Source organism: Jaculus jaculus, chromosome 4 (assembly GCF_020740685.1).
Source record: "Jaculus jaculus isolate mJacJac1 chromosome 4, mJacJac1.mat.Y.cur, whole genome shotgun sequence".
Taxonomy (NCBI): Eukaryota; Metazoa; Chordata; class Mammalia; order Rodentia; family Dipodidae; genus Jaculus; species Jaculus jaculus.
This window is the reverse complement of record NC_059105.1, coordinates 128,458,712-128,530,800: the sequence shown is the minus strand read 5'-3', so window position 1 is coordinate 128,530,800 and position 72,089 is coordinate 128,458,712. Positions and strand designations below refer to the sequence as shown.

At 37.1% G+C, this 72,089-nt stretch overlaps 2 pseudogenes; one reads left to right on the top strand and one right to left on the bottom strand.

The window, feature by feature from the left end:
* Window positions 1-20,224: 20,224 nt before the first annotated feature.
* LOC101612814 lies at window positions 20,225-48,948 on the bottom strand (annotated as a pseudogene).
* On the top strand, window positions 38,317-38,415 carry LOC123460479 (annotated as a pseudogene).
* Window positions 48,949-72,089: the final 23,141 nt, after the last annotated feature.

Genomic DNA, 72,089 nt, shown 5'->3' with positions numbered 1-72,089 from the left:
CAGCATTTTTGTTGTTGATATATAGGAAGGGTATTGATTTCTCAGTGTTAAATTTGTGTCCTGTGACTGTGCTAAAAGGCTAAAAGTGTTTATTAGTTTTAACAGTTTTCCAGGAGTTTTCTTAGGGTTTCTTATACATAGAAATCTGCAAATAAAGATAATTTCATCTGCAAATAAAGATAATTTGACATCATTCTTTCCTATTTGTATCCCTTTTATTTGCTTCTGTTGTCTTTCTGCTCTAACTAAAATTTCCAGTAATATTTTGAACAGTAGTAGAGAATGTGGACACACATATTGTTCCTGAGTTAAGTAGAAATTCTTTGAGGTTTTCCTTCCATTTAGTATAATATTAGCTATAGTTTTGTTATGTATAAATTTATTATGTTGAGATAATGTTCATTCTATTACCAGTTTTTTCAGGAATTTTGACATGAAGGCATGCTGGATTTTATCAAAGGCCTTTTCTATATCTACTGAGATGATTGTCCTTGAGTACATTTTTATGAGGTATTATATTTAGTGATTGCATATATTCAACCATCCTTGCATCTGTGAAATAACAACAACTCAATCATGTTGAATTATCTTATATATGTGTTCTCATATTCTTTCGGTCAATATTTGGTTGAAAAATTTTCCCTCTCTGTAATTTTCTTTTTTGGTGTCTTTTCTGGGTTTAGTATCCAAGTAATACAGGATTCATAACAGGAATTTGGTATTTTTCATTTTCCATATTATGAAATACTTTGTAAAGCATTGATATTAGTTATTCTATGAAGGTCTGTTAAAATTCACCAGTGAATCCATCTGGACATGGACAGTTTTTAGTTGAGATTTTTTTTTTTTTTTTTCAAAGTAGGGTCTCACTCTATTTCAGGCTGACATAGAACTTACTATGTAGTCTCAGGGTGGCCACGAACTCATGGTGATCCTCCCTCCTCTGCCTCCCAAGTGCTGGGATTAAAGGCATGTGCCACCACACCTGGCTAGTTGAGAAATTTTTAATATTTCAAGCACATTACTTGTTATGGGTCTGCATACATGTTTCATCTTATATTTGTTTCATATAGGTAGGTCATATGCATCGAGAAATCCAGCTTTTAAAATTTATAAATATATATTTTAAGGTATGTCCTTATGATTTTCAGGCTTCATTGGTATCTCTTTTAATAGCTCCATTTTCATCTCTAATTGTATTGACTTGAGTATTCTTTATTTCTTCTGTTAGTGTCACTAAGTGTTTACTGATCTTGTTCATTCTTTCAAAGAATCAACTTGCTTTTTGATTCTTTATATATATTTTTAAGGTAACATTCATTTTCTTTTTCTTTAATTAATTAATTAATTTAACAGGGAAAGAGGGAGGGAGAGAGAGAGAGAAAGAATGGGTGCACCAGGGCCTCCAACCAGCCACTGAAAATGAACTCCAGATGCATGCGCCTCCTCGTGCATCTGGCTAATGTGGGTCTTGGGGAATAGAACCTGGGTCCTTTGGCTTTGTAGGCAAACACCTAACTGCTAAGCCAGTCTTCTTAGTATTGTTTTTGTGTTTGTTTCTATTTTGTTAATTTCTGCCCCACACTTTGTTGTTTCTTTCTGCCCATTAATTTTTGGTTTGTCTTGTTCTTTTTCAAGGCACAATTACTTGTAAGTGATTTATTTGCGAGTTCTCTGAATTATTTATTTATTTATTTATTAATATAGACACCTAATGCTACAAACTTTCCTTTTAGGACTGACTTTATTATAACCCATAGGTTTTGATATGTTGTATTTTTATTATCTTTGGATTCTAGGCATTTTAATATTTTCTGCAATTAGTCATTTAGTAGTACATTGTGTAATTTTCATGGGTTTGTATATGTTCTATAGTCTTTCTTGATGTTGACTTGCAGTTTATTGCATTGTGACTGGATAAAGTCAAGGAATTCCAATTTTCTTGTATTTGTTAAGATTTTCTTGGTGTTCTATTATATGATCTATTTCAGGTAAAGTTTCATGTGCTGTGGAAATGAGTGCTTATTCTATAGCATTTGGATGGAATGTTCTGTAGGCTTGTGTTAGGTCCATTTGTTCTATTATGTCATTTAATACAGATGCTCTCTCCATACCTTTGGATTGGAATCAAGATCCACCTTTTTACACACCTTAGGGCTGAACCCCAGGACTCTCAGTTACATCTCTTCAATTAGCCTCGTGGATACTTAAGCAGAAAGCTTAACCTTAAAAATACTTGAGACCAGGGTGGACATACAATCAAGCCACCAAACCTAGAAACCTGTTTTTCTATTCCTAATGAGTTAGCATATTACTGTGGAGCTCAGGCTGGCTTTTCACTCATGTTCCTCCTGCCTCAACATCTGAAGTGCTGGTATGGTAGACATATACCATCATGGCTTGCTGCCCACTATTATTTTTTATTATTCACTTATAAACATTTTCTAATCTCCATTCGATTTCATATTTGTATTACATGTTTCTTTTACTCTTAAATTTTATGTCTTTATACTATTACTTTTAATATAAAGCAAATATTTTAGATTTGCTTTTTGTAGTTAATGTAACAATGTGTCAGTTTATACTTAATGTACCATTGGATATATTTGAGCTTTTATGGACCAGTTTTCTCCTTTCTTTCTACTTTTTCTGGTTTTCCTGTTTATTTAATCCTCTTCTTTCTTGCCTTCTTTTCCATTTGTTTATAATACTTTAAAAACATTTATGTCCCTTAAATTGTCAGTTTTTATTGATTGCATAAATATATATGTTTCTTGTCATATTGTTACACATTTACTTATATATATGTATTGTAAGTCCCTATTACTGATTATGTTTCCATTCAGACAATATTCAATTAAATCTTTCTACATGTTCTATTTTGAGGCATATCTGATGGCATTTTGCTGTTGAATCTCCTTGAAAAATTAAATTTTTAAAAATACTTGGTTTGATTATATTTTGGCTGCATGTACAATTCTTTCTGTGTAGTTATTTCTGTCATCATTATCAAAATACATTTCTAATTTTTTTCTGGCTTACATAATTTCTATTGAATCACTGGTTATTTTTAATTAACAATTGAGCTTTATTATTTATTTAAATGTATTTATTTTTCAGAAGACTCTGAAATAAGTTTATTTATTTATTTATTTATTTTGGAGTCTTCCTATGTTGCCTAGACTCATCTCATACTCCTGGGCTTGAATTAAGTTACCTATGCCCCAGTCTGGGACTACAGCATGCCACTATTCTCAGAATATACTGAAAATTTTATAATTGTAAGCATGTCTATATTCTCTTGACAATTTTCTCATCTTCCTGAATAAATTTACCTTTACTCTGGCAAGCAGAGAAGGTAAAAATAGTTTAATGAAACCAAGCCAACGGATCATAAATTGAAGTATGATTTAGGACTTACATGGAACCTGAAACCTTATCTTTCTCTATTAAGTGGTTAAGAACTCCCTCCCCACTTTCTTTGCTCTGATCTCTGCCATGCCCTTGTTGGCATTAATATAACGTTATGTCTCCCAAAAATTGTTCTCAGTGGTTTTCTATATTCTAAACCTTAACAATTAGAATATCAGGTTTTGAAATCCAAAGTGAAAGCAATGGACATATATCAGGCTATCTTTCCTCAAACTCCATTTTTTTTACTTTGCAGCTTTTTACATCTTCTAGCATGCCTGCTTTGTTTCTCAGTCCCTGACTGGAATTTGCTATTACCCTAATGGCAACAGCAGTTCCAAAACAGGCTCTCCTTGTATGGCTTTTCTTCTTTTGGACTTTGCTATCTCCCCAGAATCTTCAAGTGATCCTTATATATAAATTTGTTCAGTTTTTTTTTTTTTAAACTAAAAGAGTTGGTTGGAAATACAGTCATCTGCTATGTGTGACAGAACTCCCACTCACAGTGTTTTTAACTCTGTAGGGTTTTCTGTTCTCAAGAGTGCCTTGATTTCTTTGAACATAATACTGTTGCTTCATAAGCTGTATTTGGGAATGCCAGTGTCTGGTGCACATCTGTGTCTTGTGCTTCTTCTGTGCTGTGCCTCGGGCGACTTAGCTTTGTTTTCTTTGTCACTTTTACCTGCATGCTACAAATGTCCTTGGAAAATAGTATTGAGACCTAGAAGGAAGGCATGTCACACCAGAAATGACTTCCACTAATGTACCAAATTGTGACCCAAGGAACATACTCTTCTCTAAGAATAAAACTCAAAGTTCTCAGGGTCCCCCAGAAAGCATTTCTGTTATAAGGCTTGCCAGTCTCATCTATACATGGGAATTTTTCTTTTTTTTCTTTTTTTCTTAGTAAGTGAAAAGCACTGTTTGTGGGTTTCTTCTACATTAGGTACATAGTCCTTTGAATCCCACAGTAATATGAATAAATATTCTCTGACACATCCTCTGCTGTTGGCAAGTCTCAGGTTTTGACTTGCTTTCTTTCTTTGTCCACATAACTGTGGCAAATTTTACAAATGGCCTCCAAGATAAAGACATTTTGCTGCTTGTTGTCATCTACTTGTGTTGGTAAGAAAATGTAATAGACTGTATAATTTAGCCAGAATAGAAATGGGTCATCTCACAGTTCTGTTGCCGAGAATTCAAAGATGAAGGTGCTGGCAGGTGTGGTGTTTAGGAAGGGCTATTCTCTGCTCCCAAAATGGCAACTTGTGGCTCTGATCTCAGAAGGAGAATTTACAAGGCAGGACTAGACTAAAGGGTCCAAACTAGTAGCTTCTGGTCTTTTTGTAAGGCCTAATCTATTCAGGAGGGTTCTGCCCTCCAGGCTTAATCACTTCCCCAAGGCCTCCCTTCTTAATACTATTACAATAGGGATTAAGTTTCAACATGAATTTTGGGTAGAATACACTCAAACTACAGCAGTTCTCTTGTATATATCCCTGTTTTCTTCCTCCCTACATTTTATGCCTGTACTTTCTTAACATTTGTTAACTCTTAATTGATTTAAAAATATTTTATGGAGACTTTCATTTATTATCATCAGTAGATTTCACTAAATAGAAAAAAAAATCAATATTAAAGATAGAAGTTTCCTTTTTTATGTATAAGAAAAGGAAAACTTGAATTAATAACATGTATATATATGTACTATATATATAAATATATATATGTTATGTATATAATCTTTATTTACATGCTGACTTGATGAAAACTCACAAGCAAATTGAACTTCTTTAAAACTTGCAGGGAAAAATCTTAAAATATGTAAAATTGTCACATTAAAAATGAATTCATGGTGAAATGTACTGTTTTATGCATATCTCCAATGGAAACCTGCAGATGCTCACGTAAGACACATTTTTGCCACTCTTTTGAATAAACATTTGCATACACAAGAGAATAATTGTTTCCGAGATCTGGGCTGTGAACACATGTGCTTGACTACTAGACTGTGAACACCAGACTTGAGACATATTGTTCAGGTGTACTGCTTGAGGAAATTATTGAACACTCAGTGAAAATGCCATATCTCAGGGAAAAATTTGGAGAAATGTAGGTGTGACTGCATTTTGAGTAATCTCACCAGCTCTTATTGTGACTGATTTAAAATTTATTTTCCTTTGAAAAGGGAAAGAGAATTGTAGCTCTCTTACTACATAGTTTGTTGAGTAATTTCCATTTTGTAGTTACATCTCACAGATGTTCTGAAATGGTTAAGCCAAAAAAGCATGTCTGAACTTGTAACAAAATATATTTCTATCAGTTGGCTATGAATGTGTATATGTCTGTATATACATAATTTATTTATATTACCAGCACACACAAAAAGAAGCATTTTGGTGGCCATTAATGCTACTCCTTCCCATTTTTTGTTCATTCAGCCTAGAAGCTATAAAATCATATACTGTATCCAGATATTTGACTGTCATTATGCTTCATAATTTATTTTTAGTGGAGCTGAAATATGTAAAAATGTTTACATACACTTGTAGTCTAGAAATTCCTAGATATTAAAGAAACTCAAGTCTTCAAGCTATTGCCATCAGAATCTGTTCTAACTTCTGCTTATTAAATTGGCTCTAGATCTGATTTTGAGAAAGTAACCCTGAAGTAATGAATTTTCTGCAAATGCCTTATGTAAATCACTACTGTTAATACCGAGTAGCTATTTCAAATCAACCTGTGCTAAGTAGGGCACTCATAGAACTTGGTTTGTCAGACAATACTTTCTAGCAGTAACTATAGCTAGTGTCCTTTTGGAGTCTCAGAAAGTAGTTTTGAATGATAACTTAGATACATTTACAGTCTAAGATTCTGTAACATTTTGAAGGAAGAAAAATGATCTCATAATTATATGTTCATGCCTGCCCCACTAAAGGATGCTTCTGTCTCAAACATTTGCCCCATATTCTGAAGTTAAAATGTATAATTTCTTAACATTTTGGTTAGAAGTGTATTTTGGGTGGATTAGCTTGGCAATTAAAGAACACATTACCATGTTCTATAATTTAACTAATGAATTATACCCTGACTTCTCGTAGAATTTTTACCAGTAGAGTAAGGAATCCAAAATTGTGCATGTAATAATGTATTCTCCTTTGTTATTTGTTTACAAACAATTTCTTAAACATAAACAACTTATACAAAGCAGTATTTTTGATATGACAGATAAGTGTAATTAAATGAAGACAAAATATTCTTGTGGAATGTCAATTGTGGACAATTTCACAATAACTAACCAGTGGGGTTATACTAATGTCTACAGTCTGTTGTCCTTGGAATCTTTTTAGAGAAAGGCCTGATCTTCTTGGACAAGAATGAAAGATAACTGAGGCTATGGTTGGTTTTTTGTTTCATTGTTAGGATTTTCAGCTTTAGATTGTTTATTCTAAAAATTCAATGACTGCAAAGCTGATTTTCCCTTGACTAAATAATGTGTAGGAATGTGCATTACAAAGTACTGTGGACTTATGACAGTACTGGGTAGTCATTCTTTCAGTTATTTTTTAAATTTTGGTTTTACTGAACAATCTAGGATACTAAAAAAGCAAGAACAAAAAGATTCATAAAAAAATAGGTTTTATGGAGTTAGGTGCATTTATCTAATTCTTCTATTTACACATATAATATGTTTGTATAGTTCTCATCAAAGAGGAGATCCTTAGAGGTACTAGGAACATCACATAATTTATGGTCAGAAATACTGTAGGTAAGATGAAAACTTAAATTCTTTTAAAAAATATTTTTACTTTTCTTTATCTATTTGAGACAGAGAAATAGGCAGAGAGAGAGAGGGAGAGAGAAAGAATGGGTGGGCCAGGGCCTCCAGCTTCTACAAATGAACTCCAGATGTATTGCATGTACTCCCTTGTGCATCTGGCTTACATGGGTCCTGGGGTCCATTAACTTTGCAGGCAAGTTCTTTAACCATTAAACCATTTCTCCAGCCCCAAAACTTGTATTCTTAACAGACTTTAAACCAGGAAGCTCACCCATCAGAGGAGGATTCTTGATCAATATTTAGTTAATGCAAAAAAGGTATTGAACAAATCACCTACATCTGAAAGAATAGCATTCCAGACAATTGCAGTTGTACTTTCTTTTCTATTCTTCTTTTTAAAAATATCAGCAATCAAATCTATTATTCATTCTGGTGCAATGAAAAGGAAATAACCACCCACAGGATGTTATCATTTAACCTCAGATATCAAGCTTGTCAGAGCTTATAGTAAAATGTAGATTCTACCTTTTCTTCCTTCTGCAGTTAAGATAAGCAGAACTTATCAACTTTTAGGGGTACATAAGGAGGGGGAATGCCATATTTTAATTAGCTTTTATATCTTTCCTGTTTCACATGCAGCACTAGGTTATGTTTCATAACAGGAAGATAATGGAGGAAGATAAACCCTTGAATTTTTGCCAATGTATGAAGTTAGCAATGAAGTGTCTGTCCTTATTCATTTATTAATTTTTCTGTGCAGAACATCCTCAGTTTCTGACTTTCTTATTGTGAAATAAAAACAAATTTCATGTACCATTTCAAGCAACAAATAAACATTAAAGCCTTTGTTTCTTCTCATTAGCATTATCAACTTTATGATAAATTATCAATTACTATCTAGCATAATATGTAGCCTCAAGTATGTGAACAGAGGTTTGTATTTCATAGCATTTGCCACCCTCCATGAACATAACAGATGCACCGTTACTGAGTCTATTTTAGTCCCATGGGAAGTGAAAACTTTCACTGTGTAACAGGTCATGTGCTTTTCACAGCTTAAATCTTAGGTATTCTCTGAGTCTCCCCTTATCCACATATTCATCGACTTTCCATATGGACCACATTCTTGGTACACTAGGTTTAGCATCCCCAATATTATACTGTTTTATGTGCCCAGGAAAACCTGAGGCTGTGTGGTGTTATCATGGATGAACCCTATCTCTAAGTTTTTTGACATATTTTCCTGGTTGAGTTAAAATGAGAAAGAGAAATCTAGTGCCTATCAGACACATCTGCAATGAAATATTTCTAAGAGAGGACACTGGAACCAGTTAAAAAAAAAAAAAAAAAAAAAAAAAAAAAAAAAAAAAAACACTGGAATAGGGAGCAAATGCAGATAAAACTCACATTATTTTATTCAACATGTGGAAGTTTTCATATTTGTGATGGCTACTGGTTTAAAATTAAGGTCTCTTTTATATCTTTGTGGGGAAATGAATCCAACTAAAGTGAGTGTATACATGTGTAAATGTGCTTATTGTTTGCCTTTTGCATTCCCTTATGCAGTATCTATAATGTTTAAACATTTAAATTCTAAATTTTTGTGATATATATTTAAACTATAGAGAAGAGACAATCTTAGCTCCAAAAACAAGCAGGTATGTTACAGAGAAATTGAAATAACACACAAGTGTATCATTTAATAATTTAAACAAAATAGATATGTTTTGAATAGATTTTTTCTCAGCACCTGGAAGACTATCCTAAATAGAATAAAATTCACATATGTTAAATTATTGATTAAGTCCTATTGAGCTTCCTCCCATTCTTGGTTTGTATTTAAGGCAGATATACCATCATTTTAAAGGTTAAAACATTTTTAGAACCCATTTTACCTTTGGAGTTTCTAAATAATTAAGAATTACATAAATGTAAACTGTAGTTTCCTTTCAATGTTTGTTTCACAAAAGCAGGCAATAGTCCTTACTGTACATTTAGATGTTTCCTTTGTTTCTGAGTATGCTTGCCCCTCCATCTCTTTCTACAGAATTTGGAATTTTGTTCCTCTCATGTTTTATTTTTGGAAAGGCTCTCTGCTATTATATCACCGTTTTCGGGTTTTATCCCTTTGTCTGGAGGCATATTGCAGCCTTCCTGGTCTGAGGACTCTGTACAGTGACGGGAGATGATGGATGGAGAGGATCTCTAGTCAAGGTTGAAAGGAAGCACGTCTCAGTCTCTGAAACGAACACAGTGAATGGGGGACATCTAGGTTATTGCCATGACAATTCTAATTGTTGGAACTTTATTCTTATCGTGGTCTTTATTCCATTGGATTCACACCCTCCTACCCACCCCCAGCAAGCTCCTACAGACGAGTCACTTTAATTTCTGGGCTGGTTTTGGAGACCATGTAGCCAAGGATTTTTTTTTTTTTTTTTTTTTAGATATAACAAAACACCCGGTCAAGGGATCTGAATGGAAATGCATTTGATGGGCATGCAGGCATCCGAGGCCTGCTCGGTTGACCCCGGGCTCCTCTCACAAATGATGGGCCTACGTGTGTTTTTAAACGACAAGCCATCCAATTACTGGGGAATGGGGCTCGCCAGCCCCTCACGTGCGGCGAGCCGGCGAGGCCGGGCGCGCGCGGCCCGAGGTGGTCCCTCCCCCTGCTGCCCGGGCCGCCGCAAGATGGCTGCCGCTGTTTGAAGCGCGCGTTTGAAGCTCCGCGTGTTTGAAGCTGCGGCGTTTGAAGCTGCGGGGCTTGAAGCTGGCGCGCGTGTTTGAAGCTGCGGCATTTGATGTTGCTGAGGACGTTTGTAAATTTGAGACAGACTTTAATATTGTGAGACGGTAGGGGAGGCCTTTTCAACCCCCTTTTCATATTTTTCCACACTTGAACTTTAAAAAAAAAAGTTTTAACTTTTTTTTTTTTTCTCCTCAACTATTTTAACTACTTATGTCAGCCGAGGAAAAGCGCTGTGGTTCACAGCAGCACTGTAAGGAAGAGGCTGTTAAGTATTTTTAGTGCTGCAGGGGCCGCAGGAACTCTTGGGCGGCTTTGAGGGCCCGCAGCCACGGGCAGAGCAGCCCGAGGCGGCGCGGCGGCGGCGCGGGGCCCGCAGGCCGCCCTCGCGGGGCCCCGCAGCACGCTTCCTTCCGGGACTCTCCTGCGCCCGAGGAAGGTGGGCCTCCTGGGTGGAGAAGGGGTTCGCAGTTTTTCCTGAGCAAAGCATTTTCTGTTTTCTTCCTGTTATTCTTCCCCCTCTCCACATTCTGTAAGGCCGAGAGAGAAAGGCAGGTACCATCAGCAAACATGAAATTGCTTGGACCATACTGTGAAGAAATGCATGGAGCGCCCACTGCAAAATGTGAGGGGTGAGTGAGAGAGAGACAGATGGCAGCCGTCTAGCCTGTAGGTGGTTGTTTTGGGAGCGTCTTCTTCAAAAGAACTTTGCGTGTAGGAATGAAGAGCTGGGTAAGGCTAAGAAAGGACCATGAGTTATCAAATCAAAAATGGACTTTGGTCCTAACAAGTCACCTTGGAGATAGGATGAGAAGTCTGTCAAATCAGCCATTGCTTCTTTTAGACTCATACTTTTTTTTTTTTTTCAACTGTTGTTTTAACTAATTCCTCTGCTGACAAAGTAAGATATTTTATCCTCTTGTCAGTGGTACTCTTGAGGGATGTCTTAGGTTCAAGGGCTGCCTTGATGGGCAGTGCAGTATCAGATTTCCTCTTTGGAAGTGGAATATTCCATTCTGCTAATGATCAGTCTCTTGCAAATTAAGTAATGATTTCTTGGCATTAATTGTGTGTCTGAGCTTAAAACTACTTATGTATTTGTATGCTGTTAATATTTTTCTACAAAATCTCATCTGTCATTCAACTGTATTTATATTGACCTCCCAGGATTGATGTGTTTGGTTCAACATATCATTCATTTTAGGGAATTTCTTGAGTCTCTTTATGTCAAGAATAAAGTATTGAATCCACACCAATAAAATTGAGTATTTGAGGAAGTGGCTCAGAGGTTTGCTTGCAAAGCTTGAAGGCCCAGGATCAATTCTCCAGTACCCATGTCAAGCCACTTGCACAAATTGGTGCATGCATCTGGAGTTCATTTGCAGCGGCAAGAGATCAAAGTCTGTCCCTGATCTTTCTGTCTCTCTCTCTCCCACTCTCTCTTTCCACATTCTTCCTATTACAGATTTTTTTTTTTTATACAGTAATTTTAGGTTCTTTGTATACCAGTGCACCAATAATTTGGAGTGTTCAGGATCCTTGTTCTATGAATTCAAAGAATGAAATTCATGGATCAGAGAATAAGGCTCAGAAAGGTTTTATTATAGTTTAAAGATTTAGGAGGGGCTGGAGAGATGGTTTACGGGTTAATGTGTTTGCCTGCAAAGCCTAAGGACTCATGTTATACTCCCCAGATCCCATGTAAGCCACATGTACAAAGGTGAGGCAAGTGCAGGGTCTCACATGCCCACTAGGTGGTGCAGCTTCTAGAGTTCGATTTAAGTGGCTGAGGCCCTGGCAGCCAATTCTCTTTCTCTCTCTCAAATAAATAAAGAGTAAAATAAAATTTTTAAAAATAGTGCTTTAGGAGGATGAAGAAAAGGAGGCTTAAGCATAGGAGAACATAAGAGAAGGAAGCTAGGTGGAGCCCTTGCACAGGGAGGCTTCAGAAGCCCCATGAAGGAAGAAGACAGAGCTCTTGTCTAGAGTGCCAAGAGGGGGTTTGAGAAGCCCACCTGGAGACTCAGATCTGGATGCTTATGAAGAGTGGTTACTTAAGGAAGACCAAGTTGGCAGGTTGCTATGGACAAAGATCAGATTTTACAGCTTTGCCAGTAATCTTAGCTTAAGGATCAGAGATTCTGTCCTCTAGGAAGGGTGCTAATCTAGAAATCTTTCCTGGAGGGTCCAGGTTTCTCCAAGCTTAGTGACATTTCCTGCTTTTAGTCAAGGAATAGAAAAAATTACTTTTGTGGTTCTGTTACTCTGATTGCCTAGCCATTTTCTATCTCCTATCACTTTGACCCTGTAATTGGCTAGTATTTTTCCTCTTATACTACAGAGATCCATTTTTAATTCTAACATGTCCTTACTAACTTCTTTTTTTAATTTTTAAAATTTATTCACTTATTTGAGAGTGACAGAGAGAGAAAGAGGGAGATAGAAGAAGAGAGAGAGAATGGGCATGCTAGGGGCTTCATCCACTGCAAACAAACTCCAGATGTTGAGCCCCCTTGTGCATCTTGCTGACATGGGTCCTGGGGAATTGAGCTTTGAACTGGGGTCAGGCTTCATAGGCAAGCGGTTAACCGCTAAGCCATCTTTTCTAGCCCCTTACTAACTTCTTTATTAAATTATTTGAACTCATGTGCCTTTCCCATTTTGTTAGCTAATCATGGTGTCTGATTTTACCAAACTAGTAGTTTGGACTTCATATGAGCAATATTCACATTAGTTCATTGAGAACCAAGTTCCAGTGGGCTATTAAAGTAATATATTAATAATTTATCTAACAAGTGATTTTAGAAATGTCCTAGGAAGTCTATAAAATTAATGATTGTTCCTTTTGGCTGTTTGTGAAGCTATATTGAAAATATTTCATAACCCAAGGAGAGAGGACACTGTACACATTTATACATATACACAAATTAAGTGTTTCATGAATGTACATACTTGTTTCCCTGAATGCATGTGTATTTGTTTATTATAAAGTTATTTGTATTTCTCTCATTTCTTAATACTAATTTGATCCATATTATTGCTTTTTTCACTTAAACTTCGAATGCTTTAAGATTTTTGTATTCTTTTCCTTAACATTCTCTATGAAGTCAGAAATGACAAATTTTCTTGAGGATAATTAAACATAGATGTTTGAGTGAGAACTATACACATTTTATCATATGTTTGATAGAACATTAAAAACTCGATAAAGCTGATAAATATTGATATATGGTGTATATTATACAATATGAAACTTTTGGGGAAGCTCAATCAGTCTGTCTAACCCTTGCTTGTTACTGTTTTGTGTTGACATTGCTTCTTATTTATTGTGACTTTTCCTTGTAGACAGTCTTTTAATCATTTATTTTATGTAAATAAAGCTGATTAGATTAAACTTTTAAATGAATTTCTGCAATATGTGACTTTTAATAACTCCTTAGCATGTGACAGTAGGCTGTTGTCCCAAGTAGTGACTTTCCTCCATGGCTTGCGAAACTCTTCCTCTCTCCCTCATCTCCTCTTCCTGTTTGGTCTGTCTCGTTCAGATTTCTCTGCCAATACATCATAGTGAATTTTGTCATTTGTTTCCAGAGGTACAGAAGTAATAAGAGTAAGTTGATTACTGAGACCCAACTGAAAATAGCCTTCTATTACATAGCACATGATCTTATTTTTTTATAGGTACTAATAATGTTTTCACTTAGAAGTAGATTATGCTGTTCATACCTCCACAATAATCAAAAGGCTTGATTTTATTTATTCATGGTTATAGAGTTATTACTATTACTACTACTACATTATTGATGTGTCTTTACCTCATATAAGATAGCCAATTTTTGCTACTTTTCCTGTTTTACTAATTATTCTATCTTAAAGCAAAATAACATTAGAACTTCTATATGAAATTTCTGGATTTTGTGTTCTTCTTAAAAGCTTTATGAAGGTATTATTTAAATATATCACCATAATTCACAAATATTCATTAATAAAACATTAAGTTTTAAAAAATAACAACCTTGTAACTGCCTTTGAAATCAAATGATTGCTTGTGTATATACGTATACACACACATGCACAAAGACATTCCTCCTCCATCTAATGTCCCGGGCAACCACAGGTCTTTTACATTCTTTTACATTCTTTAATATTTTGTATTAGGGAAATTTTAGAACATGTGTTCTTTGCTTTCTATATTTTTTCCTTTAGTGAAATGTTTATTAAATTTATTATACCAATTCATGTGTACACAGACTTTTATTATTGCCGAGTAATATTCCAATGTATGGACATAACACAGTATTGTTTATCCTGTTACTATGACATATTGTTTAGTTCATTCCAGCTTTTGGTAAGCTTAAGTATAGCTACTGCAAACATTTTTTTTTCATTTTTTATGCATATCAGTCTGACTTTTTCTTGATTAAATATCTAGTCATGAAATTACTGAATTAGGTATTATATATACTTTGGATTTTTTGACAGCTATTAAACTATTCTCCATAGTGACCACATAATTTTATATTCCCATCACCAATATATGAGAAGTCCGGTACTCTATATTCTCACCAAGACTTGGTATTGTTAGTCTTTCTAATTTTAGCTATAGTAGGAATTTCTTTTAAAGTATATTTTTTCCAATTAGTGTTATTCATCTCCATTTACCAAGTATATCATGATTACTATATCTACTAGATTATATCATGTTTTATTTTATAACATTATATTATTTACAATCTAATCTTTTATTTTATTTTATTTTTGAGGCAGGGTCTCACTCAAGTTGAGGCTTACCTGAAATTTACTATGTAGTCTCAAGGTGGCCTTGAACTCATGGCGATCTACCTACCTCAGCCTCCCAAGTGCTGGGATTAAAGGTTTGTGCCACTATGCCTAGCATTCTTTATTGTTTTTGTTTTTGTTTTTTTGAGGTAGGGTCTCATTCTAGTCCAGGCTTACCTGGAACTCAGTATGTATACTCAGGGTGGCCTTGAATTCACAGCAATCCACCTACCTCTGCCTCCCAAGTGCTGGGATTAAAGGCATGTGCCACCATGCCCGGCTAATCTTATTCTTTTGAAGACTTTAAGCATATTTTTTTCTTTAATGCTTGAAAAATTAACATAACTAAATCCATATATTAAAAATATGCAGATCAGAGTGTTGATGGCACATTTTAATAAATGATTTCTTCTTTCATTTTTTGAGATGTAATAATGTAATTTTTGAAGTAAATTATATCTGGCTTAGGAACCATATGTTACTGATGTCCATCAATTACTATAGAAGTGAAAAATAAGAGTACTATTTCAAAACAGTAACTTGACAATTCAGGAAACAATTTTTCAAAACATTTTCACAGACCTTCAACAACTTAAAAAAAAAATCACTGTAAAATTTTACTGCACTATTTTATGAGACTACTGTTCTTATTCTCTGCCTTATTAAGACAGCTTCGACACTACTGAACCATTTTTCATTAAAGAAGCCACTTTTATTTAACCCAGTACCTACTTAAATTTGTCAGAATTGGCGATTTTTAAACCTTTTTTTTTTTTTCAAAAAAAAGCACTTTCTGTTCTCAGATCTCTGGCTTTGTTCCCTGGATGTTGAAAAGACATATAGTCACTTTGTTAAGTCCTTTAAAATCCCTGTAAATGAGAGTCGTCATCATAGCTACTGTGCTTTTCTGTTTGAGACTGTTTCATTTCAATATGTGCCAGAGCTCTGGCTTTCACTGTGCTTCAATTGCTAGTTCAGTGTAACTACTTGGTCAGGCAGTATTAAAAAAAAAAAAAAAATCAAAGACTATACAGCAACCCAAACTAAATGCTAATGAGACCCATAACCATAAGCTTTCATTTCTCAAAGAATTATACCTTGAAAGCCAACCTTCATTTCAACACATGGTCATAAGGTGCTTTTTAAAGCTTTGGTTAATAATTATTTTAATTATTTTGTGGATGTTTGTGTCAGAGGACAAAATCAAAAGGTAAATAAAAACATCTCTGTTTTATCAAATTTTACTAGTAAGCAACATGATGGGACAATGTGAGGTACAGTTGCTATTTAAATTGTAAGCTAATCCAGCATCCTGGGATATTCACTCAGTTCATGAAAGTGTTTTCTCCTGATTGGGCTCTCCTATTTATATCACACTAAAATGACAATGCCCACAAATTTCATGCCTATGATTTTAAATCTGATGTTATTATTAGTGAAAAATGATACTAGGGGCATTTGGAAGAAAGACTAAATGATGCAGCTAGGGAATTGTGAAGGATAACTCTTACAGTTTTGCAAATAAGTCTCATTTTCACCTACTATTATATTGAACTAATACTATCATTTTGAACTGCTACATTGTATTTTATCTGTGCAATAATGTCAAGACACAAGAGAATAGAAACTTGTTTACCATTGTGGGAAGAATAGATAACAAAACAAGTTAATATCAGAAACAATTCAAAATTGCCGTTTTACAAAATTGGTTATAGTTACAACTTATTCTTGCCATTGTACTGTTGTGAAAAGTGGAAACAAACTCATATTACAAAAGTTTCCCTCTAAAATCTTGCCATGAGAAGTCAATAATCATTTATAAGCTAATATTCCATATTGCACAAACATCTCAAATGTTCATTTTGTTTTGTTTCTGAGCATTTTAGTTATCATAAACACCGACTTAAGCTCTTCTTCAATTCAGGCACTTTTCCTTCTGGATCCTTCTGGATTTTGGTTTGAGGTTCATTGAGCTATGTCAAACAACATTGTTAGATCATTAGTAAGTATATATTTCAAGTGACCAAATGAGACACATCTTTATACTGGGTTCATTTCTGAGTTCTACAAAGCTAGACTGTATCTCCTAGGAAACATATACTATGAATTTTTCTGTTGATAAAATACTAGTAAGTGAGGGGGTAGGGATAGAGTAATTCTGAATATTTGTAAACCACTCAGTCCCTAAAGAATTCTTGGATCTTCTTCACTGAATACGTTCTTGGTCTGGCATGAATCCTCACGACAATATGCTTGACAGGAATCTCCAGCTCTTTTCTTAGGATAGAGTTGAATCCTGTGAATATTAATTTCCACAGGAGATACTGCATCCATTTATACTACAGGAAGCAGAGCATTCCTGCCTCCTGGCCAGTACTCCACCCTCTATCCTCGAGATGAAATCTTTTTTGTTTTGTTTTGTTTTTATTGAGGTAGGGTCTCATTCTAGCCCAGGCTGACCTGACACTCATTGTAGTCTCAGGCTGGCCTTAAATTTACAGCAATCCTACTTCTGCTTCTTGGGTGCTGGGATTAAAGGCAGATACCACCATGCTCAGTTCAAGTGAGGGATTCTTAGTAGTGTGTGATCCAGAAAATGTATTATTTTAATATGTTGTACTTTTTAAATAAGTCTTTTAGATAAACCAGAACACTATGTTAACTGTCAATTTTAAGTCCAAATCTTTTTTTGTGGAAATTAAACATAAGTGCGATCTAATAAGATAATTTTAAATTTCACTTTGAGATTATCTCTGACATTGAGAGAAGTCTTCAAGAGAACTATAATTTACCTTTCCTACTGAATGAAGATCATTTTCACACTGTGCTATTGTTGATTTGATGGTTTCCATAACCTGCTCCGGATTAATCATTGTTCTTATAAATTATTGCTTCTGACTTTTGTATCAGAATTTACATTAAAAGAGTTGTTGAGAGCAGTTTCTTTGTCTGAATTGTTTTCATACTTAACTCTTTGGAAAAATGTGCAGAAAAAGTGTCAAGAAGATGAAAATGCAAATATCTTGATTTAACATTAAGAAAATACAGCAGCAAGAGACCCTGGTATACCTACACACACACACACACACACACACACACGCACGCACGCATGCACGCACGCAAACATGAAAAAATGAATGAAAATTATGTATAAAAATTTCTTTATAAAAAAGAAAATACATAGGGGAATTATATGAGGAAAACCAAAAAACATTGAGTCTTAAGATCAATTTCAAAGGGGAAAGTGTGTGGAGATGGAGGGTATTACCATGGGATATTATATTTTTTTATAATCATGGAAAATGTTAATAAGAATTTAAAAAAATAAAAAATTTAAAAAAGAATTATTAGCCGGGTGTGGTGGCGCACGCCTTTAATCCCAGAACTCAGGAGGCAGAGGTAGGAGGATCTCCAAGAGTTCGAGGCCACCCTGAGACTACATAGTGAATTCCAGGTCAGCCTGAGCCAGAGTGAGACCCTACCTCAAAAAACAAAAAACAAAAAACAAAACAAACAAAAAAAAAAAAGATAGAATTATCTAGTGAAATATAACTATACTAGAAGTTGTCTACTCTCCATGTATTAATTCACAAAATCCAATCTAATAAAATCATATTTTTCTCTAGTGTGGCCAGGTATGTCTAATGTGTATGCCTCAGAATGAACAAGAGAAAGTGGATAATACAATTGGAAGTTAGAATCTGTTTCTGAAGTTATGACATGTTAAACCAAACCATGGTACCTTCCTATCTCTTCTGAATAAGACATTAGACATTTTTTTTATCATCCCTAGAGTAGATCAAAAGACCCTCATTTGAGATGTGCCCCTAATACCAAAAGGAGAGAAATGTTCTTGTTGCTGAAGACATAGGACCCAGACTTTAGCAGATCTAGCTAAGTTCCAGTGTGCTTATTAGTATTAAATCATCATATTTGTCCCATCAAACTTATCAAAAACTATTTGTTTTTCATCAAAATTAAGAGTAAACATGTATGAGTTTGCATGTTTCTTTAGGTCCTCATTTCTGCAGGCTTCTGTGTTACTTAAAATTCATACATTTATATACTTTTTAAATTTTGTCTTTTCTTAAGAAGCCTTGACTGTAATCTTAGTGATGGGAAAGAGAGATGTTTTATTTCCTCTCTAGTAAAATAATCAGAAAACAATAGGAAAGGAGTATCAATACAGATTTAAAAATTTAAAACTTAGAGTGGGTATCTTAAATTAATTGGAGAATCATAAGCTGTTAGAAGTATCCCAAGGACAGTATGTTCACAAGTATAGGAAGCAATGAAATTAATTTTAACTTCTTTTTACATCAATCATATACCAAGATAAACTCCAGGTCAACACTTTAGTCACTTTAGTGAATATAAAATAAAAAGATAATAAATCTGAAAGCTATATGTTAAAAAAAGATGACTCTGAGTAATGGCAAATAGCTTTACGTATAAATTTGAGGAATTATAAACGGATACTCCCATAGGTTTGACTAGATAAGTTAATTTCTGAATGGCAGAAAACCAATAACGTGAGGGGAAGGAACATAAAAAAAAAAAATTTAAAGCAACTATGGATAGGTTTTCTTTTCTTCCAGTTTTTTTGAGGTAGGGTCTATCTCTAGCCCAGGCTGATCCGGAATTCACTGTGTAGTCTCAGGGTGACACTGAATTCATGGAAATTCTCCTCCCTCTGCGTCTTGAGTGCTGGGACTGAAGGCATGTGTCACCATGCTTGGCTTATTTGATGGGTTTAGTTATCTTCATGGTCAAAGAATTTAGAGAAATTGACATAAACTGTTAATATGCTACTTAATCATAGACCAAATACATGTTTTAGGTGAGTAAAGCAATTAATATATTCAAAAAATAGTATAACTTGGAATTATAGATACATCTCCACAGTCACACCAATCAGAGTTAATAAAAGTGCACTGATACTTTGTTAAATATCTTTCCAGTCTCCATCCATTGATTTATTTATTTATCTACCTTTCTATTACAACCTTTCTACTACTTTCTATCCAGTTTTCAGACTATCCTGCAATATGTAATCTTTTATTTAAAAGTATGTATTTACATTCATGGTTTTCCCTATTTAATGTGTTTTTTGAGTTCTTCCCATCATCAAATATTATTTTACAAGAGTGTGTGTTCAGTTTTTGTGGTTTGAATGCAGCTTATTCTGCCAAGAACTCTTACTGTGCATATAGACTGCTTAGCATCAGTGCAGAGATAGGATTATTTTCTAAGTGTAAATTCTGAAAGCTTAGAATTGCTATATCTAAACACGTAGCTTTGATGGACTGTTTCCTGATCACTCACCTTTCTAGCAGGATGTCTCAATTATCGTGTCTCATGTCCTGGTGAACACTATCAAGTACATTTAAACTTTATCATCAGTCAAAGTGATCATAAATATCTTTCACCTTTGCAAGGTATTTATTTAAGGCAGTATCTCTCACTTATCCAAAGCTACCCCTATTGATCTTTAGTTTCACATCCTATCCATGGGAGGAGATGATGGGTGACTGATACTGCTGCTGGGAGTTGTGGCATTGAACTCCCATCTGACGTCATGGGGCAAATAGGAATGGTCCTGGTTATACTGAATTGTAGCCAGTTTGCGTGTTTTCAAACTATGGCTAAAGTCCAAAATATGTAAGTCAAAATATTCTATGAGGTCAAATCAAATTCATCTCCTAGATATTTCTCAAGCAAATGGTATAGTACCCCAAAGAGGAAAATCTTGTCATCAACATTATACAGCAGCACTGGTGCCAGTGGGGACATGGCTCTTGCCCCTTTGTTTCAATCTATTTCCAGGTAAAGAACACAAGGTTAAATTTCCAGAGGTCATGGGAGTGCCAGTACAGCCTTGCATTATAGCCACAAAAAATGTACAATTCCTCATTGTAGCCAAAGGATGAGTGGCTCCAGAGCGTTTCATGTAGCACTGGAGTGGGTGGACAGTCCAATCAGGCCTTAGGTCTGGAGTCAAAGACTCAAGTATCTTTGTAGTAAATCTCATTGTTGAAATAAAATGTCCCAAAGTGGTCAGCTGGCTGTCAAAGACATACATATGACTGCCCAGCATTGTAGCTTTATGAAAGTCCTTATATGTGCAGAGTTGTCCCTTGTACAAACAAGGGTCCATGTCATGGTGGTGGTATCCAGCTTATGAATGTCATTGGAAATGGAGTCCACCAGCTGCTCAGCCTCCTTCCAAAACTGTACATTATCTTGTCCAGGACATAAGCTGAATGTCCATCCCAGGCACCTGAGACTGTTCCTGAAACTTGGGGAGTGGACCACATGTAAGTACTGACATCAAAGGCAAAGAGTACATTGCAAACTCCTTCAGTATCCTTATGCCCACACCAAAGGAAGACTGTGTCACCAATGAGGACAGTTGGGTGTCCATACAGAATGCAGGGTGCCACAGGAATCTGCCTACAGATGGGGCCTCTTTGGGGACAGTTTTGTCCAACAAAAGGATGCTACATTGAAAATGTATACCTCTATCTGATGCAGTGTCTTGTCTTTACCAGAGCAGTAACCTCCAGAGAAGGACACTCAGGGCCAGTGCAACCTGGTTCACCCTGTGTAGCCTGCTGTCCATATGTCCACTGTAACATCCCTGGGCTACAGGTCACAGCCAGGTCAGGCTGGGATGGGGCCATGTGTCCTCCTGCTGCCTATAGTCTAGAACCCATTGCACCTAATTTTTCTTTTGATATATTAATCTTTTCATTATTTCTTTATATAACTTATATATTTAGAGGAAATAGGCCCTTGAATTATATAGGTTTTATATATAATGTTTTAAATTTTTTACTTAGTAAATCTATCAATTATTTCCTTTATTGTTTCCAATGTCAATGTCATGATAATAAACCCTTAATGGGTACTAAAGTTATATTAAGTAAAATGAGAGAATATTTTAATTTATCTATTCCATTTTCCTCCAGGTTTATAGCTGAATCTTTCATTATAGAAAGCATGATCAATGGGAATTCGTAACACAGAGCCTTAGAGGAAATCTCAGGACCACCTGTTTTTTAATTAAAATGAATTCTGTGGAAAGATATTGTGAATGTGGTTATTCAGTGGCTTCCTTCTTAGTATTTAAATTAGGCTCACTAGAAGGATTGTATTATGTTAAGATCATATGGAAGTTAAGCATAATTACTTTTATTGTTTTTAATGTGTAGGACTGAATTCTTCTCAGTTTGAGCACAATATGCATTTTAAGTAACTTGGCCAATTTTTGTTTTGGGAGAAAATTTGCTCTAACCATTAAATCTTTGAAGGTTAAATTACTCTAGAAGATATTGATTTGACTTTAGGAGAGCAGGTCTGTACTGATGTGGTGAGAAAACCCCTTGGGGCCTGATTTGCAGAAAGGGAGTTTCTGTAGGAAACATTCCCCAAATAAGTAAACTTGAGATATATGATACCAAGTCATTTCCTGTTTGGGGATTTTATAAACAGGCTGATGAGAAAGGATATGTAATGTATACCTCCCTTTCCATTCCACTGTACCCACATTAGTTCCATATGCCTGTGTTGAGAAGGTCACAGATATTTCTAGTGCTAAGAACAATGTGTTTCAGTCATCTGGAGCCCTTTCAAGAATGCAGACTTGAATCAGAAGGTTCAACTAAGACTAAGAATTCTGCATCTCCATGCAGCCTCAGGGTGAGTGATTGTGCCGACCTTGCCTGCTCTAGGAGTAGCAGTAGTATATAAATTTTTCACTAACACTTCCAGTTCCTTATAAATAAAGTTATATGTAAACTGTATGATATAGTAAAATTGTGAAAAGCTGAAAAGACAACCTTTTTCTTTAGTCTCACATAAAATCTGCTATCTGTGGTTTATAGGCTCAGCATCAGGAGTAAATATAAACAAACTGCTGGTTTTTGTAGAAACAGGTCCTCAGCCCACATCTTGAGTAATAAGGTTTTCAATGTTGTAGATGGGGTTCATAACACGCTATTGTGGGACTTGGCATATTGAACAGTTTAAGCTAGCAGAGTGTGAGAAATGACAGGTGTAGTAAGGACTCTGAACTTTCTTGGAAACAGGTCACAAGTCCCTCATGTGAAAGGTGCTCTCCCTGTGCTTGAAGGAAAGCTGCCTTCTGTCTCCCAAGATGGAGGAATGACAAGGATCTGCCTGAAAAGGTCTGGATCCATCTTCCCCAGTTTAGTATTCTGAGTTCATATCCTGTTTGTACTGCCATATTTTCCACAACTCTCCAGTATTTATTCAACCTGGTTTAAGAAGACTAAGTTGAATTCTTTCTTTGGATCTTCTTTCTTCATGAAATTCTCACCTCATGCAGAAGGTGCATTAAGAAAAGTGCTATGCTTTTGTTTTTCTGTCTTTTTGGTTTCAGAAATCCTAACTGAGAATCTAGAGCCATGGAAACAAAAATAATTATGAACATGGAACTCTCCAGAATTAGAAGTGGATGACACATGTTATGACTGGGTGAGTTACCAGGTCAACAGAGCAGCATGGTGTCAGTGTACTTGCTGCTTTGTCTTCAGCCCTAGGCATAACCAGCAGCACCACTGTGAGAGAAGCAGGGAAATGCCATGCTAACCCAGACATCACCAAGCACAGCCCTACAACATTTCTGCTGAATTTAGGGGATCAGGCATGGGAACATATACCTGATGTAAAATGTGGAAGTATTTTGAAGAATGTTTGCATACTAGCACATTAGAAAAAAAGCTTTTTCTTCACACTAGAAATACCATATGGTGTCCTGTTAAAAAGTAATCCATGTGTCCGAAAAGATAACCACAGCCAAATAAATAAATAAAATATTAAAAAATCATTTCCACAGAAAGGTGGACACTCTAATATTCATAGAAGTTTTGTTAGTAGTAGCCCAGAATTGAAAATAGGACAGATATTTACCAGCAAGTCAGTGGAAATAAATGTCCCCTGAACAACATAGTGCTGTAAGAAAAATGGATCACTAATTTATGGAACAACATTGTTTTAGTATTTAAATAAAAGAATTGGGCTATGGAAAAGCCATGAGTCACTAAAATAAGCATACTGACTAATTCTTCTTGCACTGTGTGAGGTGAGGGCACCAACTATAAATGGGCAAGAGGGAGCTATTTAAGGGACATGATTGTTTGATGGTTTGATTGGTAAGCAGTTACCTGAGTCTCTATATTTGTAAAACCTCACCAAACTATACACCTAACATTTGTGAATTTTACAAGTCAATAAAATAAATACATAAAGACCACAAGGAAATTTAAAAAGAAGAAAAAATAACCACAGCCAATGCTTTAAGCATTTTTTCTAGAATATTTAATGCAAGTATAACATAATCCAAACTATATATGCACACACATACATACATACATACATATTTGGGATTGTTTTTGAGGTAGGGTCTTGCTCTAGCCCAGGCTGATCTGAAATTCACTATGTAGGCTCAGGTTGGCCTCAAAGTCACAATGATCCTCCTACATTGGCCTCTCTAGTGCTGGGATTAAAGGTATGTGCCAGCATGCCATCTCTTCTAGGTGTGTAGAGAGCAGTTTGAGCTCTGGATGTTCATACTTGCTGGTGCTGGAAGTTCTCTCCCAGCTATGGATTTATGCTGTAGTGACCCAGGTTCTTCCACCATGATGTAGCTTCCCTTAGAATCTGTAAGCACATAATAAATATTTTTCTCCTATCAACTGCTTCTGGTCAGGTGTTTTTTCTTTCTTTCTTTTCTTCCAGCAATGAGAAAATAAGTGCAACAGAGTATTGGTACCAAAAAGTGGGGTGTTTGTTGTGATGAATCTGACCAAATGGCTTTTTGTCTTTTGGAATACGTTTGTGGAAGGAATGTGGAAAGATTTGGTATTTTTGTCTGAAGAAATCTGGTGTTGTTATAGGCAGAGATTTATAGGATATTCTGGTGAGAATTTGAAAGTGCTGGACATAAAATTGTGGACTGTAAAGGCTTAGCTTGTGGATTTTCCAAGGGGAAGAAGAGAACTTTCTTGGAACTGGGCTACTGGTGGAAAGGCTGGCTGTATGCCAACCATGCCCTGAAAATTTGAACAAGTTGAATTTAAAATTTTAATAGTAACAAACTAGTATCCTTGGCAGAATGTATAGAACATAACCATATAAAAGATGCACAATTTATCACAAGAAAAATTCAAGCAACTTTGAAATTTAAGGCACAGAGAGCTGCAATTTTTAAGGGAAATTACCACCATTGAAAGAGGGCCAACTGCTTTGCATTGGGACAATGGAAAAGAGGCCAGAAGATGAAACCTACCAATTGAAGGCTCAAGCAAGTAGGAATACAGAGTCTTCTGCTTTTAAAGATGAAGCTTTTTCCAACCTGCTATTCGTTTTGGAAGCATGAAAAATGCAGGGAAATGGATCATGAATTGCACATATTTCCAGAAGGTACTGAGATGTAGCCATGTGAATCAGGGTTGAAATCCCTGTGTGGAGACTCACTAAGAAATTGCATGGAGCTATGAAGATGACTTGTGCTTTGCATTGTAGACTTGAAGATATTTTGGATCTATCAGGACTGTGCAATGGCTTCTATAGAGAGTTGAGGGCTCAGGATGGAATTTTGACCTGGCTATGAGCAGCCCATCTGGAGTGGTGGAATTGGAAACCTAAAGATTTCCTCTCTGATTTTGGATGTCAGAATTGGAAATACAGGAATTTAATAGTTATTTGCTGGTTAGTAATTCTGTGATGGTATAGTCTCTCCTTTTTATGCTTTCTTTTTGCAATAGAAATGTTTACTTTGTGACATTTTGTGTTGGAAGTATGTGACTTATATTTTTATTTACAGGCCTTACAGTAAAGAGACAGTATTGAATCTCAGATGAGACTTAGGACTTTTGAACAGTGTCAAAGTTGGTAACGACTATGGGGATCTTTGAAGTTGCACTGAGTACAGTTGACATTGTGAAATATTCATGTGTCTATGGAGACTAGAGTCAGAATGTGGTTGTTTGAATGTAAATTATGTCCCCCACAGCATTAGACATTTTTCAATTAAGCTTCCTACTTAGTATTCAGCCCTGATGTTGGAGGTATGTCATTGGGAGTGGTTCTTGAGTCCCGCTCTTCTAGGTGTGTGGAGGGTAGTATGAGCTCTAACTGTTTTTGTTTGCTGGTGCTGGAGGTTTCATTCTGCTATGGAAGGATGGTACAGTGAGCCAGGTTTTTCTACCATGACTGAGCCTCCCATAGAATCTGTAAGCATGAAACAAATCCTTTCCTCTCATAAGCTGCTTCTGGTTGGATATTTGTTCCAGCAACATGAAGCTAACTGCAGCAACATGTTTTCATTTAATGACAATACTTACACATTGCAATTAGCAAGAAATTTTGGTTTATTTAGATTCCAGAAGGTGGGAATAGGTGAACATCAGTAGCTAGTTTAAAGGTGGTTTTTGCCTTTGCATATGTACAGGGATGGATGCTGCCTTTGATATCCTAGTAAGGTGTGTAGAACATGAAGCAAATTCCTACTGAATAAGATGTGTGCTTTTATAAAACTATTTTAACCAATTTTAATTTTTTAAAGGTTATTCTTTTATATTTCCTCTCCATTTCTTCCATTCCACTGAGGGCCTTCCTCAGTGGGGTTATTGGCATTCACTGTTGGGGTCATGAAGACCTCTGTCAGTCACTGTGGGATGGGGTCATACCTCAGGATATTCCTACCCACCTTGTTGCTCTTATAATATTTTTGTGTCCTCTTTTTCAGTGTTCTCAGAGACTTGGTGCGTGTGTTACAAGTATGATTTATTATTGGGTTCTCTGTATACTCTGGATGTTTGCTTTGATGAGTTTTGAGTAACCTGCTCTCATTTCAGGTTGGAGATTATGTTTTATTTTACAGATATCAGAGAATAATGGGGAGATTCAAGATATACCACAAGACATGTCATTCTTTATTACCTCTTCCAGAACATAGGAGACATGGTAGAAGAAGCCGCAATTTTAACATGAGTACTACTCTCACTGCTTCATGATAGCTTGTTTGAGAGACATTTGTGTAACTTTGTTACTCAAAAGGGTTTCAGATTAAGAGTGAACTAAAAATAAACATCAAATACAAAATTTTATAGGTAGATGATAGAAACAAAGCTGAGATATTTTTAACTTATAATACAGCTAGACTAACCTTCTTTGGACCAGAGTTAATATATCTCTATAAAAACAAAAACAAGTAGAAAAAATCAATAAAATAAATAAATTGTCAATAAATAAAATAAATTCTCAAATGATACTTTCTACTCATACCTTAGTTCCAAAACTGAAAGTTATAAAGGAAGTGAGTTGCATAATCAAAAACTTGCATACAAGAAAAATCTCCATTAAAGACACTCACCAAAACGTTATATAACAATATTGGTTCAGAAAAAAATTAACAAAATGTACTTCCACAAATATGATAAAACCATTTACTGTGTTTAGAGAATTTAAAAAAAATAGTTAAAATATATGAAGAGGAATTGTAAATGTTGAATAATATTAAATTGATAATATAGTCATAAGTTAAACATTTTAAAAAGATGGATTGGGTAGCAGAGAATATAGAGATCAAGAAAGTATTAGTGTGATGGTTAAATGCTGTTGTCAACTTGATCAGATCAGGAATCAAGAGACATGCCTCTTGGATGGGTCTTCCAGTAGTGGACTCTATATAAAGGAGCTGCAAGAGATCAGTCCTTTTCCTGCTGGCTGCTGGTGCTTCTTGCTATAAATACTTTGTATCTGGCTGCCCTCACTCTTCATTCATGTGTGCATCTACCTCGTTTCTAGTATCCTTTTTGAACATTGGAACGGAGTTCCAACAGCCTTCCAAAATGGACTGAAGAACAGAGGCTCTCTAGCAACCCTCCAGGCCTTCAGTTCCAGATTGGGACTGCCAAGGCATTCAGCCCTGTAGAGTGAGCAGCTCTGAATTATAAAAGGAGAGAAATACAGAAGACAGGTTGAGGAATACATAATGATAAGAGAACTTCATGTATTTCTACTTGGATTCTAAAAAGGGGAAAAAAATGGAATAAGCAGTGCATAGAGAAATAGTGAAAAGGAATTTCTAAAATTGAGGGGGGAATGTAACTTTCATAATTTGGAAGGTAGATGAAAGTGTGAATTATATTTGCATGCAGAAAATAATTTACTATTTAGAATCATATATCCAGAAACTGTTCTCTAAAGCAATTGGAATGAAATTTATGGCAGGTTCTAAGAGAATTTACCACAACAATCTCTTCCCAAAGGGAGCTCTAAAATGGATTCTTATAAATGAACAGTCCCATTGGAAAGTCTAAGTGTGTGGGAAAAAATACAATAATAAATCATTGGCCACTGTTGTTTTAATTTTTCCTGGGGATACTTTAAGAACTTGAAGAGATATGTGACAGACACTGACCAAAGTACAAAGTCACCCATGTCTGACTTGTTGAATCAGTGAGTTTACTCGGGTTCCTTACATGGATGATGCAGGTAGCTGCATCACCAGAAAGCCTGCCCCAGTGTGTCCTTAGAGACCAGTACAGACCTTGCAGATAGCTTTGCTGGTAGGAGTCTTTCTCCCCTGAAATCGTTACTGGTTTTATAATCTTGAGGAGGGTCCTTTTGAATCTTGTAAGTTTCAAAAACTTCCTGAGACTTGTGAGTTGCTTTATTCTTGAGCCAAAATGAGACTAGGTTTAAATTTGGAACTTCCTAACAAGCTTCCCTCCAGGATGGAATGTTTCAATTTCAAAGAATTTGCAACACAACCACTATATAATGTAAATCCAATTATAGGGTATAATTAACCACAATAATAGCCCCAAATAGAATTTATTTTCAGGAGGTAGTAGAGTTCCTAGATTCTTGTAAAGTTTGCAAGTAATTAAAAAGAATTGGTTATCCTCCAGGGGGTTTAAACTTATGCTTATTAAAATTTCTAAAGTAGCCAATAAACAATAAAGTGCAATGGTAGCACTCAAATTAGTAGATAGAAAATTACACCAAGGAAAATACCAATCAATACTAACAATCACCATAAAAACCAATTGAGTAGATTATAAAGGAATGAAAAAATATAAGTAGAAAATACTAATTAAAATAATAAATATGTAATTAGGCTCAGTATGGATGAATTAACATGTTATTGAAAGGATACATGGATTAAGCTTTTGGCTTGGAAGATACAGCAAATTTGTCAAAGGAAAAATTACATTTCAGAGTAAGTAAATATATACCTAATAATGTATGTAATAAGAAGGTTTAGACAGGATGTGTCAGGGGCTGAGGAGGTGGCTCAGCAGTTAAGAGCATTTACAGTTAAGCATGAGGCCTCTTGAGCATGAGTCTGCCAAATTTGATTCCCAGAACCAACCTAAAAGGCTGGTCTAGCCCCACACATCTATAATCCCAGCCTGCAGGGGAGCAGAGACAGGGCAAATGCTGGGGCTCACGCATGGGAAGCACCTCTGGGTTGAGGAAGAGACCATAAATTAAGGAAAGAAGCAGATGAATAATAGAAGAGCATATGACATTCTCCTCTGGCTTCCACATTCAGTGAGGCACATGCCTCTATGCACACACATGCATGCACGACACATCACATATACCACATCACACACATAATCTTTAAACAAACATACATACAAAGAGAAAAGATGTATGACAAATCTGGAATAGGTATACTACTATAAGAAAGTAGATCTGAAAGCAAAAATTTCTAAAGTCAAAACATTCTGATGAAAATTTAAATTAATAAATAGGATGTTAAAACACAAAATCTTACATAAATAACAGCATAGTTTTAAAACAAATAAAGCCAAGTTTTATAGATTTACAAGAAAGAAATTTGCAGATGCACTATCTCAGAAACATTGTTCTAGAAATTTATAGGTCAGGCAATTGAGAAAAATACTGTGAAATTCTGTAATAGAATGTACAGAAAATTCCATGTAGTTACCAGATCTATAGAAAACAACGAATTTGATCATTTTAATATCTTAAAACAGCTAGAAAAAGATGATAAAAATCCAAAGATATTAAAATATATAACATATGAAAAGTGCAATTAATAAAATACTAAAACAAGAAATGGGAGCAAAATAAAACCAAATTCTGTTCTCAGAAAAGACTATAAAAAAATCACTTACCCTTTAACAAGCATATTGGAGAAGTAAAGAAAATGAGCAATAATGAATAGTATTATGAATGATCAGAAAATGAAAAAAAAGGTCAATAGGGATAAATATAAATAGATAAATATAAATAGATAAATATAAATAGAGTAAAATATAGAACTTAGAAGGAGTTTATTAGGACTAGATGGGCAGGGGATCCTGTAGGATAGGAGGGAGTCTCCAGAGAGAAGGAGAACTCATCAGCTAATTCTAGTTGGAGTTTCTAAGGAAAGCAAAATTCCCTTAGGGGAGAAAGACTGGGTGTAGGATTTCTAGAGAAGAGGCAATATTCCCAGAAACTTTACTTCTCTAGGAAGGGTGTATGTAACTTTCCAGGAAAGAAAAAAGTAAGGCAAAAAGCAGGTTCTCCTCACATGTTCAATGACATTTCCAGCACTTAGTCAAGGAAGAACCAAGATCCATCCATAAGAAAAGAAGATAGTCAACTGCCCACAAGGAGGTTTTCTACCTCTATCACATCTGCCAGGGTCCAGGAGAAACTGCAAAAGAAGAAGTGACACGAATACTGCTAGCCTGAAAACCAGCTCCAGGGTGATGGTGACAGACAGGATGATCAATCAAAACCTGCCAAAGCAGAAATCCAGAGGCTACAGAGAACTCAACACTAAATCAGACTGCAAACAGTTACCTTCCATGGCTCAGACGTGTTGTTGAAGAGAGAGTGGAAAGATTCTAATACCCTGAAGCATGGTCCACCTTCTACCCCATAGGGACTGATTGAGGGCTTCTTGTCCCACAGTAGGTTTGGTAACATTATTAGGCTCATCTGTGACCTACCCCCTCCCCATTTGCCCCTCCTTGTTGAGGTATATGGGTCATGCATTGTGAAGTTAGCCCACAGTTATGGGTAAGATAAATGCCTCTGCATATCATGACCCAACATGTGGCTCTGACATTCTTTCCGCCCCCTCTTCCGCAAAATTTCCCTGAGCCATGTTGGGTTCATTTTTGGTCTGCTTCAGTGCTGAGGTGTTGGGGGCCTCTGAGGCTCTGGCTCTCTGATTTGGTAGGAGTTGATTTTTCTCTGTGTTGGTCTCCTTCCCCCTTGTGCTGGTATCCGGTTCATCAGGAAAACAGCACCCTTGCTTGTTTTACCAGTAATATTCTTAGTTTCAGCTGGGGCCCTTTTGAGGTATGATGGGGTGGCTCTCTCCTTAGGATCTGCATCTATCTGAAAAAGAGAAGCAGATTCTCCAAGGGAGAGTAAGTTAGCACCAGGATAAATGAGATAACCCTTACTTTTTTTTTTTTTATAGAAAATTTAATAGGTGTAGGCCCTCTAGTAGCCCATGATTGATGGTAGCTTGATATTGGAGAGTGGGCTTGTGTTTGGATATGGTTCTGACTTGTTTCCCAGCTCCAGCTATGGGTCCCATACCACTGAGGGGATCAGTCAGCCAAATCAAGCGCAGTTGGTTCCCCACCATGGCTGTGTGCCTCTATTGCACTTGTGTGGGCATCACACCAGGTTATTTGCTGCTAAGTAGGTTAGACCATGAGTTGCTTGGACAGATATTGGTCGTTTTCCCGCAGTCTCCCATGTAGCACCTACTGGCACTAGACGCGCTGACTGTCTGGGGACTGACTCTCTTCTAGCTTCCAGCTATGCCATTCCATTTTACATGTCAACTGCATATGGTGTCTTCAGCAGTAGGGTCTTACCACTAACCTTTGGTGGGTCATCAAGTACTCTGACAGAAATCTGTCTGTCTTTTAGGAAACTTGTAGTTCTCTCTGATCAAATGCTCCTTGTGGATGACAGCCCCATGCTGGTACTGGGAGTTTTGCAACAGTATATATGTGGGTGCTCTTTAGTTTTGAGTGTAAGGTACTATTGGTGATGTTCCCAGATAGCTAGTTTAAAAATCAGTAATAATAATTACTTTTCAGCAGCATCATGACTGTTTCAATATGTTTTCATCATTTTCATGTACTTGGTCTTCACATGTTGTATTCTTCAGTGTATGCTTATTTCAAACAAAGAACAATGAATCTGCTTACCTGGTTTTTGAAAATTCTTTCAACACTGCCAGGCATAGTATACCTTGCTTTATGTGGGGCATTTGTATATGAATTAACTCACACACAATTTTTGAATGTGGGAATAGGCTGACCTGGAATTAACTATGTAGTCTCAGGATGATCCTCCTTAACTTAAACTCACGATGATCCTCCTACCTTTGCCTCCCGAGTGCTGAGATTAAAGGCATGCGCCACCATGCTCGGCTCTGTGTCACTTTTGAATAAACCAGTTGAACAATTTTCCCCATAGGGCTTTGTTTTTTACCGTATAGACTGCATCCTTAGTCTGCCTTACATCTTCTTCCATCAAGAAATTTTTACCTGTTTTTATTTCAAAATGAAATCCAATGCTTTAACATAGGATTTCTTTATCCATTAAGCATTAGATAGATCTTTTAATTTGTGCAAATATTTTAAAAATTTGAATTATTTAATTTTTATTTTGAACTATAGTTATAAGTTTCATGAGTTATAATATTAGTGCCTAGCACCCTTTTCCCCATAAAAATTTTAAAGTTCTCATTTAAATGAATTTTATTGCTATTATCTGGTCTTACAGGTAATGAGGGATTTTCTTTTCTCAAAAATGTACACTTCATTTTTCCTCTGATATTTCTGTGTGTTTGTTAGTTTGGGTGTATTTAGTCCTAAACATAAATTAATGTTTCTTAAAAAGAAAGCAAAACATTTATTTGTCTACCATATGTGAAAACCAATGTTCCAATGTATGCACTGAGAGGAATATAAATTGGTAACATAATTTTGATAAATGCCATAAAGCTTACTTATGAGATAAAACATAACAATTTTACTATGAATTACTATAATTTGTTTATTAATTTATTAAAATTTACTTATTGCTTCTTTTCAAGGGTCTCACTGTAGCCCAAGCTGACTTGGAACTCACTCTGTAGCCCAAGGCTGGCCTTAACCTCAGCCTCTGCATGCTGAACCTAAAGGTGTGCACCAATACACCCAGCTATTTGTTCATTATTGCTTGTTATAAAGTATTAATAAGTAGCTGCTACTATTATTATTAATCAAACACAATTATTCCAAATCTTGACCTAATCTATCTTTTCAGGTTCTCTTTCAGATATGTTGATTGTTATGTAATTTTCACACAAACACATATGCACACACACATGCATGTACACACACATATATGTGCACATACATACACATGGGAGACTTAGAGAAAGCTATCCTTTACCATGTAAATACCTCCCTCATACTTCTGACGGTGTTAATGTCCCACCACATAAATCATATTATACAAAGTTTACATCTCTAATTTACAAACATCAAAGTTTCTACATAGTCAATAAATCAAGTACATCCTCATTGCATAGTAGGCCAGGCCGCAAGGTACTGACTGCCCTGACTGCCATTAGCCTCACCTTCCTCATCCAGCCTACACTTCAGTTATACCAATATTTCTCCAAAGAGATATTTTCGTGAATCCATATCTTTCCTGGTTTGCAATTTGATAGCTGTGTTTGTCTCCATATGTTCTTTTTCTGTATTTACTTGCATGTTTACCCAATTATCAAGGCCCAGATAAAGGACCACATATTCCATGTGGCCAAACTTGTAGACAGAGTAAATATTTGTGGAATAAATGAGCTTTGTTTATATGGTTCTTTATCATATAATCTTATGTGTATGTGGTTATATTTAGTATTTTATTTCTTTTTTTTCTGCCACAACTGAAGTGTTCAGTTTCAGGATTACTGCTTTCATTATCCTTAGGCAAATAATTTCTGTGTACCATTGTTTCTTCCCCTCTAAACAGGAGCAACAGTTTGACCTAACTCATAGGGATTAGGTTGCTACTGACCAAATAGATACTTAGTTAACAGACACTAGGCACATGCTAGATGTAACTATTATACATAATAAAATTTTTAATAAAGGTTGCAGGTGAATCCTATTTAAGTACTTCACTTCACAGTTCTACCCCAGTTTCTCTAAATAACTTACAAATGAATGTCCCCAGCTTTCCACTATGGCATTAATTTCAACTTTTACTGTAGGCAATTAGTGTCTGTGAGGGCAGCATTATTTACTATTATCTCTTCATCTAGAAGGCACAGTCAAATGAGTAATTGAGTGATGGTTGGTATCAAGAGCAGCAAAGTATAAGGGATTGAACAGATTGAATAGCTGGTCCTTTCATTTTATTCAAAAGCTCATCTTACATCTGAGCACTTAATCAGGGAAATCCTTTCTCTATTAATCTTTTCACCATTGACAATGGCCACGAAATCTCACTGGGCATCTGTTTATATTTACTTACAGGCAGTATAATGTCATCAAGAACTACATCTGTCGGTTTTTTTTTTTTTTTTCGAGGTAGGATCTTTCAAGCCTAGGCTAACCTGGAAATCACTATGCAGTCTCAGGCTTGCCTTGAACTCACACTGATCCTCCTATCTCAGCCTCCTGAGTGAGTGTTCAGATTAAAGGCATGAGCCACCATATCCACCTACATTAGCCATATTTGTTTAAATTATTCCTAGTCAGAAAGGCATGCCTGCTGAACATTCACTTATCTATAAAATTACTGTCAGTCTCTTGTAGTTATGTTGCTGAATTACAGAGCCAACCCTGAGTTAGTTGACTCAGACTCTGGGTTCAATATAGGAGTTTGGTTTTATATTTTCTATGATTCAGTCCTTATCTATGCAGTGTGGCTAAAATTCACACTGACACATTGGACAACAATGCAATAAAAGCTGCCCTGTGTCAAGGTCCCTGCCACATAAAAGCCCTCACTTTACTGTTAACTGAGGCTGCTTTTTGTGGTTGCTGTTTATATGACAACCACCTATATATGCTTTCTAAGACCTTACCAATGCACTGCTATACACACACAGCATGTTTCCATGTTTTCTTCATGATCCTTGCTGTGGCATCTCCCTCTCAGATGACAGCCCTTAGGCATTCAACCCACTCTGGTTAGATTCTGTGGGACTAAATATATGGAGGAAGAAGGGGGCAGGAAAAGAGAGAACTAGTTGGTTTTCCACAAGTTAATTTATCAAGGGGATTCTAGGTATTTGATATGGGATTCTGCTTTAAAAGATGAAAAAGTCAACATACCACAGGTTGCAGCAGCCTGCCAACTGCTTGGCTTTAAAGACATGTGTCACTTGACTGACTTGAGCATTTAAAAAAAAATAGCAACTCACTCTAATATTAATATTCCCTAGGTTATATAGAAATGAATCAATTCTGTATAAGTCAGGCTTAGAGAAAAGCAATAGTATATTTGGAACATAAACCTAATTCCATCTTTTGTTGGGCTGCCCAATTTAGTAACAGCATTTCAATGGTACTTTTCAAATGTTGTAGGACTTAGAATGCTGGAAGCTGCCCAGAATGTATAAAAAGGATAATTTATATATAATTGCTCTAAACCTGTGTTTCCTAGGTCAATAAGAAAAGAAATCAGCAGCATTAATCAAGATAAAATTATCAGCTGATTAATCAGTATTCTAATTACTGCACAGTTCTTTACCTTTTTGGTTTTAATTATGAACCCTCATTGTCTTTTCCATATGGCTAACATATATTTACAAGTGTGTTTTTTCTCGTAGCATAAAATCATCAAGTGAAAATATAGATTCTAGCCATTAAAATATGAAATGTAAGAAGTTGTTAGTGTTCCTTAAGAATTTCCCCAGAAGGTATAAATAAGCTTCTAGATTATACAGGAAAGGGATGGTAACTTCAGAGATGCTGGCTGGAAGCAAGCATTGTAAAACTATAGGTCTGCATCCAACTGAATTTAAATATACAGCAGGAAAATACATAAAAGACTTTCAAACTCATTGTTCCAGCGAAGGCTGAATATTCTTTTGAACATGTAGTTATTAAGAATGCATTGACTTCCCTGAAGGTTTTCTCACCCTCAGCTCCATTAACATTTGGGCCCAGTAGTTCTTTGCTGTGGGGTTGTCTTATGCCCTTGGAGTTGTTAGCAGAACCACAGGCCTCTGCTCACAAGATGCTTACAGCAATACCCTCTGTAGACCCTGAACCTCTACATTTTCCAGACATTGATAAATAACCCCACTGAGCATACTGACCTCACTGGACATCATTTGTAACATTCGTTTTAAAACGGATTTATACCTTCATGCCATATTTGGCACCCTTGCCAGGTGAGCAGAACTTTTTCCAGGCTAGTATTTTTATAGGAAACTTCTGGATGACAAGAGTGACTGAAGGTTTCTGCACCCCTCTACTGTTCACCACTGACTGTACAACCATGTCCATAAGTACCGCCTTGTTGACACTTTAGAGCAGCCTGACCAGGTTGGCCCAGTTCTACCACATTTTTGTGGAGTTTAGGAAGTTTAATTATCACCCACATTCAAATTCTACTTCTTAAGGCATTAGTCACAATAAGGGTTCTTGAGGACTGCTTTGCATTTACAAGTATGAGATAATCTTTTTTTTTTTTCTACTTTGAATAGTTTAGGAGGTTGCTTACATTTTCAGTTATGTCGGTTTTTAAATGATTAAGGAAATGAACAATAAATATTTGGGTTTTATTTAAGTGCTACAAGAAGATTGTCTTAAAATCGACTGCATGCTTCTTTTTAGCATTTAAGTAAAAAGATATTTGTGGGATTGATTATATTGAAACAAGTATTGGGATTATTTGATTGTAATAGAAACATGCTTTTCTCATAAATAAATGAAAATATTTCTTATTTTTTCTTTATTTCAACCTCCAGTCTTACTCTTTTTTCTTTTATATAGTTTTTGTATTCTATTTCTTGTTACTGGGACCAAATACCTGACCAGAAAAAGCTGAAGGAAGGAAAAGGAGTGATTTTGGCTTACAGTTTTGAGTGGAAGTGTCCACAAACAGGCCTCAGCTGGAAGTCTGTGTCACATCAGCCAGGAGGAAGTAGTAAGAGTGATGAATGCTAAATGCTTAGCCAGCTTTTCCCTCTTCTTTTTAAAAATTTATTTGTGAGAAAGAGAGAGAGTCTCTGTGTATGTGAGTATTCTAGAGTCTTCTGCTGTGGGCAATGAACTCCAGGTGCAGGTGCCACTTTGCGTGTCTGGCTTTATGTGAATACTGGGGTGGACTGAACCTAGACTGGCAGGCTTTGCAAGCAAGCAGCTTTGACCACTGTATCCTCTGTCTAGCTCCAGCTTTGTCTTCTGTGTGTGTGTGTGTATATTCCAGGACCCAGATTATGAGAAGGTGCCACTCACAGTTACAGTGAATCTTCCCACCTAATCTAGAAAAGCCTGCATAGACATGGCCAGAGAACCATAGAGATTCTAAATCCTGTCAAGTTGACAACTAGAGATTTACCATCATACACATTATATGTTATATATGCTATAAATTGGAAAACCACTGAATTAAGACATCATGTAGCCAGATGTCATGAACACTAATTCTATTTCCATGGTGCTAATAATAATGTGACATTACCTGATCATAGTTTTCAGCTAACTTGCTTAAGTCTAAGTATTATATTTTACCATCTATATGGACTTAACATTCTACTGCTTCTACTAAATATTTTGTTTTTAGATTTGGGCTAATTAACATGTCAGTTCAAGACCTTCACTTATTTGTAACTCTACTTTTCAGAGAAATGTATTCATAAAATTAGACTGAATGTGCATAATAGATTCTGAAAGTATTTCAGCATTACAGCTTGCACATGGCATGCTTAGATACAGGACTCTTAAATGACAATAGCCAATCTCTGTATGTATAGTGATTCAATTGTGATAGCTTCCTTATTGCCTTTTAAGTGCATCATAATAATACTTACTGCTTTTTATTTTTTATAGGGAAATAATATTTGCAAAGCTAGGAAATAGATGAATCTGTAAGTTTTATATGGAGGTATGAAAATTTTTATGGCCACAGTATTTAGTATAATGTTCTATGTTCCTTAAACATAATACAATTGGAAAATTAATGGTCTTAATGTCTAAATTATGAGAGAAAACACTTAGGGTAATCATTTGCTGAGCATAATGGTAGAGCTGGCTAGGTAACTCAAATGTTCATTGTAAGAAATCAAGCCACTCTTCCTCAAGGAGTGTGTCCATGACCTTTAGCACATTTTAACTATGTCCTCTTTGCTATATTTAATCAGGGTCTTAGAGAAAATGTTAGATTGGCTAAATGTAGCATAGATAGTAATTAGATGTCAGGTATTACAGTATGGCCCACTCATCAGAGATCAAGTTTTAGAACTCTTAACTAAGTATATAGAAGAAACTAGAAAATGGAGAAAAATGAACAAACATGACAATCTACAGAAGAATAGACAAGAATTTAAGAAGCATGTTTGAAAGCATTTTAATACTGCACATACTAGAACTGGAACTTTACAGTGAAGATTGGCATGGCCGCTGTTCAAGGATGACATGCAAATTGGTGCAAGCAGCTTTCTGCACCAGTTGGGTCATGTCATGAACAGGGTGTTGATGGAGACACAGAACAGCACCTGTCTCTGGGGACTTGCTGACACTTGCTGACACCACAGCACCTAGGGTTTACCTGGCCCTTTGCCGTGGGAGAGCCAAGTCACCTCGTCACCACTTTATTCCCTACACTAAAATGCTGACCACCAGTGAGAACCAGGACCAAAGGGCTAGCATGTTTCCTTAGTATCTGAGCCAAAATTTGTACACTGAGAGGGGTAATGAGAAGCCCCAATTCTTATTTAACTTCCTTTGAACTTTATTTCTCTAAGAGGAATAGTCTGGTGGTCTGCAGAGCATATTGCTACAGTAAATTGCTGTTAGTCACAAAATTCTCCTGACTGTTTCTATGCCTCACTCTGAGTTTGTAACACGCTGCAATTATAAAGAACAGGTATACAAATTTGTTCTGAGAACGCAGAGGTTTCTCAGATTGGTCTCTGCTTTGTACGTCATATACAGCTGATTTCCCTCCATTTGGATGGATGAGAAATGTTTTAAAGTAATTGCCAAAAGAAACTGAAGATTTTTTTTCATGAGCTCTCCTTTTTTTGAAACTACAATTCTTCTTTAAGTATTGTATTTATTTTTTGCTAGTCTATCCTAGAGCTAGGATCACAGATATGCCCATTGTTTTCTGTTTGGGGAATCTGATTTTGTGTAAAATAATCACTAGATCATTTCCTCTAATAAAAATCTTTGAATAAAGAACCATGCCTAACTTTTTTTAACTAAACAAATATTGAAAAATAAACCACAATGTACATTTTATTAACATTTAACAAATTTAGAGAAATGTATAAAACTATAATAATGTTCAACATGGTATAGAAATTGATATAATTTTCCTAGAGGAGATTTGGGGGAATATATATTATAATTTAAATTTGAAAATATTAATTTTGCTTCAAATATTCAATTTTAGGAATCATACTAAAAATAAACATAGGTCCACAATAGTACACCAATAGTTAATATAATGTTTTAGCTATAGTTGTACTTTTTGTTAGTAAAATTGTTATGTCAATGATGTACACTGCTGATAAATTATTTCAGGTATATCAAGTAGATTTAAAGCCTACCAAATTAGTAGTAATCATTTTTGACTCCAGGATTAGAATATTATTGGAGACTTTAACTTTCTTTGTGTTTTTAGTGTGGTTTTAACATTTTTCCATTCAGTATGTATACATTTTGTTACTAGGTTTATAATATCATAAAAAATTATGGAAATAACTATAATTTAGAAAAAAATTTTCCCATAAATGATGCAAACAATACTTTTGTGTCTTCTGTAGGAGTGGATTTTTTAAATGTGAATAAAATACACACTGCTTTATGGTTATATATATCATAAAATCTGTTAGTACAATGACTGGGAAAAGCCAACAAAATAAATTTAGTTAATTTTTTCTTTTTGAGAAGATAGTGTGGTATAGAATGTATTTTGTGGCTTTTTGAAAGGGAATGTTAAAGAGAAAGAGATAGCCTTTGCATTGTATCTGCTGAGACTACAGACATGGCTCTCACAGTCTTCACCTTGGCTGTCTGAGATGGGCTAGCATGTCTGTTTGCTAGGGGAGGAAATAAGAAGTCAAAGTTCTGTCTCATTTCCCCACTCAAACTGAGATGTAAGCCTAGGACACTAGCTTCTACAAGACCCTTTCATAATAGTGAAAATGTCATATAATGTATTACTTTGATTCTTATCAATAGTTGTCAAAATATTCTTATCAAAAGGAATAAAGTTTGAAAGTTAAGAGTATTTTATTTAGGGAAAATCAAATGATACCTAATTTCTAAATCTGTAGTGTTGCTGATAAATAGTAAATTAGAGTCCCTTTATTCTCAAAAAGTTTCTTGGTTTTTTTTTTTTTTTTTGTTGTTGTTGTTTGTTTGTTTGTTTTTGGTTTTTTTGAAGTAGGGTCTCACTTCTGGCCCAGGCTGACCTGGAATTCACTATGGAGTCTCAGGGTGGCCTCAAATTCATGGCAACCCACCTACCTCTGCCTCCCGAGTGCTGGGATTAAAGGCGTGCACCACCACACCCGGCTCTCAAAGTTTCTTGGCAGATACTTATTTTGAGGTAGAACACATGAGATGTATTAGGAGTGGCTAAAGGCCATCTGTGTAGTCCTAGTCCAACTGAATGTCACACATACTCGCATCCTACCATTAAGAAATTCACTTTTGGGGCTGGAGAGGTGGCTTAATAGTTAAGGCACTTGCCTGTAAAACCTAAGGAACCAGATTCAATTCTGTAAAACCCACATAAGTCAGGTGCACAAATTGGCATACATCTGGAGTTTGTTTGTAGTGGCTGGAGGCTCTGGCATGTCCATTATATCTCACTCTCTCTCTCAAAGAAATAAATAAAAATCTTAAGAAGTCACTCATCTCAACAGGTGTGGAGTTTTCTTCCTTCCTTCCTTCCTTCCTTCCTTCCTTCCTTCCTTCCTTCCTTCCTTCCTTCCTTCCTTCCTTCTTTCCTTCCTTCCTTCCTTCCTTTTCCATCCCTCCCTCTTCTGTCCTTGCCCCATTTTTTAAGGAGTACCTGTCAATAAACATATATTAAGTACAGAATGTAATGTATTAGCTGAAAAATGGCAGTAAAAGGGAACAAAGTAGACAGAGAGAAGTGCAAATAAAATACACATTCATGTTAATGATGAAAATGACATTTTTATTGCACATTTATTTCCTCACTCAGTTACCTTTTGTGAAATATCTGTTGATTGCTAGACTATCAACTTGGTCAAATCTTAGAAGAAGAAATATATTCTTATATGTTCAAATATGTTCATATAAAATAGACTTTACCATTTTCTTTGGATGTGGCTACAATGTTAAGTCCAGCCCACTTTAGGCATTACTGCACGAAGCCCTTCTACAGTTAAAATGTATAAACGGGGCTGAAGGGATGGCTTAGTGGTTAAGGTGCTTGCCTGCAAAGACAAAGGACCCAGGTTCAATTACCCAGGACCCATGTAAGCCAGATTCACAAGGTGGCACATGCATCTAGAGTTAATTTGCAGTGACTGGAGACCCTGGTGCACCCATTGTCTCTCTCTCTGCCTCTCTCTCTCTCTGTCTTTCTCTCAAATAAATAAATAAATTAATTAAAAAATAAATGGATTAGCACTTACTCATCAGGGAATTGAAAAGTGTGTGAAGTAAAAACACAAACATGAAGTAAGATATATGGGGAGTAGGGAAACAGCCCTTCTTCCTTACCCACTGGAACCACACAACATACACATGCACGTATACATACTAGTCTATAAAATATTAATATATTTTAATCTAGACTATTTTAAAATACATTGTGAAGTTGATAACAATGAACATTTGAGACAAAGGACTAGGGTATTTATATAGAGAGAGTAATAGCATACTGTGGGCGCTGTTAGTTTTATTTCCAAAATATATTAACCAAGGTATTATCTTGATTATCATGACCCTCGATAGAGATCTTCCTTTAATTATAGTCTTTATTCCAACATAAAGAGCAACCTCTTGATCAATCAATTTACTTGTCCTTAGTCTAATAGCTGTATAAAAATGTATGGAAAATAGTATCTGCTCACTTTAAGGATTAAAAAAAATCATAAGCAATTGTTCTTAATATTGGAGAAATTTACATTCTTTATCATTTTAAATTTTAAGTAGGTGTCTCCATCTCAGAAACTCAAGTATCAAATCTAATATATGTTTTTGCATGCTTTAGAAATTAAATGTCCTGTGGCCACTCTTGAGTTATACTACTTTTCATTTTCTAACTATGTCCATTAGCATTGTTTTCCAAATACAGAAGTGATGGAATTATTTTAGCTCATATGTAGAATCTGTAAGATTAAGGGATATTTAAGTGGATACCATGAGTTGTATGTCCTTTATTATATCTGAATATTGGCAAGTTTCAGTTTTTATTTCTACCCTAGTTAAATCTTAGATCTGAGAAATAACTCTGTCTGTATTTATACAAAAACTAGGGAGTCCTTTTAAAACAGTTTGCATACACTTTAAAATGTTCTGGACTTTGGTAAAATCACCAGTTGCTTTGCACTGGTGAGAGTCTGCATTGTATCAGCCTTCTTTGGTTATTTGTGCAAGCTCTGCTCACTTGTTTGTTAATGACCAACATTATAATTTTATTTTATTTTTCACACTGAGGAGAGATTGAGCTGACTTTGGTGTCATTTGACTTCATGTTACAGTTCATTTGTCTGGTATGTAATGTTCAGTGCTCCGTTGATTGCATCTGAGGATATTCTGTGATGGTCTTGGTCACGTGAGGAAGAGTGTGAGGCTGTGAGGACTGCTCACATCCAGGGCACTGTTCTCACCAATGAGGAAGGGTTCATGAGTGGCTCATCTGTGAGAAAGAAGAACCTTGGCTTCAGTCTTGACTGAGGGTTGTTTTCAGTGAAGTGGTCTATCCAGAGTGGGAAGACTGGTCCTTCCTCTTTAAATTTCTGTAGTGGACCAGTGTTCAAAATGTGGCAGTCTCCTCACTGTTTACAGAGCTTAGAAAAGGGTGCTGCCTCCACTTTCTCTTCTTAATTATTGCATTGGTGTCTTTAGTGGTGCATCAGAGAAGAAACTCACTCAGAAGCCACAAAGAGAGAAGGAGTATCTGTTCATTTTACCTCTGGATGGATTTGTGACTCCTTAATATTTCTTATGAATATCTGAACATCTGTAATGGTTTTGGAAATACATTTTGATCTCATAGGTCAGGATTTCCACATTGAAGAAATGAAGAGTGTTGACTCACAGCAGAAGTCCATATGCTCTCTCTTTTACAGCAGGGAATCCTTTTGGTGTTTGGTCAGATTTGGACAAGTTGATTCTCAGAATGGCCACATACAACCTGAGCAGGAGAAAGTGGAGACTGGATATGTGTTGTTCTAGTGTATGCAGATGTAGTCCACCTAACTAGAGCAAAAACAACTCAACCAGAAAAGGCTCAACACTGAAGACAGCTGAGCAATACAGGTTAGTTATACATGTACATCTTTCCAAGCTGATTTTCAGTGACTGCACACCATTGCCATGCTCCCAACACTCTATGAGATAGTCAACCTGGGTCTGACTCCTGGGCTCATTTAGAATCATAGAGATGGGCCTAAAGATTGTTCCGGGTCTTCTTGTTCTTGTAGTCCTCTTTTTTTTTTTTTTTTTTTTTTTGTTCTTTATCCTGGATTTGTATCCCTTTCTTCTATATAGAGCTTTCATATCTCTGTGCAAAAATGTTTGACTCACTCTTGTTTTATTTATTTTTTATTTTTTGTTCATTTTTATTTATTTATTTGAGAGTGACAGAGAGAGAAAGAGGCAGAGAGAGAGAGAGAGAGAGAATGGGCGTGCCAGGGCTTCCAGCCACTGCAAATGAACTCCAGATGCATGCACTCCTTTATGTATCTGGATAACGTGGGTCCTGGAGAAGTGAGCCTCGAACCGGAGTCCTTAGGCTTCATAGGCAAGTGCTTAACCGCTAAGCCATCTCTCCAGCCCTCACTCTTGTTTTAAAAAAGCAAACAGAAACACCAACTCATTCTTCAGTAACACCCATTATTGTGCTAATATTTATCCCCAGTATTCCCATCTGCTGTTTCTGCCTTGCCCTTTCTAACCAAGCATCAGGACCAGAGGTTCTCACACAACTGTCTTCCTTGAATGTTCAATACCACTGTGGAATCTCTTCAGCCTTTTTGCCTCCTCCTTCTACCTTTCTCCTGTCCCTTCATCTTCCCTTCTGGGAGAGCTACTCCACCATCTAATTTGGGGACACAAGCTCCATAGCTATACTTGCATTCCAGCTTCTCTTGTGCATATATATTTGTCCTTCCTCTTCCTCCTTCTCTTTGCTCTCTCTCCACCCTCTCTCATGCCTTAACTACACTAAATTTCAATTCATTCAATTCTACTACTTAAAAAAAAATCTGGGGGCTGGAGAGATGGCTTAGTGGTTGAGGTGCTTTCCTGCAAAGCCTAAGGACCTATGCTCAATTCTTCAGATGCCACATAAGCCAGACACACATAGGTGAGGCAAGCATGAGGTCACACATGCCACTAGGTGGCACAAGCGTCTGGAGTTCAATTACAGTGGCTGAGGCCCTGGGTCAATTCTGTAGCTCTTGTGCTCACTCTCACACTTTTGCATAAAAGAAAAAAGTCTGGTCTGTTGGGTTTGCCTCAAAAAGAAATCTGGGTCCAACTTTGTTTAAGGACATGATGACCAACCTCTTTGTTCAAGTTGAGATATAGGTCAAGTCTGGGACTCTGCAGCTTGTGATGTGTTTACTCGCCAACAACCTAAGGGAACTAGAATTTGTTCTTTTTTGACTCATCTGCCCTTTGTGTTTTCCCACTGGGCAATGGCAGAGTTCTAGCTTTCTTGCATTGTTGCAACCACACTCTACCTTGTATTCTGACTCCACTCTCACTTCCTTTTCAAAAAACATCCTTTTGTCAAGCTGGCGCAATTTATTTTTTATCATGTATCTGTTTAAACCCACCTATTTCTTTTTGTAAAGAAGTGGAAATTTGTTTTTATTTATTTGCAAGGAGAGAGAGTGTGTGGAGAGGGAATGGGCCAAAGACTCTTGTCGCTGCAAAAGAGCTCCAGATGAATGTGCCACTTTTTATATCCGGCTTCATGTGGGTACTAAGTAATTGAAACCTGGCCATCAGACTTTACAAGTAAGCACCTTTAACTGCTGAGCCATGTTTCCAACATCCACCCTCTGACACTTATTTCTTTATTTTTTGTTTTGTTTTTGTTATTTCAAGGTAGGGTCTCACTCTAGCCCAGGCTGACCTGGAATTCACTATGTAGTCTCAGGCTGGCCTCAAACTCACAGCAATCCTCCTACCTCTGCTTCCCAAGTGCTGGGATTAAAGGCATGAGCCACCATGCCTGGCTCTCTGACACTTCTTTCTTTTTTTTTTTTTTTTAATTTTTTATTTATTTATTTGAGAGCGACAGACACAGAGAGAAAGACAGATAGAGGGAGAGAGAGAGAATGGGCGCGCCAGGGCCTCTTGCCTCTGCAAACGAACTCCAGACGCGTACGCCCCCTTGTGCATCTGGCTAACGTGGGACCTGGGGAACCGAGCCTCGAACCGGGGTCCTTAGGCTTCACAGGCAAGCGCCTTAACTGCTAAGCCATCTCTCCAGCCCTCTGACACTTATTTCTTAATCATCCTCTATTAGTACAAAATCTAAAGTCCTTACATCTCTCATGAGGCTTTTGATCTGTTTTAGTCTCTTTCTCTACATCATCCTGCATCTTTCCTAGTGACTGTGAGACAGTGTCTATTGCTCTTAGGGTGCTGTACTTGTTTGAGTCATCCTCAATAGTATCTTAGAATTAAAGACACTATTAAATAGTGTCTCCTCAAAATTCATACTCCTCATGAAATTCAAAATGTTTCCTTAGTAAGATGAGAAAGTGTTTGTAAAATTGTATCATTTTTAAATGGTATTTTGATATACTTAGTGACATGATTATTGCTATAGTCATGTAAGTTCACTCCTCTAACACCTTACATACTTGCCTTTCCATGTATGGAGGTGAGTGTAGGAACATCCCAGATCGATTCTTAGCGAAGATGTAGAGTAGTAACTACAGTCCTCATGCACCTGGGATCTCTAAATTCAAGTCATCCTGCATCTTGTCCAGTCTTTGACCTACAGCCCCTACCTTTGTGCCACCTCTCATAACTTCCTGCTCTATGGATTTCTATGGATTTGATTTAAGTTATTCTACTTAGGTGTGATATCATACAGGATTTGTCTTTCTATATACTAGGTTAGGGTAGGCCTAACAAGAAAAAGAAAGGACATACAGAGACTCAAGCAACTAGATAGAGAAAACAACCACCTAGAGGTAAATGGTGAGAGTGGTGTAAGACATTTACAAGTCAGAGAATGTCAGGGACTGCTGGCCACCACTGGAAGCTAGGAGAATAGCATGACATGAATTCTGACTTGGGGCCTACACAATTAATTGCAGCTTCTAACCTCCAGAACTGGGAAAGAAATAGCAAGCCAGTGGACACTATATGTTTATGGCTGGCCTAGGCAACAACATTGCTCTTTTCAAACTTATGCTCAACTGAAATGACCTTCCAAACCTTCTAGGTCAAGGGTAAGGGGCAATCTTTTGGGGCCTGTGTTCTTCATGCCCTTGAAGTATTGGAGCCATGAGCCATTTGGGTCCTGGACCCTTGGACCCACGGATCCTTGCTCTGCCTCTACTGTACCCAGATCCCTGCCTGGCGGATAGTAAGGAGTTTTCTGTGGAGGCCTTACCTGATACAATTGGCTTCACACATCTCTTAAAAACAAAATGAAACAAAAAACAAACAAAAACTCTTACTTATTTGCAATGAGAGGGAGAGAAAATGGGCATGCTGGCTTCTTGCCACTGTAGACAAACTTCACACTTATGTACTACTTTGTGCATCTGGCTTTAGTTGAATACTGGGGAATTGAACAGAGGCTATCAGACTTTGTAAGCAAATGCCTTTAATGGCTGAGCTGTCTCTCCAGCTCCCCCATCACCACATCTCTTTTAGTCTTTGACTTTTGCTTGTTGATTTTTGAAAAGTCCTCATGAATGCAGGTTGTGCCTTGGGAACAGTGCTACAATCAAACTGAAAATTAGTGTGTGGATTGGTTAATGCTATAGTTCAGAAGCAGAAAGTTGACTGTATGGTAGTGGGAGGAAGAGATTCTGACAAAGAGAGTGGACTGGATCCAGAGTAATGCAAATGAGGAAATAAGAATATTGGAGTAAAATTTTGGGACATCTAAGGGTTTTGTATTCTGAGTGATGGAATGAGAATAGTGGCCACTGTAGGCAGTGGGATTGGTTTTCCTTCTTAGGTTTTTGGATGAGGATCCTGTAATAAACAACTAGTTAATAAAGCAGTCATGTTTACTTCACATGTTTTTGCAATATGGGAGATCTCATAAGGAAACAATTCTCCAAAGAACCAGGTAGACTTGTGCATTTACACATCTGTAGTTGTGGATGGGACAAGTACCAGGATGTGGATTGGACAGAAAGCATTGGATTAATGGTAATAAACTTTGCAGAGCCCAGCAAAGTCTGTTCACATTCTTCTCTGTGTCCTTGTGTCCCTAGAAATTAGAATGTTCCTTTTGGTTTCTGCCAGGGGAGAGCACCCCTCTAGTGGGGGCCTTTCACCTGTTCTGGGCTGTAGGGTGGGGAGAGATGACCATGGTGACCTTCCAGGTTCTCCTGTTTTCTCAAATGACAAGTGGTCATATTTGAAGTGGCTTGTTCTGAGCTCCATTAACACGATTCCTTATAATAAGTTCTGAGAGTCAGTCTTAGTTTAGTGTTTTCATTTCTATACCCAAACACTACGTTTTCCACCCCACTCTTTGTGCACAGGCAGAGCCCTGGATTTTTATCAGCTGCTTTTCAACGTTCCTACAATATCCCAATTTTCCTTCTTTGCTGAGTGTCATTTCATTCTTCTCTTGTAGGTGACCAGCAGTAATAGGTAACAGATGAAAATTATTTTTGTGCTATTCCTATTCCCTTGTGAGTCATCAAAAGGCAAAATTAATCTCAAAAATCAGGAATTTAATAGATCTGTTGCACATATATAAAACAATTTATTTTACAAAAAAGTACACATCAATTATTTGGCTAACTAGTGAGAAACTAAAGGCCAAATTTGGAAATCGTTCAAGTTTTCTATGAATATTCATAAATAATTAACGTGCATCTCTATTTAGAACCTAACAACAGTTCATTAAAAAAAAAAAAATTCTCTGTGTTAATTGTATGCTGAGGTCTAGTTGCTGTGTCTTCTTTCTCCGTTAGATAACAGGTTGGTGACGATATTTCCACGTTCCTGTGGCTTCCAGCACGTTGCTGCGTAGCTGGAGGAAGACTCAGCCACAGAGAAGACTTTCCTGGACAATTGGCACCCGATGGGGTCACTCTCCTCCCCTCTCCTAGTCTTTTCCTTCGGTGTTGAAGTCCTTTCTTGCCCATGTTTTACTGAAAAGTGTGCAAATGAAGAGGAAAGGAGAACAGAACCTATCTAAAATAAGTGATAAAAACTACAATGCTACCTTCTTTTGGGATTTTTCCCCCCCCTGGGCAGCCATCTGCTTAGACATGTTAGGTACAGAGAGGAGATTGCAAACCCTTCAGGATAAATAACATACCAGAGAAAGGACCCCTGCACTTTGTGAAAGGAGAGCACATACAATCACCAGAGCCCCGGGCTGTTAGAGGGAGGGAGGCCATTTGGGGTCTGCCCTCTTTGTGTCTGGCCTTCTAGGGGCTGGAGGATGGAAAAAATGGACAAAGGGCCCACACAGGCGGAGGATAGGGTGTGAACTCATCAGGCAGCTGTTCTGAGCTTCGCCTGCCCTCCCATCTTTTCACCCACTTACCTGTCCTGCTCCAAACTCGGTCCAGGCGCCGACGGTGAGGTAATACTGCCATCTAGTGGCCGCCTCTCCCTTGTCAGCAGGTATTTGTGCCCTCAGGCTCTCTTGGTCCCTCTTTCTTTTTCTCTTGCTCTCTCTCCTATCTATGCCTCTTTTTCTTTTGCTCTCTCTCTCTCTCTCTCTTTTTATTAAGGCTTTTTTTATACCATCAAGAAAAAAAGAACCTGCTCTTGGAAAACAACCAACACTGTTGGAACTCAGAGATAATAATCAGTTTCTCTGGGCTTGTGAAATTGGCTCATTAAGCGTGCTTTTTAACAGAAAATATTGGAAGCGATTAAGTCTGCTTTACTGAGTGGGCATGAAATGGCCAACCTTCGGCCACCCACAGCTCCTAGGTGCCTGGCGCCGTTTTATGCATGCAGCGTAATGTCTTTACTTGAAGTGCTGTTTATTCATCACCTGCTTATTTATCTCTTCGCATTTGGCAGGCACATCGATCAATGTTAAACTGTCACACAAGGTTATTTTTCTTTTACATAACAGTATAGGCCTAAGGTAGTGGCATATTAAAAGTAATAACTTTCTAACTTGTAGCTCAAGATGACAGCCCCATTTTTACACGAATGTATTTCAGCAAGGAATTCTTCATTCTATCCTCCTTCTCCCTGCCTCCCCTCCTCTAGTACTCAGCTCTTCCAAGGTCAAAGGCTTCATTCCACCTAACTGCCCTCCCACTTTGCATACCACTCACTTTCCCCTTCACCTCCAGTTATCTGGAGCTTTTACGCTGATAAACTGGCAGTGAACACTGTTCATCTGGTGTGCACATCGCCTGCTCCCTCCCTGTGATGACACGCACTGTTTTGCATAAAGATGTGGCTATCAGAGGCCTGGAGAAGAGAAAAAAAGCTACTTCATATAGTGACCAAGGGTGTGATGGTCTTATTTCAGTCTTTGTGATGTGAAGGAATGCTGCTTCCTTTATTTAAGCAACCAGCATTGCTTTGAAGCCCCAAGTGTTGGCCTGGGGCTTTTAAGCTGGGCTTCCTCCTCCTTGAATCTTTAGCTCTAGGTTCCTTTGTGCTGTTGTCAAACTCCTCCCATGGTAGTGCCTCTTTCTCTGGCAACAAGCCAAGTAAGCTTTCTTTGTACAAACAGATTTTCTTTCCTTCCCTCTTTTCTTTCCTCTGCCCATCCCCCTCTAGTCCAGCCTAAAAATGCGCACAGATAGAACAGCAGATCTTTATAGTATCGGATTTCAAGGTGGCCCTTAGAATTCCTTCCTGCCCTTGATCTCTCCTGTTGGGCTTCAGTTCAGACTGGGTCTCTCCTTGTAAGTCTGTCTAGGACAGTGGCTTTCTGATACAATGCTTTGATAGTCTTGCACACCCAGGAATTAGGTGTCTTAGCATAGTGGGCATGGGTATTACTCATGTTCTTGTGATAGAAGGCATTACACCTCCTCTGATAGTTTATCTTTGTGTGCACCAGAATAGCCTGCTATGGTTGTTAGGAAAATGGTCTAAGGGATTAAGAAAATATAAGGCTATGGTGGTTCACACCTTAAATCCCAGCACTTTGGAGGTAGAGGTAGGAGGATCACTGTGAATTTGAGGGCACCCTGAGACTACAGAGTGAGTTCCAGGTCAGCCTGGACTAGAGTAAGACCCTACCTCAAAAAAGATCCCCCCCCAATAAAAGAAAAAGAAGCAAACTAGCTGGGCGTGGTGGTGCTGACCTTTAATCCCAGTATTTAGGAGGCAGAGGTAGGAGGATCTCTGTGAGTCTGAGGCCAGTCTGAGATTACATACTGAATTCCAGGACTAGAGTGAGATGCTACCTCAAAATATGAAAATAAATAAATAAAAAATATAGCTCAGAAGTACCCACTTTAGAGGCTTACAAACGTGGAACTGAATTTGGCCCACCACTTGGATGAGTTTATACATTCCTGTGAATGGAAAGATGGTGGAATGCTGATCTATGGTGATTTATTCTATCATGGGCAGTAAAGCTCTAGGAAAAAAAAAACACCAAAAAATGTCCATTAAAAAAATGAAAAAGAAGAAAAGCAGCCCAATATGTGGCTATGCTCCTATGATCAATATTTGCATTAAGGTGTTTTAAATGTATGTGGCTCTGAGGCTGTCCATTCTTTCAACCTGACCTGCTGCATTGATTAGGGCCAGTGATAGAGGGGGGAAAGAGCAAATCAGGTGAGGAAAAGAATTTAAAGACACAAACAGAAGAAAATGAAAGCTGTTGCTATATCTCTATAAATTATAGATAAAGTTGAAGCCACTTGTGGATGCCATATTTACTCCACAGCCTACTCTGAGGGAGAATATGCCTTTTTCATCACTAACATAGGTCTAATTTTCAAAAACTGAGGTAAAGATTTCTGGTTACCCTTTAGGATGGACTTGTTAACAGCCTGCAGGCTACTATCCAGACTACTCTTTGGACTTTTAAATGTCTAACTGCTGGAGCCATAGTGCAGCCATTATGTGCATTTCTGGCACATTCATGAGGATATGAGATGGTGGGAGACTGCCCCAATTCAAATCTACAGAACCCATGTGAACAGCTGGGTATGACCACATGTACTTATAACCTCAGTCCTATGGTAGTAGAGACCACAGAATTGCTGAGGTTCACCAACTGAGAGCTCTGGGATCAGTAAGAGACTCCATTGCAAGGAAAAACAGACAAGGTAGTGATAGGTGGGGACATCTGTTATTCTCTGGGTGCTGCTACAGTTGCAGTTGAGCTTGCAGCATGGTGCTGTGGGAGGTGAGCACATGAAGCAGTGTATAAACACAAAACACACATGGGTACACCACACAAACCACACCACACATACCACAAACACCAAAACACAATACTATGCACATGCATGCATGTACACACACACACACACACACACACACACACACACACACACAAAAGGTCTGTCTCAATGTTCAAATGAATCACAAGTTTTATCTCATTCATGGAGTATAACTTCTAATGTTTGTATAAAATTAAGGAGAGTGTGGGCTGGAGAGGTGGCTTAGCAGTTAAGCGCTTGCCTGTGAAGCCTAAGGACCCCGGTTCGAGGCTCGATTCCCCAGGACCGATGTTAGCCACATGCACAAGGGGGCGCATGCGTCTGGAGTTCATTTGCAGTGGCTGGAAGCCCTGGCACGCCCATTCTCTCTCTCTCTCTTCTCTCTCTCTCTGTCACTTTCAAATAAATAAATAAATAAAATGAACAACAAAAAAATTTTTATAAAAAGTAAGGAGAGTGAGACTATGAATCAAAATCAAAATAGGAGACCATTAAAGAAACAAGAGGTGATGGGAAGGTGGTGGAGGATCAAAGGGAACATGTAATACAAGAGTGTACAGGAAGTTATGGGCTGGAGAGATGGCTTAGCAGTTAAGCGCTTGCCTGTGAAGCCTAAGGACCCCGGTTCGAGGCTTGATTCCCCAGGTCCCACGTTAGCCAGATGCACAAGGGGGCGCACGCATCTGGAGTTCGTTTGCAGAGGCTGGAGGCCCTGGCGTGCCCATTCTCTCTCTCCCTCTATCTGTCCTCTCTGTGTCTGTCACTCTCAAATAAAAAAAAAAAAAAAAAAAAAAAAGAGTGTACAGGAAGTTATAATGGGGGAAGGAAGGGAAGACAAAGGGATGAATGGGAGGGACAACAAAAATCAAAATATAATTAAGTACAATAAAATGACATATAAACCTTCATATGCTAATATAAATAAATAAATAAATAAGCCTATGTCTTCACAGTCCATGTTTATAAGATATAGCTATTGGGTTAAAATGTTATTGATAATAATTATACCCACCACTTATTAAGTAACAGTCACACCAGATATTGCTGAGTGCTTTGCTGACATCCTCTAAACTAATTCTTTAAAAGCACATTGTTGCAGTGGTCATTCTGACCTGTTTCATAATTGGGCTATAATGCCTGCTAAGCCAAATCATCGTGAACTCAGATCTTTAAATCCAGATCTCTAATCCCAAAGTGCAGAATAAAATGTGGGATAATAGCACTTGTTTCTCTCTGATGTGATATTTTATCTAAGTAAACATCACATGGTCTGGCCCATGTGTGCATTGGTAACCTGCTACTTTAGGACGGTGTCACCCATATTGTTTCACTACAGAGACTTTCAGACATGTGGAGCACAACATATTTTCATAGATAAAAGTGGCCTCATAGAATAAGCCAGGCAGTTACAAGAGCAGAGTACCCACAGGGGATACTTTATTCACTTTCTGCTGAGACACAGACTTCTTGTTAGGTGAAATAATATTGAGGAAAATGTAGTTTCTGAGGTGATTCAACTACTCAGGGTTTAGTATCTAGACCTATTCTATGTACTAAATAGTTACATAATACTCAAGAAAAATGTGTAAGGCAACTATTGTCAAAAATTGTCCTGAGGGGGCTGGACAGATGGCCTAGAAATTAAGGTACTTGCCTAAGAAGTCAAAGGACCCAGGTTTGATTCTCCAGTAACCATGTAAAGCCAGATGCACAAGGTGATGCATGCATCTGGAGTTCTTGAAAAAGAAAAAAAGATTAAAAGAAGAAAAGCTTGTACTGAATACAATACTATTTTGAGCATCTAAGAACTTATTCTCCAGCTGAAGATCAAACACATCACACAATAGTTAAGTTCTTTCACAAGACAACACCTGACCTGGTGCTATAATGCCCGTACAGAAAGCACATGAAGAGGAATGGGGACAATCACAAGCATGTGGGAAACGGAACTTTTTAGGGAAGGCCTTGTGGTGTTGGACTTGGAGGTGGATAAACAGGATACTCGATTGGAGAAATATATGAGTATACTTTGAAATTTTGAAATAAATCTCCTTGGCTGATATTTGCATAGCATAGTTGTTGAGATGTGTGTGGGTTGGGCTAGACCATAAAGACCTTGAAGGCCAAGTTGAAACTTTTGCCTTAAGTATCTTCTTTTATTATCTTGGGGAATCAGACAAATTTGTCTGCTGAAATTGCAGCTTAGAAATTTGACCTACTTAGGGCACTGCTTGGAGCTTTGGAGTTTCAAACAAGCCCTTCACTCTAAGGCAAGAATCTCTTGATACTTTCATTTTCTGAAGGATGAAAAGAAATTAAAAGTAACACATGTGAAGATTTAACTTATGAAGCTAGCTTAATATATGAGAATTACCTCAAGAGAGAAATAAAAATGTGAAAGCAATTTTACAAATCTGAAATACTTAATGTGTTGACAAGTTTGTTTGTCTACCGAAACGGATGCACAAAAATCCAGCATATTTGAGAGATAAACTTGCGTGTAGTTGTCATTCCTCCTGGAAAAGGATATTCTATAAGATGCCTTTACATAAAAGCCCCTTTATTGTAAATGTGCTTCAAAATACCAACATAAACAGAGATGAAAAAAGAAAGACCTAACCCATCAAACAACAACAGACCCAAAACACAGACAAAAGCCTATAAACAAACAAAACCCCTTCACTTATTAATTAAAGAAAACGCATCTTACCAACCAGTCCAACCACGAAGTCCTCCTGGTCTTCTATAGGTGTCCACTGTAGCCCACCGTCAGGTGAGCACTAATGCTTACACATCATGAAGTGCATCTGTGACCCTTAGGAAAGCTCTATATGCCTAGAAAAAACAGGTTCCATGGGTTATACCTGCAAAGTCAGGTTTGAAATAATAGGAAATGACAGAGAACTTGCCACTGTGTACTTAGCCTGTATATATTGGTCCAATTATGGTACTAACATAGACTCGGTACCATTTTCCTGGTTCTTCATTAGGGAATGCAGCTTCCATCCTGATCAGTGTTTCTCAAGAACGGTTCCTGAAAAGTAAGCCTCAGCCTCACTGGAGAACTAAACGCAGAGCCTGCTCTTTGATGCCCTCCTCCCGCCAGACTTTGCAATCTGATACCTGAGGCCAAACTGCTCCCTCAGTTCCAGTCTTAGCTTCTTCCTTTCTAAATTACAATTTCTCATTCTAGCTCTTAATATTTTATACTTACTTTTAATTCAAAGTTAAAGGACAGTTAACTTCTACCAAATATGGTTTTAAAAGACCTTAGCTTCTATAGCTCTCTGCGTTACATTGTTTTTTGTCTGCCTCTGGGACATCTTTGTTGTTAGTACTCCACTGAAGTTTGACCCTCTTGGGCCAAGTCTATAGGTGCCTGGAATGCCCTGTTACCTGGGGAGACTGTGATTATATACACTGCCTTCTCCTCTGTATTTTGCTACTCAGGGATTATTTTTTTTCCTACAATCTTCTGGCCATTAGAGAATCTTTGCATTTATGACCTCACAGCAGCTGTGCTTATTAGCACAATATTGGACCTATCAAGATATTGTCATGGATGGTGAAAGGAGGTAGAAAAAAGAAAAAGAAAGAAAGATATTTAAATAGCAGAGGGACTGGTTAGAGGAAGAAATGGGCTCAGTATAGGAGATATGGGAGAGGGGACAAGAGATAGTGATGGGTGGAGATTATGATCAAAATTCATTATGTACATACATAAAAATTGTCAATAAAAAGTATAAAACAGTATATTTCTATATTTAAAGTAGTGCTTTGGGTATGTCACAGTGGTTGAAGTTTGATCATCAGAAAAGTTACATGGTATTTATGTAACATTTGAAATAAAAATTCTTTTAAGTAGATAAAAGATTGGAAAGTCTTAAAATAATCTTTCTTAGGGATCATTTAATTTCATTTGGCTTAAGATGCTATTTGTATTAAGTTAACAGGGTGCTAATTTGACATAGGTTTATAGTCATTTAAAACCATTTTCATTCATTAAGATAAAAATATCTGTGTAGATTAGATTATCATAAGGGTTTGAATAGCAATAGGGATTCCTTCAGCTAGGACTGGGGATTTTCCACATGAGTGAGCACTCTGTTTCTGATTCACTGACCTATTGAGAAGAGTCTTTTCTCTTTCTTCTTCTTCTTCTTCTTTTTTTTTTTAAACCTACAGAACATGGCACTGACAATATTACCCAGCTCTGCCTTTGGCAGAAAAAAAAGGTAAAGAAAAAAATGTCAATGTACATTCCTCACTATATTTATATATCAGGTCTATGACTATGATCTGTTATGGTTTATGTCACCTGTGTATATAGTCACTTCTAGATGCTTGTATAGTTTTTAGGACATTTTTCACGTTATATTAAAGCCAAAATTTTCATGCTTGATTTTGAATAATATTATTTAATAAAGTTTTGTTTGATGCCTGGCTACATGGATTAAGAAAAAGTACATGCTGATGAGGAGGGGAGACATGTATCCCTAATTTCCCAAAGGCATGAAGTGCAGTATTAGGTAATTATTTTGTCTCTTTTGCCAATGAGAAAAGAACCTTATTTTTAAAAATTTTTTTGGTTTATTTTTATTTATTTATTTGAGAGCAACAGACAGAGAAAGAGGCAGAGAAAGAAAGAGAATGGGCGCACCAGGGCTTCCAACCACTGCAGACGAATTCCAGATGCTTGCGCCCCCTTGTGCATCTGGCTAACGTGGGTCCTGGGGAATTGAGCCTCGAACTGGGGTCCTTAGGCTTCACAGGCAAGGGCTTAACTGCTAATCCATCTCTCCAGCCCAAGAACCTTCTTTACAGTGTGTGCTTCTCTCACTTTACAGAATGTAGAATGCCCCATCTATGTTGTGCATCTTTTAGCCAGGCTAGCCTGTCACCTAGATTCCACTTCAAAGGGTTGGATATTCACCTTATTTCCTTCCATCCTGGAAGTCTCCTCTTCCACTGGCAGTTTGTATTTCATTGTCTCTTGTCTTCTTCTCAATGCTACCTATTCTCTTGGAGGAAAAAAAAAATGGCCTGGCTATATGGATATCAGTTTGCCTAGAAACACACTTAGCCACAAGTTAACTTAAATTGAAATAGTTTCAAATAGTCTTTCTTGCTTTGAATTTCAAGGTAAAAGCTCCTAATCATGTAACAGAAATGTCTGGATGGCTAGACACCAAGAGCACCTCTTTCTGGTACTGGTAGTGTCCAAGGAAAGAGGTTTCTTGATTGTCCCCAATGTTGCTAAACAAAAGTTATCTTCAGATCCACACATGGATGCTGTACTGCTTCTTTGTGTAATATAAGCATATCTGAAGTTCCAAAGTATTACTAAGACATGATTTTTTAAGAGACTTTCTCATATATATATATATATATATATATATATATATATATATATATATATATATAAATTTATTTGAGAAAGAGAGAGAATGGGTGTGGCAGACTCCAGACACATGTATCATCTTGTGCATCTGTCTTCCATGGGTCCTGGGGATTTGAAACTGGGTCCTTTGGCTTTGCAGGCAGGCAACTTAACCACCAAAGCATTCAGCCATCCCTTAGTAACATTTTTGATGGTGGAAAGCAGAACTGTGTGTTCCTTAAGGAAATGAAATCTTCTCTGAGTGTTTCTTGCTTATGTGGAAATGTGGATTCAAAGTGTTGGGAGAATGCAGCACCAAAATAATGAGCAAGATTTATTGCCACTGGAGGTTATTGAAAACATGCAAATAATATAGGTCTTATTGTAAGGCATTAAAATTAGGTTCAGAACTTAACTTTTCTGCAAATCTGATCAGCTTAATTCCTATAGTAGCACCCATTTAATGCTTGCTAGGAATCACATGTTGAGTTATCTGATGACATCTAATGCACCTCCCTAATTCATAAAGCTATGGTGAGAAGAAAAATCTTAGATCTGGGAAAGCATTTCCTTAGTTTCTATGGGAACGATAATGCTCAATGATACCAAGAAAGAATTGAGGGAAAATGCAATATTTTCCTAATGGCACAGTTAATATTAAGTTATAATTTGAATACATATACATGTCTTATTTTTCATTTAATATTCTCAAAGAATAGAGACCATTCAAGTATGATATAGTTCAAATCCAGTCTGTCTTCTATTCTTGTTAATAAATCTTTGTTGTAGTTTAGTGATGTTTACTGTGGTGTATGTTACATATGGCAGCTTCAATTGGAGAACTAGTAACTTTGAGAGTACACATGGCCTGCAAAGCCTAACGTATTTATTTGTTTCTTCACAAAAAGTGTTGGCCAGCTCCTATAAAAAATGTAGATGTGGGCTGGAGAGATGGCCTAGCTAGCAGTTAAGCACTTGCCTGTGAAGCCTAAGGACCCTGGTTCGAGGCTCGATTCCCCCAGGACCCACGTTAGCCAGATGCACATGGGGGCACACACATCTGGAGTTCGTTTGCAGTGGCTGGAGGCCCTGGTGTGCCCATTCTCTCTCTCTCTCTCTACCTCTTTCTTTCTCTGCCTCTTTTTCTCTCTGTTGCTCTCAAATAAATAAAAATTTTTAAAAAAGTATATGTGTCATATGACTTGTTCACATTTCTAGAATGAAGTACAGTTTTGGAAATTAGATAAAATATAGATTTACATGATAGAGAAAAAATTATCTGTTGTGGTTTGAATGCAAAATATCTCCCAAAGGATCATGTATTTGAACACTTGGTTCCAGCTTGTGGAACTGTTTCCAATATTGTAAGAACTTTATTGGGTAGAACTTTGCCAGAAGAAGTGGATCACTGAATGCCAGCTTTGAGGCTCTATAGCCAGACCCTAAATGCTTTCTGAGTACAGTTTGACTAGCTGACCTGCCTTGCCTTCCTGGCCCTAAAGGACTGTATCCCCTTGGAACACAGGCAGAGTAAACTCTTTCTTAAGTTGCTTCAGGTCATGTATATGTTCAGAGCAATGAGAAAATAATAGTAGCAAGAAGTGGGGCCATTGTTGCCATAAACCTAACTAGGTGGTTCATAAGCCTTTGGAACTGATTTGTAGAAGGAATGTGGAAGAATCTGGAACTTTGGAGAAACCTTACAATGCTGTATCAAATGGTCATTCTGGTGGAGTTTGAAGGCCAAAATGCTAAGGGAAACAAGGACAGTGGATTCTTAGCTCATGGGGTTTCATAGTGGAACAAGGACTCTATCAGAATTGAACTAAAGATAGTTCATATAATATTCTAGCAAAGAAGAATATTAGCTATATGCTGCCCATGTTCTGAGAGCTTGGGTAAGGAATGCCCACCAAGACAATAGCCTCAGAAAAGACATAGCCCATGACAAAGGCTGAATATATCAGCAGCAGCAAAGCTGGAGAGGGCGGAGCTACACAAGCATTTTGGAGCCCAGATACCATACATGGAGCTTCAGGAGTTAGGGTTTGCTCTGATGGGCTAAGTCTTGCTCAGGTCTAAGCTTTCCTTGCCATGGCCCAATTTATCCCTTTTGGAAGAGGTTGTTAATTTTATAGGGTCAAAAGTCAGCAAGTTGCCTTGAGTCTCAGGAAAGACTTTGGGATTTTGAATAGTGTTTGGGAATATTATAGACTATGGTGACTTTTGAAGTTGACCTGAATACAATTTGTGTTATAAGATGATCATGAGCCTATGGAAGCCAGAGTTTGTTGTTTGAATGTGAAATGCCCCCAATAGGTTTCCCATATCTTAACACTTGCCTTCAGCTTATAATGCTATTTAGAAAGGCTTGGGAAAATTAAGAGATGGAGGTTTGGGGGAGGAAGTAGGTCAATGGATGCAAGCCTTGAAGTGATATAGTATGGCCTTGTTTAATTTTCATCATCTGATTCTTGACTACAAGGTGACAAAGCTGCCCTGCTATGCCTTACAGGACTAGATCCCCTTGAAACCTAAGCAGAATAAACCTTCCCCTGCATTAAGTTGCTTCTCATCCAACATTTGTTCACAGCAATGAGACTGCAACTAATACAACTAGAAGCTTAAATTTTCTACAGAAAGAAAAGTTGGTCTATATGAGTTTTAAGCCCTGCCCCCACCTTCATTTGTCTGTCATTTGCTTCTTTTCATAATCCTGAAATACAACCTTCCTTTACCCATTCTACCTGGGTAACCTTCTCATTCTACTGAATTTCATAATGTTGGAATGACAACACATGTGGCATAATGGTGCATGTTTCACTTATGCTGTACTGTTGTCTATCTTGTTTATTATTTTAAATTGGAACATTAGTGATAGCACCAGCTATACAGTATTCCTCTCCTTATACTAATATGCTTGTGTGGGAAGTGGACATTTAGTAACTATGTATCCATTTGCTTTTAGTATTATGTAAATTAAAGGGTTTGGCCTGGAGAAATGGCTTAGAAGTTAAAGTTTCTTGCTTGTAAAGCCTGATGGCCTGGATTCTACTTCCACAGTCCCCATGAAAAGCTAGTTGCAAAAAGCGGCACAAGCATCTAAAGTGCATTTGCAGGGCAAGAAGCCAGGGTACACCCACTCTTTATATTTTTTCCTGTCTTCTCTCTCCTCACAAATAAATAAAACTATTACTAAATGAATTGAAGGATTTATAAGTAATTATTCCATATGTACAAAAGGGTATGGGGTTAATGTAATTTGAACTCATGTAAAAGTGGTTATTACATGTTAGAATTCATTGTAATTGAGACAAATTTACATGGATAGAAACAGGTATATACTGGCCTAGACAGTTTTTAACACAAGACCATTTGGAGGATGTTGTGAATGAGTTACCTGCCTAAGTAGGAAGGAATTACAGAGACATTTGTAGGAGATGATGGATATGTATAAGAGGACTAAGATATACCCACACTCTAGATGAAAAGGTATAAAATTTAGTATGTGTGTGAAAGTGAAAATGCTATATAAGGTTTTGTTTTTTATAATATCACAGAATGTTCAATGACTTATAATATTAACATTTTCTGTTAATAGTTATTGATGTTCTAGAATAGACTTCAGAGCTTATTAGCAAAATATAAAAGATACAGCAATCTTTTTCACACTAGTTGGTGAATCTTACATACACAGCTATCCTGTCTACTTTCCTTCCTATCTATTTTTATTGATATAACCATTACAAGAATTTTTGAATAAGGATTCATGCAATTATTATTATTATTAAATATTTCTATGATATTTGAAATAAGGATGATCATTTTATTGTTATTATAGTGCTTTTTTTCTGATTGAGTGATTTGGACAGTTTAGGTTCTAGAAAAATATACATCATTCAAAGTATTGACTAAGACACTAGGACACAAAAGCTGTAGTTATTTAAACTAGGCCCAACATTGACAGATGGACATTTGGGGGATGGGGGAGATGGCTTAGCAGTTAAAGGTGCTTACTTGCAAAGACTGTGCCCTGCAATTTATTCCCAAGTACCCATGTAAAGCCAGATGTACAATGTAGTGTATGCTTCTGGAGTTTATTTGCAGTAGCAAGAGGCCCTGGGACCCCCATATTCTCTTTCTCTTTTTCTCATCAATCAATTTTTTTGTTTTAAAAGTGAGATGGAAATTTCATAGAAAGCTTTGGAACAATACAAGGACACCTTTCCTCTGGCCTGGCCTACAATGCCCCATTAACGTAACAAGAACTAAACCCATGGAGTTGCATAGCCACGTGCCTTGTGGTCTGTATTATATTTCACTTTTCAAATGAGAGAGACTTTAGACAAATGAATAATTTCTAAGTGGAGTTTCAACTTGTTTTGAAAATATTGAAGACTACCTTTCATCACTTTCAAGAACATCGAACATTGGCAACAATTGGAGTGACTTTCTCCTTCATAAATGATAAAACATGCTTTAAGAAGAAAATGGGCGACTGGGAAGAAAGCTCAGTGGTTACATGCTCTTCCTTGCAATCCTGCCAGCCTGGGTTCATTTCCCAACCTACTCATACAAGTTGGATATTTTTTATAGCACAAGATTGTGGGGTTTTTTTGCAGTGGCAAGGGAACCTGGTGTGCACATGTGTGCACACACACACACATTTGCAAATAAGTGAGAAGAAAATAGATTTATGATTATACAAAATGGACTCATCTGGCTCAATAATCACTTGAAATACCTATCAATAAGTAGTAAAGACTTGATTTTTTTATTTCACTTGAGTTCACACAACATAGAAGAAATCAGATTGTGTGAATCTAGATTTGATGCATGAAAACAGTACTGTTTTATATTGTGTACTTCCTGGACCTGCTCCATCTACATACTGTTGCCCAATCTGCATATTATTCATAAAGATATGTGGGGGAGCGAAAGGTGGATTTATTGAAATAATACTTCTGTTTTTCACTAAAGTTACATATTAATAATGACAAACAATGTGGGTTTTTAAAACTTTTCAAAAGTATTTCCTGAATGCCCAGAGTAAGTTTGTGTCTATAGTTTTTAAATATTAAAGAATGATAGAGCTCTTTTCACTAGAAACAGTGTAGGCTTAGTGTTTTGTCATTAGCTTTATCTAGAAAACTGATATCAACATGAAATGAAATAAGCTTATTGTTCCACTTAGATGCTGGATAGAAAAACAAATATTTGTCTAGAATGTAAGGATGCTAGGGGTAATTGTCTAGAATTTAGGAAACTAGGGGTAATTGAATTAATTGAACATTCAATTAAAAATCTCATGCCAGTTAGAAAATGTCTTAGCAATTATTCAAATAAGAATCTAAGCCAGTTAATATGACTTGACTGTGGTTGAACAGGACAAAGAAAAAGTATGGGGAAAACAATATCTTATGACATAATGGTTATATAGACATTAACATGCTGTATCTATTTTTAATTTGACTTCTGAATAGAAGAATGACAATTAGAATAACAAATTAAATAAATAGGTGTATCATTTAGGAAGAAGTAGGCTGAGGTAGAGAGTGTTTAGGCAACCCTGAAAAACATTGGGAAATGTCTCAGTGATTAAAGTCGCTTGCAAAGCCAGTTCCATTCTCCAGTACCCAGATAAGTCCAGACACAAAATGTGGTGCATGCCAAAAAAAAAAAAAAAAAAAAAAAAAGGTGTTGCATGGTAAAACAAAGTGACATATGTGCCTAGTGTTCATTCACAATGACAAGAGACCCTGGCTCACCAATGCATGTTTGCACATATGAGTGCAAAAATGTATGTATGTATGTATGTAAAGAGAATTTTTTTTTTTTCCAGGTAGGGTTTCACTCTAGCCCAGGCTGACCTGGAATTCACTATGGAGTCTCAGAGTGGCTTCGAACTCATGGCGATCCTCCTACTTCTGCCTCTCGAGTGCTGGGATTAAAAGCATGCGACACCACACCCAGCTGTAAAGAGAACTTTTGAGATGCTCCATGTTTGAATTAGACTCGCCATTTGACTTAGGAGCCAGATCCTAGGACGTTAAAGGCTAGATCAAAGAACATATCTCCTCGAACTTCTTTTCTCACTTCTGATTTTCCTTTTTATTTTTCCTGTCATTCCAACATGCATGAGACCAAGTAAAGCTTAGCCAAAGGAGCCATCTTACTCATCCTGCCCTATGCCGTTGTTGCCAGCCTAGCTATGGCAAACGATAAGACTCCAGCCTTCAAGAGAATTGCCTGGGCCCTGTCTATCATCACAGTGAAACTCACTTTTCCACCATCCATTCTCCAGTTGATGGAAGAACAAAATCATTGAGTCATAAAACTCATCTGGATTTCGAATCTATCTTTGAGAAAAAGTAAACTGTTTTTCTTGGATGAGCCCCAGGGACTGCTGCTTAATTTCTCAGTTCATTTTTTCCCACTTGGCTCATGTATGTGATTGGGTCCCTCTCTCTAGCTCCCTTATGAAAATGTGCATTTTTAATACCACAAAAGCAGAGAACAATCATTTTTTTTTGGTAGATATTCTCTCAGTAGCATTGCAATCAGTGTAGTCAGAGCTAACAAGCAGATGGATGGTCTGAATGCTGTTATCTTGTGTACAATGATATTATCTGTTTCATGAAAAATTCAGCAGTTTGGGCTGCTTTAGTGCAGGGAAGATGGAAGTTAAAAAAATAGCAAAAAAAACATGATGAGACTCTGAATCCCCAGGGGGGTCCCGTTGCATCATTTGTGGGGGGGGGGATGAGCAATGCAGGAGTGGCGGTGATGGCAGAGCGGCTGCCGGTGCTCCTTATGGCATTCTTGGCTTCAGGTCCCACTCAAGCCCCACAGCTGTAGGTTGGAGCTCCTGGGTCTGTTAAAGCATCACACCGTGACATTTTGATCATCCGTCTAGGAGGAGAAAATAAATTTGCTAACAGAACAGAGCTGGCAGGCTCATACCACCTTGTCACATTCCAGACATCTCTTGGTCTAGCCTGAGCCAGAGGAAACTGAAATGGAGGCCAGAAAATGCATGATGGACATGGAGTAGACTTAAATAGTCTGTGATAAGAATGTGAGCATTCTGAGAACAACACTTCCTTTTTAATTGAAGATTTGAGAAATGAAAATACTTGGGCTGTGGGGAGGATGTTAGCTAAGTTTTATTCCCCATGGGCCAATGATATATTAACATGGGCAAAGTGAAGTTGAAAGCTGTGTTAATTTGGGTAATGCACGTTGTGTGAAGAAAGAACCCAAGCAGGCCTGGCTAAGGAATTTTTAAAAATGGTTGATACGGTTTTGGGATTGAATTTAGAACTCCTGGGAGTTCTCATTCAAGGTGACATAAGCATATTTCTTTAAATTGGCTTCTGCTTCTCTTCTCTGAATATAGTCTATGATTTAAACAAGTGTCCCTATATCCTAGATTGTGGGACTCTTCTTTAAAAACATATTTGAAGTTCCATCATTTTGGGAAAAGTTCTCTGGGTGGATACTTGCTGAATTGCTGTTCCTTATGCTTTGTACTATGCATATGTCACAGAGCAAACCCTGCTGTGCCTGCTTCCTGAAATCTCCCATCTCCCCAGGTCAGTCTCTGAGTGACTTCAGCACATTAACCACCTAAGAAGTGTAATTTATAGGCAATATTGATGAAGACTTATATAATTCCATGGGTATGGCATGGATGTTTGCAGGAGATATAAAGTATTAATATTACAAAATTTTAGAAAGATTTTCCCTTTTATCTCAATATCAACTTTTTTTCAGATTACTTTTGTCTTTCTCTCTTCAGTTAAGGAGGATTGTTAGGTACTCTCCAAGAAAATTTCAAGAAGCATAAAGTATATAGATATGTCATGCACATCAACACACATGTACATAATATATGATAAAAGAAACAGGAATACAAAAATTCATTACTTTCATCATAGAAACACTAGGGATGTGGTATAAATGAGATATGTTGTGGGAGGACCATTGGAGGGTATGAACCTGAGTAGTAGGAACATTCATGATCTTTTCTAGAGGGTAGACATGTCAAAATGTAGGTTGCATACATAGTCTTAGTCTACAGCGTGATCTCTTCTGTGTACTCTTCCTTTCCTGTTTCTTTCCCAGCATTGAGAATTTTCTCATCTCAATCATCTCATTCCATATTCTTTTCTGTCATTGTTTTCTGTACCTCACTTGGCCATTAATGACTACAGAGTTTCATTGAACATAATCATTTAGTAGGTTTTTTTTTTAATAATAAGAAATTTAGGCAGGTGTGGTGGCACACGCCTTTAATCCCAGCACTTGGGAGGCAGAGGTAGGAAGATCACTGTGAGTTTGTGACCACCCTGAGACTACACAGTGAGTTCCAGGTCAGCCTGAGCCAGAGTGAGACCCTACCTTGAAAAAAACAAACAAACAAAAAAACAGAAATTTAATAACTATACACTAATATCATATTTCCTTTTTAATTTGATATATTAAATCAAATTTTTATGTTTCTACATCTTTCATTAGCTATGAAATTAGCATGGATGTCTTTCATTCTAATTTTAATAGTTTGAATAAGGCATATTTTAATTTTTTGCCTCTAAATGGTACATCAGAAAGAGTTATATAACAAAAGAATTTTTCTTCATGGTAAAAAATAAAGTTATTTTTATTAAGAAATCTATGCTATGGGGGTAAATGAAGCTGGAAATTAGATATTTTATAAAATTGTCTCACAATTTTTGGATAGATAAGAGTTCTCTGCTTAAACTCATGTCAATAAGATTGAAATTATCTAAAAAGCCAAATAAGTGAAAAAAGGTTTTGTGTGTGTGTGTGTGTGTGTGTGTGTGTGTGTGTGTTTTGCAGACTGCTGTGTGTGGAATTTATGCAACATTCTAGAAAAGGGAAAAGGCCAAAGCATAAAAGATTTTCAGATAATTTTCAATTGTGATAACTTAATGGATTTCATTTTACAAAGAATGTATATGTGTTATGTTTATTAAACATAGAGAACTTAAATGAGGTAATAAGATCTGTCATGAACCATGGAAAATAAAATATTTAATACTGTCTGCCTTACTGGCATAATGATGTTAAGGATTATGTCATCATTGTTGCCTGGTATATTAGATAAGACATAGAGTACAAATGCTCATGACTATTCTTAACCAGGTTTGAAAAACCTCCATATTTCAGTTGTTGCAATGATAATAGATGACACCCAGCCAGAAAAACTATAAAAACATGTCATCTTATTTCTTTTTTTGTTGTTTATTTTTATTTATTTATTTGAGAGCGACAGACAGAGAGAGAAAGAGGCAGAAAAAGAAAGAAAGAATGGGTGTGCCAAGGCCTCCAGCCACTGCAAACAAACTCCAGACATGAGCGGCCCCTTGTGCATCTGGCTAACATAGGTCTTGGGGAACCTAACCTTGAACCCGGGTCCTTAGGCTTCACAGGCAAGCGCTCAACTGCTAAGCCATCTCTCCAGCTCTTGTCATACTTCTTGAGGTAAATTGTAAAGAAGTTTGCTTTTGTGGCTACCATGACTGTTGGTGAGATTGAGGCTCTCACTGTCCAGGCTGAAGAGGCAGAGTCACAATGTGGAGAGAGGACTATGCTTGTTGTTTAATGAAAGAAGAGCTTTATTAAGTACCCTTTTTAGTATACTCACTTTAAAAATAAAGAAACTGCTTTCTTCCTGTGAAATGCAAACTGCACTCCAAAATAATTTAAAGTATCTTTATACCTTGGATCAAGAACATTTTATATAACTATGCTAATTTAAAATCTCTATTACTTTCTGAAAAATCAAGAAGTCTACATCCACACTAACTTGCCACCCATTTAAATCCTCAAAATAACAGCTTTCACTCCACAAATGGGTAAGCATTGTTAGCGTGCCTGTCTCCATCATTATGAATGAATTAAAGTTCATGATCTAAATACTTTTGATCAACCGAGAAAGCCGCCAGCTCTTTAAGATGGACTATCTGTCACTACCAAGCCAGAATTTATTCTGTAGAGCAAAAAAAAAAAAAAAAAAAAAATGTAGTTACATATATTTATTTTGTTCAAACTTCACTATTTTCCAGAGGCTCAAGGAAGGTTAAGAAGGAAGTTATGGGATTAAAAAAAAAAAAGTAATCTAAGTTGTAAAGGAGCTTGGAACCACACAACAAGCATCATAATTAACTTTAATAATTATAAATGTAAATGCAGACCAGCCACAAGGTTTTAATGGTGTGCCACATGCTTCTGCTAATTATTTTAGAGTTTGGACACATTCGGTGCCAGCTAATTATAAACCCTGCTATGGAAATCATCTGTTTATATTAGACTTATTGATCTCTAGTGTTTAAGCAATATGAAAAGGGAAATCTACAGTGCTGGACCATCTGCTTTGTATTCCTAATTGCTTTTAAGGAATCAAATACATAAATAGTCAGCTTTTTATATATTGGGCTTCAAACTCTTTCAAGAAACATATTGTACCAGCCCAAGTGAACTATAAAAAGCCAATTTTAAATATTGCTTTTCTGGATTTTCTCAAAGACCTTGTACCTCTTGCCCTTCTCTGACCTTTCCATAGGTCTCCAAAGCACCATCCTTTCTCCTAAACTTCGGATTTCACAAATTCATCAAGGTATCTGATGTTCACCACTTTTGAATTATGCCTTTTCTTATACTATAAACAATTCCCCTTCCTCACCCAGCCCTATATTAGCTATTGATATTTACCACAATTTCCCATATGGACATAGAGGAGGATGGGAAGAAGAAATAAATCAGGTGAATGATGCCCTCTTATGGGAAATATTTACTTCATGACAATTTAAACCTACTGTAATGCGAGGTGTAGACACTGGTGACCAGAACAGTATCGCTTTCCATCACTAATAGGCCTGCTGGTCTGCCCTGCTCTTAGGTGGCTCCTGTGACCCTAACATGAAAGTTGAGCTTAAATGAATACTTCACTTCTTAAAATGATGCTGCTCACTTCATCAATTTTTTTGTTTGGGTAATATGTGAAATAGAATGTGTAATATTTGCCATTGATCTCCCTAGGTTTAGAACACTTGATACACTTTTGTGGGAATTGTAAAGTTAGGATTAATCTGTAATTTAAGGGGATGGGAGATGGTTCAGCAGTTAAAGGCACTTGCTTACAAAGCCTGCTGGCATGTATTTAATTCCCCCATACACATACGAAGTTGTGCATGCATTTTGATACCAAAGCACCTAGGATAATAAGCAGTAGAGCCAGGAGAATGTGAAGCTTTGAGGCCAGCTAGTCGGATATTCCTTTTAGTCTGGCGCTGTTTTCAGTAGCAAAACAGCCGGTGTCAAAAGGTGAGGCACAGACACCTCAAAGTTTTCCTCTGTTCTCCACATGTGCAATGTGGCACACACACCAACACACACAAAATAAAGTTTTAATTAAAGAGAGTATTACCTATGAGAAATAAAAATCTTAGTTTACATTAGTAGTTTTCTGTTTCTTACTAATTTAAAAATTGTGATTTTTGTATGAGGATCAATAGGACATCTGCTATTTTCCCGTATTACACACTTGAGTATCCACAGAGGAGGTGCAGAGCATGATGCAATGTGGATATTTGCTCTAAGCAACTGAAGACAGCTGCAGGAGACTCAGTGATCTTTGTCTTAAGAATCAACAAGGATAAATGAAGCCAGTACTCTCAGGTATTGGTGTTTCATTGTACTCTAAATACAAGAAGATTTAATTTAAAAGATACATGAATTCATAAGTAAGATGCATTCATATATTTTAGGCAACATTTATATGGTATGTAAACACACAGAGGCATACCTAGAGTTCCTTAAAATTTTTAGGTCTGTTAGAATAATTGCTGTTGGAGTCTTTAGGAATTGTGGGTCAAGAATCTGCCTCTCTGAGATGCCTTATGTACCACACAGAAAGCTACTCATTATGCTTTTTTTTTTTTTTTTTTTTTTTTTTTTTTAGTTTGAGGTAGTGTCATGTTCTAGTCCAGGCTGACCTGGAATTCACTATGTAGTCTCATTCATGGTGGCCTTGAACTCATGGTGATCCTCTCACCTCTGCTTCCTGAGTGCTGGAATTAAAGGTATATGTCACCATCCCAGCCATTATGCCTTTTAATAATTTTATTACTCACATGTAGGCCTTATTGACCACTGGTGTCTCTGAGTTTCAGTTATGGTATATCTGCAGGGCAGGTTGTCTGTATAATCTTCTTTCATTCTAGGCAATGACAGGGTTCTATCACTTCTGCAGTAAAAACGGAGTATATTCAAAGTCAGAAAGATATTAGGAGCTTTCTTACAAGGTGCTTTAAACAGTGCACATTCCCTAAACCCTTAAAGAAAGTTACAAATCAAGGGAACACAATCAGCAGCTACATTATCAAAGACCTTCTGATAACACTACCATTTAAATTGAATAATATTGTTTAATGGGCTTTTAAAAAGCAGCTATCCTTTGGATCTGACACCTCAGCATGATTATTTCAATCTCCTTGAAGGCTACAACAATCCAGTGATAATTACAGCCTTCATTCATTCTGGAGCTAAGGCAATTCACACTGAATGTAGAAACAAAGTTGAATATGTTTGGTTTAGGTTTATCAAGTGGACAATAAATTAAGACTTTTGACACCTGCCATTTTTATTTTTATTTTTATTTTCTCACAAGGTTTTTTTTTTTTGAATGGCAAGTTCAGGTAGTTTCATGGTACTGATTTTATAGACACTAACAAGATAAGAGTAGAAAAAATTTCATTATCCATATTTTATTTCTGAAAGTGAAATAATTTAAAATTGTTTGCTTGTCTTTTATTGCTTATCATTTAAAAGAGCTTCATATATCTTATCATGACCTTATCTCTCAACTTGCCCCTAAGAAGCTAACATTATTCTATTTGCTTTAAAAAGACTTAATAGCAAAGATGTTACTTGATACAAAGACATTGCATGGTATGTAGAAGGGCTTTAAAATTTTAAAGTATTAAAATTTTTTTTAAAGTATTGATTGGAAAGTCACAATAAATATTGAAATGCCTCCTGGAACTTTTAGTTTTGAACCACAGAAAACTTCATTTTTATAAGTAAAAGATAATTGAGTATCAGTGATTTCATATTTTTCACTTTTGTATTGTCAGGGGTTGAGTAGGGGAGGAGGCTCAGGTGTGCTAGGAAAGTACTATACCATTAAGCCGCACATTGAGCCATTATGTGGTCCAGCTCTGTGCTTTCTTTTTTTTTTTTTTAATTTTTTATTTATTTATTTGAGAGCAACAGACACAGAGAGAAAGACAGATAGAGGGAGAGAGAGAGAATGGGCGCGCCAGGGCTTCCAGCCTCTGCAAACAAACTCCAGACGCGTGCGCCCCCTTGTGCATCTGGCTAATGTGGGACCTGGGGAACCGAGCCTCGAACCGGGGTCCTTAGGCTTCACAGGCAAGCGCTTAACCGCTAAGCCATCTCTCCAGCCCTCTGTGCTTTCTTATATAATAGTCTTCTCCCTTGTGCTTCTTCCTGGAAAATGAGAATTATATACTTTCTCTTTTCTCTTTTTTTTCTCTTTTGTCTCTGTTTTCTCTTTCATAATGAACTTAGGTTGCATTGTTTAATCTTAACTTTAGCTAAGAATTTAAGAAGCAAAAGTGGTGGGATATGTCTAACTGAAAGAGTATGACTTTTATTGACTGATATTGCAGTCAGGTTCTCATTGCTGACAGAAAACACTTGACCAAGAGCAGCTTGTGGGAAAAAAGCATTTATTTTGGCTTACACACTCAAAGGGAAGCTCTGTGACCGCAGGGAAAATGATGGCATGAACAGGGGGTGGACATCACCTCCTGTCTAACATCAGGTGGACAATAGCAACAGGAGAGTGTGCCAAACACTGGTAAGGGGAACTGGCTATAATACCCATAAGCCCACCCCCAATAATACATGCCTCCAGGAGGCATTAATTCCCAAATCTCCATCAGCTGGGAACCTAGCATTCAGAACACTGAAGTTTATGGAGCACACCTGAATCAAACTACCACATTCCGCCCCTGGCCCCCATAAACTGATAACGATCCATGTTGTGAAATGCAATGCATTCATTCCAACTTTAAAGTCCCCATAATTTTTAATCAGTCCTAATGATGTCCAAACATTACCATTTTCTGAGATTTTTTAGCTGAGCCATAATACCAAAAATCTCCCCAAAACTCATAATGGCACAGAATAAACACAATGCAAAAAGTGGCACTGGACATAGCAAAGAAATATTCAGCCAATACAAGACTTAAAAAGGGCAAACATCAAATTCTATAGCTCCAAGTCCAACAACTCTAGTCAGTGAGAAATTTCCAAGTCTGATAATTCTTTTTTTTTTTTATTTTTATTTAGGAAGAAGGGGTTTATTTCAAGCTTACAGATCCAGAGGCAGTTCCATCAGTGGTGGAAGAAGCTGCTTCCATTCCTCCAAGCAGAGAGAAACCATCACCAGCCAGCAACACCAAAAGCAACAAAGACAAAAACAGATTCCAGCCAGCAACAAGTCTCTGGAGTTCCAATTCTACCCCTCCAGGTAGGCTACCCACAGTCCTGGAAAACTTCATCTGGGGCCAGTAGCTCTCCTTAGCAGCCATCTTGTGGTCTCAACATCTCCACTTAGTCTCTACTGCAACCCACAGTCCATCCTCACAGCTTCATGGGGTCTCCATGCAGGCATCCAGCAAACCTGCTTCACACTGCCCATGGCCATCTCGAAAACACATGTCTGTGTTACAAATTCAATGACTCTGTCTTTCCTGCATTTCTTATACTCCATAATACCAAGCTGAGTGCCAGTTTGTTAATCCATGGGGGACTAAAGCTGACTTTGTACAATAGGAAACTCCTGAAGCATTCAGGCCCCTTCAAAGGACTGCATTCTTTCTGATGTCCCAATGCAGGTTAGCTAAGCCAAACTCAATGGTTGTAGTCT